The sequence below is a fragment of the Ranitomeya variabilis genome, chromosome 7 (assembly GCF_051348905.1).
Source record: "Ranitomeya variabilis isolate aRanVar5 chromosome 7, aRanVar5.hap1, whole genome shotgun sequence".
Taxonomy (NCBI): Eukaryota; Metazoa; Chordata; class Amphibia; order Anura; family Dendrobatidae; genus Ranitomeya; species Ranitomeya variabilis.
In genome coordinates, this window is record NC_135238.1 from 43,953,133 (window position 1) to 44,004,662 (window position 51,530).

General features: G+C 46.1%; 2 protein-coding genes across 4 annotated transcripts; one reads left to right on the forward strand and one right to left on the reverse strand.

The window, feature by feature from the left end:
* The first annotated feature begins 33,991 nt into the window (after positions 1-33,991).
* LOC143785828 (uncharacterized) lies at positions 33,992-38,778 on the forward strand. 3 transcript variants are annotated; one of them, XR_013218100.1, is made up of 6 exons: positions 33,992-34,139; positions 34,951-35,108; positions 36,278-36,402; positions 36,484-36,618; positions 37,293-37,467; positions 37,869-38,778. XR_013218100.1 is itself a non-coding variant. In XM_077274966.1 (6 exons), exons 5-6 carry the CDS (start codon positions 37,398-37,400, stop codon positions 38,685-38,687), a joined length of 876 nt encoding a protein of 291 aa, XP_077131081.1. In that variant the 5' UTR covers positions 33,992-34,139; positions 34,951-35,108; positions 36,278-36,402; positions 36,484-36,618; positions 37,293-37,397; the 3' UTR covers positions 38,688-38,778. The 3 variants fall into 3 exon arrangements, 2 of the variants coding, with proteins under 2 accessions (XP_077131081.1, XP_077131082.1); XM_077274966.1 differs by having other exon boundaries at positions 37,882-38,778; XM_077274967.1 differs by lacking the exon at positions 33,992-34,139 and adding an exon at positions 34,164-34,424 and having other exon boundaries at positions 37,882-38,778.
* A 1,584-nt stretch (positions 38,779-40,362) lies between these two features.
* On the reverse strand, positions 40,363-49,956 carry LOC143786204 (uncharacterized). Its single transcript, XM_077275492.1, has 9 exons — positions 49,903-49,956; positions 49,648-49,706; positions 47,186-47,348; positions 46,022-46,205; positions 45,777-45,932; positions 41,720-41,868; positions 41,184-41,260; positions 40,697-40,893; positions 40,363-40,463 (listed from the first exon to the last, which is right to left on the reverse strand). Exons 1-9 carry the CDS (start codon positions 49,954-49,956, stop codon positions 40,363-40,365), a joined length of 1,140 nt encoding a protein of 379 aa, XP_077131607.1.
* Positions 49,957-51,530: the final 1,574 nt, after the last annotated feature.

Genomic DNA, 51,530 nt, shown 5'->3' on the forward strand with positions numbered 1-51,530 from the left:
AGTTCCATATTTCTGTAAGTTCTCCTTTTTAATTTAAAACTGTTTTTGCATATTTGTATTTCACTTTTAATTTCCATATTTTTGTATCTTTTATTGTAAGCACTGTACCTTTCCTATTAAAGCTTAAAACTATAATAAGTCTGAACCTTGTATGCTCTAAATAATCCATAGCCTTAGAGTGTGTGATCCTTATAATTGGCAGACAGCAGAAGTATTTCTGAGACTCATGGCCCATGTGTTTGGTGAGTGGTGGCAGCGTGTATGAGCAGCGTGTGTGGACTGTCGTGGTGTGAATTGTGCTCACATTGCAGCATGGGACAGAAGTTGAATGCTGGACTGAGACAGAGTAGATAGATTAACCCTTGCAGGCGCAACCTCAAGTCACATGCTGAGAAGTGGGTACGTGACAATTTCTCATGTGGAATATTGGAATATAAGGATGCTGTATCAAGGGTGACCTTTTTATTTCAATATAAGTGTCCACAACTTCTTAGCAGGTGCCATTCTGTTCACATATAATCATTAAAGGGGTTGTCCACTACTAGGACAACCCCTTCTTGTTCAAAAATGTTTGGCCCCCCCTGGGACCAGGAGCCGAGCAGACGTGCCTTGGATGTGCTCCTCGGTCCCCTTCAGAATTTAAGGTTGAATTCTACTTTTTCACCCATCGGAACCCGGACTAAAAGGCCCACAATATCCCACACACATCCGGGCTGACACACCTGCCGGTGCTCGCTACCGACGTGAGCCAGAACGCTTCCACCGCGAGCCGCCATCACTGCCCGTTGGCTGGAGCACGGAGGCAGAAGCGCACTGCTCCGGTGACAGAGGAGCAGCGGTGAGGGGGCCGGCGTGAGGCAGCACGCCTGGAATCGCGGCGCTGCCCAGAGAGGATCCGGTGAGTGTGGAGCCGTTGGAACGGGTGGACAGCAGCCACCAGAAGACGCGGCGGCCATCTTTAACACCGGAGTACTGCTCTAAAGGGTAGGCAGACTGTGGCTCCGGTCACCAACGGGGAGACCCCGCTTCAGCCCCCCCGGTGGTCACTCACCTGCCGGTTCGGTACCCGTGGTGGGGCATCCGGTTGCGGCGCCTGCAGGTCCCTGGAGGCGCCATACACGCTCTCCTCCCTGATCTCCTCTTTTGGCGCCAATAGCCGCCATCTTGCGGGGTGGCAAAAACTCAGCCTGAGACCCAGTTCACCCATTTAGGACAGCGCTATAATGCGCATTGTGCTGGACATCTAAAGGTCCTTAGGACGGGGGGCGAGACCTGACTACACTACGGTCTGGCCGCACTAGTTAGGAGCTCCTGCACTGACTTGCTTATTACATTAAATCACCTGGAGCGACATATTGCGGTTACCAAGACAACACTAATCAGGCAGAGAAGTGTTTCTCTTTTAACCCTTAATACCGCTCAAGCTGTCTCTTCTACTGACAAACTTCTCCTTTGGCAGAACTTAAAAAGGGGAAAATAGTGTTTAAACTTTCTTGTTATAATAACTATGGAAGGTGCTCTGCAGTTTCTTTCCTCTCATTAATGTCCCTACGGCGACACCTAGTGTCCATTCCTAAAAATTTGTGCTAATCTCAAACATATGTGCACATCAAAGTGGAGTTAAGCTCCTCCATGAGAATTTTGTGATTTTTTGATCATTAGATTGTCCTGCCATAGTGTTCTGTGCAGCGGTCCCTGGCCAGAACAGTAGTGAACCTCTGCCCATACAACACTTTCACGGACCCAACAACCCTAGCCCTGACGGCTCTCCAGACATTATTGACACTTCCATACCTCCCAACTTTTGAAGATGGGAAAGAGGGACAAAGTTTGCGGCGCGCAAAGCGCGCCGCGGCAAATTTTAGGCCACGCCTCTGACCACACCCATTCATAATTAGTCACACCCATATCCACGTCCCAACCACACCCATTTAGCACTGCCGATCACACTGTTTCATATACAATAGTTATAAACAAAAAAATATGGCCACACAGTGCTCCATACTGTATAATGACCACACATGATGGTCAATACTGTATAATGACCGCACATGATGCTCCATACTGTATAATGACCACACATGATGCTCCATACTGTATAATGGCCGCACATGATGCTCCATATTGTATAATGGCCGCACATAATGCTCCATACTGTATGCTGGCTGCACATGATGCTTCATACTGTATAATGACCGCACATGATGCTCCATACTGTATAATGACCACACATGATGCCCCATACTGTATAATGGCCGCACATGATGCTCCATACTGTATAATGACCGCACATGATGCTCCATACTGTATAATGGCCGCACATGATGCTCCATACTGTATAATGACCGCACATAATGCTCCATACTGTATGCTGGCTGCACATGATGCTTCATACTGTATAATGACTGCACATGATGCTCCATACTGTATAATGACCGCACATGATGCTCCATACTGTATAATGACCGCACATGATGCTCCATACTGTATAATGACCGCACATGATGCTCCATACTGTATGCTGGCTGCACATGATGCTTCATACTGTATAATGACCGCACATGATGCTGCATACTGTATAATGACTACACATGATGCTCCATACTGTATAATGACCGCACATGATGCTCCATACTGTATAATGACCGCACATGATGCTCCATACTGTATGCTGGCTGCACATGATGCTTCATACTGTATAATGACCGCACATGATGCTGCATACTGTATAATGACTACACATGATGCTCCATACTGTATAATGACCGCACATGATGCTCCATACTGTATAATGACCGCACATGATGCTCCATACTGTATGCTGGCTGCACATGATGCTGCATACTGTATAATGACCGCACATGATGCTCCATACTGTATAATGACATACAGGCAGGCAGCTCACACACACGCTCACACACACGCAGCACACACACAGCTCACGCAGCTCACACACGCACGCAGCATCACACACACAGTATCACACATACACACGCAGCATCACAAACGCAGCTCACAAACACATGCAGCTTTGACACAAATGCATCACACACGCAGCCATCACACACACACACAGCCATCACACACACACGCAGTCATCACACACACACACAGCCATCACACACACATGCAGTCATCACACACACACACGCAGCCATCACACACACACACGCAGCCATCACACACACACGCAGCCATCACACACACACACGCAGCCATCACACACACACACGCAGCCATCACACACACACACGCAGCCATCACACACACACACATGCAGCCATCACACACACACACAGCCATCACACACACACCCAGCCATCACACACACACACGCAGCCATCACACACACACACACACAGCCATCACACACACACCCAGCCATCACACACACACACACAGCCATCACACACACACACCCAGCCATCACACACACACCCAGCCATCACACACACCAGATACCTCATACACACATGACACACACACAAATGCAGCATCACACACACACAATGACACACACATGCAGCATCAGACACACACACACATATCACACACATCACACACACACACACACACACAATCTCCTCTGTGGTGCAGGGGCGGCTGATCTGTCCATGTGCAGCTCTTCAGTTTCTCCGGCTGCTCACAGCTCTGCACTGTCCCGGCACCTCCCCCGTCTCTCCTTCTCTGCCGGGATAGCAGCTAAGAGAAGGAGAAGCCGGAGCTCCGTGCACACACAGGAGGAAGTGAGTCGCTGACCTCTCATCTTGATCGCTGCTGGCTCTCTGCCTCAGCGTGGCAGCGCCGCACACACAGGGGGCGGGGGGTGGGGGGGGGGCGGGATCGGTCGGGAGGAGACCCAGCATGTATGATGCAGCAGCATGACCAGACAATAGATCATGCCGGCCGCTTACGTCACTCCTGACCCCGCCCGGAGTGCGGGAGTCCTAATCGGGCTCTCTCTACGTCCCGGAAGTGGGCGGGGCTTCACCGGCGGCCGCAAATTCGGGATTTTAAATGCCCGAAGCGGGACAGCGGGACCCCGGTGCCAAAGCGGGACTGTCACGCTGAAATCGGGACGGTTGGGAGGTATGCACTTCGTTATCAGGCGACATGGACTGTGGTGCTCTAATTTTAGGCCTCTCTGAGGCCACTCTAATGGCCTGAACTCAGCTCCCCCCTAATCCCAGTAAGGGACAACGCACAGTATGCATCATCCTTGACTCTACTTCTTCAAGCTGGTCGTATAAAACCGTGGTTCTCCATCCACTCCAACTGCTCCCATGACTAAGCTGCGCAAAAATAATCCTAGGTATGCTAGCAATAGATTCCAGGCGCTGACCAATCTGGAGGATAATATGCCTTCAGGACCTCTTTCCCAGTCCGAATCCTCCAACTCCTCCATAATAGACGGAGCAGAGTCCGAAACAATCCCAGCCTCTACCACCAGGACTCCGAGTACCCCAGCTCCGGATCATAATGCTCTACTCTCTCAATTTCAATCTATTTTACATACGGAACTATCCAAAATGTCTGACAAACTGACTAAAGATTTAACGAAGGAAATTAGGGAGCTGGGATCTCGTACCTCAGACTTGGAGGACAAAATGGATTTGTCTCTCGCCACCATTGCTACCCATGAAAAAGACATAGAGGCGCTTCACGAGGAGATTTATACCCTCAATAATAAGCTCGAGGACTTCGAGAATCGTGCTCGTAGAGGCAATATTAGAATTAGAGGCCTGCCAGAAACCATCACAGATCTTCAATCTGCAGCTACAGCCCTGTTCCAGGAACTCCTACCGGGCATTTCCATTGAACGCCTTGAGATGGACCGTATTCACAGAGCCTTAACCAGGAAAAACCCTAAAGGCCCCCCGAGGGACATAATTTTAAAGCTACATTATTATAAAACTAAAGATCAACTTCTCCAGGCCGCTAGAAATTCTACTTCTTTGGTTTTCCAGGGGCATTCCTACGAACTGTTCCCAGACTTGGCCCCCACTACTATCGCGAAAAGACGGGCAATGAGACCATATTTGGAAGTTTTACGTTCCAAAAACATTAAGTATCGCTGGGGATTCCCCTTTAAGCTGATGTTCCCCCACGGGGAGATGGTCCATACTGTCCTTTCCCCGGAAGGAGCAAGCCGCTGCCTCGCCAAGTTGCAGCTCATGAATCCCCCCTCACCTGCCTCAATGCCATCTGCGTCAATGCCACGGTCGGGGGACAGACGACCTGAACCGCAGGTCTCATCGGACCCCCCTTGAGATCCAGCATTTACCATAGCTCTACATGGAGCTTGGATATACACCTAGTCAATTCACATCTGCAGCCTTGGAACCGTCTAGTATCAATATTCCTTTTTTCCCTTTCATTTTCTTGGCTGTTTTATAGCAGACAGAAAATCGGTGTTAATAATGTTGAAGCATCTTAGTGTCTCTTCATTTTATAGTTTAAGATTGTTTTACAGTTTTCATTTAGGACTCTTCGGTTTTAGGCCCTCACTGGACGCCTACATGGAATTCGGTTCCGAAATGTTATTTCACCAGCTTTGAATGCCTGAGAGGGTCCCTTTTTCTTGCAATGCTTCGTTATATTATCTGTATTATATTTGTATTTTCAGGTTATCGATACTGACCTCACACTATGTATTGTTTTGGTGAGCTGTTGCGGCTGTAGGGTCTCCCTTCATAACCACCCCTATAGGTCTGGCATAGTTGACAACACACATGTCCTGATATACTGCTAGGCCTTATTGGTGTTTCACATACCCAGCTTTCCCCCACCTACCCCCCCCTTCCTATACATCTAATTATTAGGTTTACTCTAAATTGCGTTGTCCCTGAACTGTCCCTATGCCCCTACAGTGTCCTTATACACTGCTGCTCAGCACGTTGTGCTTAGCCAATGTTATGGTTTCTCTTGTTACCCTTATATCCCTGTTGTACCCAACTCTCCTTACTTGTGATGTCCCGACTACTCAATCCTCCTCCCCCATCTTACACCCGAGTAAAAGCAATCTACCTCGCCAGAGTCGGGAGGACTTCCTCACTTCCAACCCAAAAATACGAGTGATAGCTAACATAGGCGATCCCCATATCTCTTTACCATGCCGCTAACGATCATTTCACATAACGTACGAGGTTTGAACTCTCCACACAAACGTACCAAGGCCTTTCGCTATTATAGGTCTCAAAGGGCTGACGTGGTTTGTCTCCAAGAGACACACTTTTCGGCCAGTTCTTATCCAAAGTTCTTGTCCGCTTCCTACCCATTATATTATTTAGCCACTGCCCCTAATAAAACTAAAGGTGTGGCCATCTGTTTTAAGAGGTCAGTTCCCTTCGTCTTTAAATCCTCAGTAGCTGATAAAGAGGGGCGTTACTTGATAGTTACAGGCAATATTTCAGACGAACTGGTCACCATCGTCTCATACTATGCCCCTAACACCCATCAAACCGCCTTTTTCTCAAAATTATGCGAATTAATCACCGAACATGCCCAGGGAGCCACGATACTTTGCGGTGACTCTAACTGTATACTCAAACCCCATTTAGATAGGTCAACTACTGCACAATCTCTTCCTATCCCATCGCCACTTCCGTCGACGGACTCGTCCTCCCTTAATAAATTCCTTTCCCAATACCAGTGGGTAGACCTGTGGAGGGACTTGCACCCCTCTCAAAGGGATTATACATATTTTTCCTCGCGACACCTAGTCCACACTAGAATAGATCACATATTTGCCCATCCATCCTTCATTCCTAACATCTCTAACATTTCCATCCTTTCCACCCCATGGTCTGACCACTCCCCAATCTTGCTCATATGCTCCGCGCTGCACCCTAAACCATATTCATTTAATTGGACCCTGAATGATTCTCTGCTCTCCTACCCTGAGATCGCTTTAAAATTAAAAAGCCACTTAGAAGAATATTTTTCTCTCAATCTTCAGTCAGCCTCTTCTCTGATTTTTTTGTGGGAAGCGCACAAGTCAGTATTGAGAGGTCTGTGTATTCAAATAGCCTCCCGTAGGAAGAAAGAACGACTTGCGAGAGAGGCTGAATTGGAAGATAGGGTATCAGTGCTTGAGACTCAACTGAAAAATGCACCATCCCCGGATGTATACAGAAATCTCACTCACGCCCGAACTGAGCTTGACCTCTGTCTATCTGAAAACGCTGACCGAGCCTTACGCTGGTCCCAACAACGGTTTTATGCCCTCAATAATAAAAATAATTCTAACCTAGCGCGACGGCTAAAATGTTTACCTCAACCCCGCCCCCCAGTAAGACTACGTACTCCTTCAGGAATCACGTCCAACCCACTGAAGATCACTCAATTGTTCCAGCAGAAATTAATACAACTATATAGTGCCACTTCAACCGTCGATTCCAGTGAGCTGGATGCCTTCTTGGATTCTGTCCCGCTCCCGGCGCTGGGACCAGGTCTGATTGACCTGTTAAACCAACCTATTTCTTCCAACGACATAGAGCTAGCAATTCAACAATTGAAAGTCAATAAAAAACCCGGCCCAGACGGTTTTACAGCCTTATACTATAAAAAATATGCCCCACTCTTGATACCCCATCTTACTAATTACTTTAATTCCTTGAGAGACGGAAATAAACCCGGAGAAGCATCGTTGATAGCAGCTGTGTCTATGATACCTAAGCCTAATTCTGATCAGTTAGCATGGTCCAACTACAGACCAATATCTCTAATTAACATAGACCTTAAAATATTAGCTAAAATTTTATCTCAACGGTTAAACTCGGGGCTGGGGACCATAATACATAGAGATCAGGTGGGTTTTGTTCCCAATAGACAAGCATCAGATAACATAAGACGAGTCTCTCACCTGCTGCATCATTGTAGACAGCGCAATTTACCAAGCATGTTATTATCGCTTGATATTAAAAAAGCCTTTGACTCCGTTTCTTGGCCTTATCTGTTTGCGGTCTTGCGGAAGTGGGGTTTCCCTCCTTGCTTTCTTACAATGATTCAGGCTCTTTATAGCTCCCCTTCTGCATATGTTAGATACAATGGCTTCTCCTCCCCACGCTTCCCTATTCAAAGAGGCACTCGCCAAGGATGTCCCTTATCACCCATATTATTTCTTTTAGCCTTTGAACCCTTGGCGATACACATTCGGCTCAACACATCCATCCAGGGAGCTACTATAGCTTCAGTTCCTCATAAACTCTTCCTTTTTGCTGACGACATGCTGCTCCTCTTAACATCACCTCGCTCATCCCTCCCAGCTCTACTGCAAACTCTTAACAACTTTGAGCGCATTTCGGGTTTACAAATTAACCCCTCTAAGTCCTACGCTATGAATATCAATCTCCCCTCCTCTGTCACCACATTGTTAAAACAAGAATTCCCGTTTCAGTGGACCTCTAACCATTTGGACTACTTAGGAGTGAAACTCACTTCGGAATACGGTTCGCTATATGCGACCAACTACCCTCATATGCTCCGTAAAATCCGCCTAATACTCCAGTCATGGGGTAAACTTCATCTTTCTTGGCTCGGCAGAATACGCGCACTAAAGATGACTATTCTCCCTAAACTACTTTATCTATTCCGGGTCCTCCCGGTCTCGGTCCCCACACAATATCTGAAAATAGCCCAACGAGCAATTAATTCTTTTGTTTGGAAGGGGGGTCTCCCTAGGGTTAATAGAGCCACCCTTTACCGCCATCGTCTAAAAGGGGGACTGGGGGTCCCAAACCTCTCGAAATACTATCAAGCAGCTCAAATAGGTCAACTGACGTACCATGCCTACTCTGAACCCCCCCTGTGGCTAGCTCTAGAGGCCTCGGAACTTCACTCAAGTACCCTCGACACGATACTCTGGACTCTCCCAGTTAACCGGAGAGAAAATACTAACCCCATCATGGTTCATTCCCTTAGAATCTGGGATTCAATAAAATACTCCTCGCACTTAATTTCACCATTTTTGCCCTTGGCCCCCCTTTGGGGTAATGCCCAGTTCCCTCCGGGAATGGATTCCCTTAGGGACTTTCGATTATGGGTAGCTGCGGGAATAACTAGAGTTCATCACCTCTTTAACGTGGATGGAATTGTCCCATTTTCTGTATTGAGTGAGAAATACAATCTCCCATCGAGAGAAATATTCCGATACCTGCAACTTTAAAATTTTGTTCAATCCTTACTAAGAACCTCAGCCCCCCCTTATTCTTTCACCCCCTTTGAACAGAGATGCCGCCAAAACCCACATGCCCCAGGAATCATATCCCTTCTTTATTCACATATTAATTCCCCATCCCAGAGGAGGTCCTTGGGTTATACCGTTCGCTGGGAGTCTGACATAGGTTCAACGCTGACAGACTCGGAGTGGACCCAAATCTGGTCTTCCTCCACTGGGGGTTTGCTCAATACCCTCATGTTGGAGACTAACTACAAAGTATTAACCAGATGGTACCTGACCCCTGCCAGAGTAGCAAAGGCTGTGGCTAACTATTCCCCAAATTGCTTTCGGAAATGCAACTCCATAGGAGATATGCTTCATATCTGGTGGCTATGCCCAATATATACTATAGTAGAACACGGCACTCTGGGTATCTGAGAGGTGCTCAAGTCAGGTATCCAACCCGTAATCAATCAGCAATAATATACTTGGCACTCAGGAGAACTTTGTAGTGAAGTCAAAACATCATTTATTCAGTGCATCCAGTTCAACATGAACGTTTTCGGTCCAAACATAGGACCTTCATCAGACAGGATTTTTGAATACTGTAATGTACATATACAAAAAATACAAAAAGATATTTTTTAGAGACAAAATTCATGATGCACTTTGAGCATACAATGTATTATATTCAAAGATATGTAATACAGAAAACCAAATATCATTAGTAAGGTGATCAGACAACAATAGTGACGGACTTTGGTGAATCCTGACTTGGAGCGTGAGATGTGAGCTTCTTATCGAAGAAACAGAGAGCTGTGAATGTGTTGGTAAGAGGATTACGATAAGGTGACCATGCTGGGTCTGGACAAGGGCCTGCCAGAATGGGGAGATAATGGTGAAATTGCCCCTGAATCATGCAGGGTGAGCTGCCTAAAATACAAGAATACATACACGTAAAACATGTGACAACATATGAGGATACAAAAGGGTATACCAAAACAACGGGCTGCCGTATATGAGAGTAAGTACTAGAGTATATAGCGTGTGTGACCACCGGAGCTGTGTATGAAACCCCTATGGATCAAAATGGCTACCAAACTTTATGATGACATGCTGAGGGTAGGTGTAAGCAGTCCCCCCACTAGGAGTAATACTATTATATACCTGGAATACACAGTATGTCTGTATGGGCCCACGGATGGTGCCAGAGTCAGACAGAATCCAGGAGGTGTGGTACCGCCTACGGAGAAGGACATATTGTGGCAAGTGTGAGTACATGCCCATAGGTACTATAGAGGACCTCATGGTAAATGTAGGGCAGAGGGACACATTACCTTGTACAGTATGTGCGAATGCGCTGCCAAAGGGCGAGATGCTCGCTGGTGCAGGGAGCGCTGCAAGAAATGAAGGTAGTGCCAAATAAATAAATAAATAGTTTGGGCACGAGAGGTAAAGGCAGAAAAATTGCCAATAGGCACTATAGAGGAACCATGGTACATCCTGGGCAGAGGGACACAATACCTGGTGTAATAAACGGAGCTGCGCTGCAGATAGGCGAGGTACTCGCTGTTGAGGAAAGCGCTGTAGGGAATAAAGGAGGTGCCAATAAGATGTAAAATCCGGGCATGGGGAATAAGGACAGGAGTGTGACAGAGCGCCGCTGTACCTGGTGCTGCAGAGGAGAAAGGCGCCGTGCAGAGAGTCCTCCCGGAGACGCTGGCACTCCAGCGTTACTTCCGGGTTTATGTGTGCGCCGTCAGGGGGTCAGCTGACCCGCTGCGTCATCGGCGTCACATGACGGTGCCGGCCGCGCATGCGCAGGATCGGGGGGAGCGCTGGGCAGATTTACAGGCCAACTGGCGCCTGTATATGACATAAAAAGTGTACTAATGCACCGCACAGCTAAAGTGTCAAAGCCACAATCGGGGAGATTTAGTGGGCACTGCAGCATATGAATGAAAAATGAGGAATAAAAATGAGGAATAAAAACCGCAGGGTGGCTATATGTGGGAGTTACATGTACACATAAGGGGTAAATGAGTAAAACCCCGGGGGATTCCCAATGGTGGTCACACAACTGTAATATAGAGACAAAGCTAATACTCTATATTAGAATGGCATGGTGTGGAAATACTATACCATGTGAAGGATAGTCGGTGCTCAGTGCATAGTAGTGCAGCTAGCGATTCTGTGAGGATATAAAAGGAGAAGAAGAAGTTAATATAACTTACAAAGCATAACAGGAATCATAATGCAATATTCACAGTCATTTTACAAAAAAGCTGAGACGTCGTAGTCCCTATTCAATCCCTTTGGTTCTAAAGTCTGTAACGTGTAAATCCAAAAAGCTTCCCTTCTCTGGAGCATTTTGGTACGGTTCTGACCTCTCCTAGGGGTATCAACTTGCTCCAGAACCTGGAACCGGAGCTGGGCGATACTGTGATTTTGTTCAGAAAAGTGATGTGGGAGGGGGAGGTGTGTCTTTTTACATCGGATCGTGGACTTATGTTGGGCCACTCTATCCCTCACCATTTGAGTAGTCTCCCCCACATAGGCTAAACCACACGGGCACTTTATAAGATATACCACAAACGTGGATTCGCAGGTATAAAATCCTTTTATGGGAATTGCCTTGCCCGTTTGTGGGTGAAAAACAGAGGAGCCCCTCTGTATGTTGCTACACTGAAGACAATTCAAGCAGGGGAATGTCCCCTGTCATTGAGTTTGCCCAATAGTTCGAAGGTTCTGGACCAGAGTTTATTTCTTGATTCTCTCAGTTACGAATATTAACCTTAAGAAAAACCCCTGGGAAGCTCTATTAAATAAGCGTATTTCTAATATTCCTAGATATTCCCGGGCCCTTATCACATTTATATTTTTAGCAGCTAAACAAACTATATCCTCGGCATGGAAAAAAACAGGCTTGGATTTATCGGGAGTTAAATCTCGCCTATCCTGGTATATGGTTAATGAAAAATTAACTGCTATACTAACTGACAGAGTCGACAGATTTGAACTTATTTGGCTCCCCTGGGCAGAATACGCAAGCCACACCCCTTTTGCGGATCCGGTATCCCGATTGTCTAACCTTAATCCTCAGGCGCCTGACTAAACTACCCAAACGGATACAGACTTACTATAATCCCTTCTCGGGTTCCCCTCTCCCTCTCCCTTCCCCCCCCCCCCAAACCCTTGTCCCACTTTCTATGTTTGTCTTTGTTTTTGCTGTTACACTCGTCCTTCATTATGACTTGTGTTAAGTTTATTGCTGGTAACTGGAACATAAATGAAAGACTGTCATACTGTCTATGATGCAATGTACTATTGGATAACGTTAAAGTACCTTCCTTTCCTGTACCACCTTTTTTTCGCAAACTTCAATAAAAATTTATTGTTAAAAAAAAATGTTTGGCCCCCATAAAACAACGCTTATACTCCCCACCAATGCCGGCTCCATTCCCATGGTGTTAGCACTCGCTCTCTGCAGGACTCTCCTCCAAGTCAAAACTTTCCTCCACCGCTCTATTGCTTATGTTATATACCTTATAGAGTGCACATGTGGGTTGCTCCATTCAGCAACTATGAACTAAAATACAATTACACAAAGCATATCGTCTCTAGGCATACTCTACAGACACAAAAAAGCAACTTCTCTGTGTTTACTATCACGCCAATAAAACACAGCCACATGTTCACCATTAATCTTCAACAAAAGAAAAACTGAAATATCCCATGGTCATAAGTATTCAGACGGTTTGCTCAGACACTCATATTTAAGTCCCATGCTGTCCATTTCCTTGTGATCGTCCTTGAGATGGTCCCACTCCTTCATTAGAGACCAGCTGTGTTTAATTAAACTGATAGGACTTGATTAAGGGTATCCTCTCCATCTCAAGCACTCCTCTACGATCCACAGTCATATACGGCTTGATCACGGAGCTGGTCCTCCATATTATTCACACTTTGGTTTTTCTCTTATTTGTTACAGCAGCACATTAAGTCATTCATTCCTACTCATATCGTTCCCGTCACATGGCAGCACGGAGTAGCCTCTCATTGTCTAAACTCTATTACACATGCTTTGGCATCAGGTCGCCTAGGATAACGAGCCTCTCATGTCTCGTCCTATCGTTCCCTTCACCACTGGTCTTAAGCTAAGTTCTGGGCAGACGGGAGGTGGGTTGGCGACTCGCCCTTAAAATCAGTTAATGCACAAGACTGCCTCTTTATAGGAAACCTCATGTTTCCTAAGCTGGGTCATTGAATCATCCTGGTTAGTGTTCCACCTCCATGGTGACACGTTTCACACATTTAAGCACTTTGCAATATGTTTTTTCGATCTACAATTGTATAGTTTTATTGTATATTTTAGTATAAATGTTAATGGGATATTTTGGTTGATACTGGTGCTCTTTTTGTAAGTATATAAAGCATTTAATGCATTGCATCCATTGATACCTTGTCAGTAAAGTAAAAAGAGACAATGTCCAATTCCGGTGGAAAAAACTGCAAGGTTTTATTTACTCTTCCGTAGATGTGATGTTTCGACCAGCAACAATGAAGCATGAAACAGACATAAGGCTGGTCAAAATGTTGCATCTATGGCAGAATAAATGTAACCTTGAAGTTTTTTTTCACCTGAATTGGATACTGTCTCGTTCTTCTATTGAATTTTTTCCTAGTGGACGCCTTGGAATTTTTTTGATGGTGCGTCCTTTCTGTGCCTATGTGTCCTTTGTAATTGTCCAATATTTGAGTGCTACAAGTCACCTTCTTTTTTATTACTGTCAATAAGGAAATCTTTCCCAACTTTTTGCATTATTATATTGTCAACTATTCCGATTATAGTTGTGAGGGTATTCCTTGTGGTGGGGTTCCCATCCATATCCTTCCTACATCTTTGAAGAAAACATTCCCGACGTCATTACTGCACCTTCATCAGGCTGGCAGGAAGGGCTTATCCATCTACAGGCATCAGAGGAGCCAGGGTGTGCAAAGAAAACATTCCCTACACCATCATGCTGGCAGGAAGGGCTAATCCATCCACAGGCATCAGAGGAGCCAGGGTGTGCCAAGAAAACATTCCCGACACCATCAGGCTGGCAGGAAGGGCTTATCCACAGGTATCAGAGGAGCTAGGGTGTGCCAAGAAGACATTCCTTACACTCAAGCTCAAACTTTACCAGCTTGCACTGTTGACGCCTGAACAAAGGTTCATAGCTTTACGCTGCTTGCTACTGATGCTTTCCCATCAGTAGAGTGCATCAGACCTCAATCTGACCAGGTGATGTTTTTCCACTGCTCGGTAACACAGTATTTGAAGTCCTTTTTTAGAGATGAGCGGTGTTCGAGTCGAACTGTTTTCCAATTTCAAATTTGAGCTGTTTTGGGCGGTGTTCGAGTCGTTCGTCGAACTCGAACAATTTGCTTAAAATTCGGCTGTTCGAGTTTCTGTTCGATAACTGTTTGTTCACCAAAAGCCTAACTTGATTTTCACATTAAAACTGTTTATCAATGTTAATAGACTGTTTCAGTGTATAGTGGGCGGGGGATAGATCTGGGCTGAAATAATGCTGATCTCCTTTTTTTTTTCTTTCCCGCATTTACAGAGGGGCGGTGCAGTCTCTCAGCCTATCAGCAGTGCGCACACACACAGCAATGTGTATGTGATGCACACAAGCAAGGGCATGTGTCATTGGCTGTGTATGTCACATTTCCTTGCCCTATAAGAACCAGCCATTTTTCCCGTTGCCACCATTTCCTCACTGCTGCAGCTTAGTGTTAGACGGCTCCGGTGCTGCTGTGGGCGCTATTCAGTCAAAGAGTCATTTTTGGGAACGAATTTTCTGAAAGATAGGTTTAGGGAGTCGGGAGTCGGGACTAGTTGTAATATCAGCCCTTTTCAGGGTAGGTTACTGCAGTTCATAGCACTTTTTGCCAGGCAGGTCTGTGCCAGTGTTGTGCAAGTGTTAGTCACAGCATTTGGTGTAATCTAGCTCAGCCAATCCTTTTGGGCTAGTAGCATTGTCTGATAGTCATCTGAGTAGCCCGCCTGTGAAGCTAGCTACACCGCCTGTGTATCTCAATTTTTACTGCATCTAACCCAGTAAATCGTTTTGGGCCTAGGAGCAGTGTCTGCATGTCAGCAGAGTAGCCCACCCATGAAGCAAGCTACACCAACTGTGTATCTAATTACTAAGTTTTAACTGCATCTAGCCCAGGAAATCCTTTTGGGCCTAGTTGCATTTTGTGCTACTCAGCAGAGCACCCCACCCATGAAGCAAGCTACACCGCCTGTTTATCTAAGTACTAATTTTTAACTGCATCTAGCCCAGGCAATACTTTGGGCCTAGTAGCAGTTTCTGCTACTCAGCAGAGCACCCTACCCATGAAGCAAGCTACACCGCCTTCTTCCTTTCTCAATCTAACCTCTCGGCTCTGGGGTGTCCACTCTCCTTCCAGCTCTCTCCTTCTCACAGGTGGACTACCGCGTGTATTCACACTGTGGTGAATCTTTTGGGCCCAGGCATAAAAAGTCGTCGAGGTAATGGATAATATGTGCCGCCTTACAAACATCCATGATGACACATTCGAGGAAGCAACTAAACGCCTCAAATAGTGAGCAGGATATGGAGCACCCCATGGGCAAACAGCGATCTATGTAGTATGCTCCTTCACAGAAGCAGCCCAATGGGAGGACACTATTCGGAGGCACTGGTAGTAACCGGAATGCCCCCTCAATGTCTGTTTTGGCCATTAGGGTGCCCCTTCCCAACTTCTTGACCCGCCTGATTGCCTTGTCAAAAGAGGTACAGTACATAGTACTGTACTTGGTTCCACGTTGATGTTGTCATTTACTGACCTGCCCCTTGGATATGACAAATGGTGGGTTAGTCTGAATGTATTGGGTTCATTTTTTGGCACGACTCCCAACATGGATACCACTATGTCTTCTGAGGAAAGTGTTCTGAATGGACCTGCCGCCATTCTACCTAAAGATATTTCTTTTTAAAAAAATTTTGTCACGATGTCTGGGTGTTGGTAGGCTGATTTTAGATTTTTACTCCAGCCTTTCTTGATTTTAGAAGGGCATGACATGCCTATATCTGTGTCTCCTCCTCCTTTTACGCCCCCACCTCTTATATTTTCACATGACTATATGTACTTGTGACATTTCCATGTGTTGGTTGTGTCTTCTGAGCAGGTTGTCAGCTTTTGGACATCTTTTAAGGTGTTTTCTATATGTTTTCAATGAGTTTGTATGTGTTTGTGTTTGCCTGCCATTGGTTTCAATGGGGTTCGACGGTGTTCGTCGAACGCTTGATGAACATTCATCGAAGATGCCCCAATTCGACGAACCGAACCGAACTCGAACACTAGGGGGGTGGCTCAACACTAGTCTTGACTAAAATTTGACTGTATATGTTTAACACCATTGCAGGAGGAAACCACACAAGGTCGACAGGTTTTCAGCTACTGACCCCACTAGTCTATCATCGATGACTTTTTCAAGAATGAATGCATGCATAATAAATCTTTACAGCTACATTTTTCACTAATGCAACTAAAGTAAAAAGATAGACCATGGAAGTAGTAGATATAAAATATAATTTTTTTTTAATGAAGCCTGTTTGCAAAATTGCTTTATTAATTCCGTATAGATGTATTCTAGCAATAAATAGTAGTTTAGGAGATGAATAGAGCCTTTAATTAGAATAACAGATCCCGTAATATTTAAGCATTATATTATCTGTTCAACAAGATTGACCCATAATAAACATGGAGACAAAAAGTGAGACCGAAAACTACAGGCCCTGCAACTTTCCATACATCATTGGGGAAATGTATGGTGTGAAGGAAGTTGTCCTCCATAGTCTCTGATGATAACCTTCTCACCCAGCATCCGCTTGGACTCAACAGTGATTGAAACTAATCTGGTTAGCTTCTATTATGAAGGTCAGCAACTTCCTGCACTACAGCTGCTGTCGAACTACAACTCCCAACTTACCTGGACAGCTGCATGACAGCCAGGGAATGCAGGGAGTCATCGTTTTACAATAGCTAACGTGTCAAAAGTTTCAGATTTCTTTTCAGTGATGAGGTATGTCCCAGATTAGCCTGGGGTAAAGCTGTCAATGTTGTTTAACTGGATTTATTATGGGCGTTGGATACTGTGGCACATAAAATGAGCATGCCGTTCATTTTCTCATGAAAATGGCCTAAATCCATGCGGCTCTTAAGGGAAATTACATCATAGACTTTTGCTCCGGCTCCATATGCTCTTTGGGAGGTTAACTTGGATTTTTTTGTTAGTAAATAAGGGGGTTGTCCACAACTAGACCACCATAAATAATAACGCCTGTACTCACCTACTGCACTGGAGGTGTCGTCACTCGCTGTCCCTGGAGCTCACGTGACGCTGGCACCCAATCAGCGCTGGCATTACTGGACCCGACTTCAGACAAATTTGAACATGGGAATGGCGCCAGCACAGGAGGTGAGTATAAGTGTTATTATTTTAGGAGGGCAAAGCTTGGGGTATGAGAAGAAGTTGTCCAAGTAGTGGACAACTTCTTAGAGGTAAGTAAAATTGATTTGAGTACATTTGTTTAGGTATGTATAGATACAAATTTGATTAGATTTTATTGACTACTGTTTTATTTGATACTTTTTTGTGTTACTGGGAAAAAGAAAAGCCATCTTGATTTGTTGATCACTGATACATGCTTTGTTCCCGTTCTGGATGTTTCATATAGAAATTAGCAAAGTGTGAAATAATTTATGGAACTGTTTTCTATTTTCAGTTGAAGAAAGTAGGAAAGATTCAAAAACAAATGTCCTTTTACCTCTCCGTGATGAAGTGGAAGATAAGGAATCACCGATTGACAAAAAAGGAACTGAACATGGACTGGATAGATCTTTTGCATCTTCTGAATGTGGACAATATTTTAAAAGAAGTCTCATCCTTCCAAGCACAAGTGCATTTACAAAGATATAAAGACATTCTCATGTTCAGAATGTGGGAAATGTTTTGCCTATTAATCACTTCTTGCTATACACAAGAGGGTTCACACAGGAGAGAAGCCATTTTCAGAAGGCAGGTCTTAGTATGCATCAGAGAACTCATGCAGGGGTGAAGCAGTTTTCTTGCTCACGGTATGGAAAACTGTTTACTTGTAAATCAAAATTAGTTGATCATTTAAGAACGCACACAGGGGAGAAGCCATTTTCATGCTCAGAATGTGAAAAAAGTTTCACCCGGAAATCATATTTGGATGATCATGTAAGAACTCACACAGGGGAGAAGCCATTTTCATGTTCAGTATGTGGAAAATGTTTTAGCCAGAAAACATCTCTTACTCTACATCAAAGACTTCACACTGGGGAGAAGCCATATTTATGTTCTGAATGCGGTAAAGATTTTAAACATAACCCAGGTTTAGTGGAACATCTGATAAATGAAACACCGGAGAGACCATTTCCGTGCTCAGAATGTGAGAAAAATTTTATTCAGAAATCAAGTCTTTTGGAACATGTAAAAATTCACACAGGGGAGAAACCATATACATGCACAGAATGTGATAACAGTTTTAGGCACAAATCAAGTCTTGTAAAGCATCTCAGAACTCACACAGGGGAGAAGCCATTTTCATGTCTACAATGTAAGAAATCTTTTGCTTATAGAAAAGGTTTGGTCTTACATCAGAGAACTCACACAGGGGTGAAGCCATTTTCTTGCTCAGAATGTGGAAAACGTTTTACCTACAAATGCAATCTCATTAGACATCAGAGAAGACACATGGAAGAGAAACACCTTTAATGTTTGTTAGACATGGACAAATGCTTCGCTAAAATATAGAAAACCATCACCCCATTACTTGCCAAATTCAAATTTTTACAAGAACGGATTTTTCAGAAAAGGGCGTCCCAATATTTATTTAAAAATGACAATGACATGATTTCCTATTTTGAAACCATTCATTTTACAAACACAACACAAAAAATTGGACCTAATTATTAAAATTATAAAATCTTAGTTGCTAGAAGCTAAAGATTAGGCATCCCCAAAAAAGGACATTGGTAGATAATGGGTTAACATCAAGAGATTTTTGTGATGATCTCACTTATGGCTTTTGTGTTTTAGTTTTCCTGAATTATTTACGTAATTGTTGAGCCCTGTGTACACTACTGTACTAAAGCCAAGGAAGACACAGCCGAACTGTTGGATTAATACCTTAAGTACTGTGATCGCTAGCTACCACCACGTCTTAGTGGCTTGATGTGGGAGATAGTTAAGTCTTGCCATGGCTGGCTGATGGTCTAAGAAAGGCAAAGAGTAAGGCCGTTTTCACGCATCCATGAAACATGAACTGTTCTTGCTTCTGAAGACCTCGTCTCACCCCTCAATCTGAGTGACCTGTTTTATATAGATCTATGAAGCAATTAGCTCAGGTCAGGAGACCCAGCTTTGGGTCAAATCTTTTGGATCGAATGTTTCACACATGTGTGAAACTGAACCAAAATGTTGCCTGTCAGTTTAGTAGTGACTGACAATAATACTTTGTCAGACAAGTATATCAAGGCATTTTAGAAGTGATCAAAAGGGAAATAAAGAGTTAAAGAATTAAAAAGTAGTTCACTGTAAATAAAATAAAATATATATTTATCATAGGTAGTTTTATATTTTAAGACTAAAAAAAATTATAGTATCACTGCACAGGTTATTTAAATCACACAGTAAACAACTGAAAAACCCACCTTTTGTAGTTAATCCTGTTTTTTTTCCCCTCATGTTAATATCTCCCTCAACCCCTTCCCAAAAAAATAATGTACCCAAATATGTGTGTAATAAAAATATTATAAGTTCCAAAAAAATTAAACAATGCCGCAAATAGACCAGGACAAAATGGTTGGCACCTTTTTTTAAAGTAAGAAAAACTCCCAATGGTCACTGAAATCATTTGAAACTGACAACAGTAATTTTCTATTGAATTTTAGTAAATAATAATAATTATAAATCAGACTTTGTAGCAGAATTCTGGTCCTACAGGAAAATTGGGCTGTTGACAACATTTTTCATGTTGAACTGGGGTCTCTATATAATAGTGGCTGGAGTGGAAAAAAACATTTTTTTTTGCCTCTGTTGTAAAGATATTAGCAATCAAATATTTGGCAACTAATGAGTTAACTTTAGTTAAACCAAATTTTTTTTTCAGATAGTTTTCAGTGGGGCGTTTACTTCTTTTCCCAGTATGACATTGATCAATCGTATGCAGGCATCATCACGCGTCCTGCGGTTCTATGTTACTACCTGCATATGATTGGTCAGAGTCACACAGGGAGAAGTAACTGCCCCTAGTGAAAACTGTCTGATAACACTCACTTGGATTTGGCTAAAGTTAACTCATTAGGTGCCAAATATTTCATAGCTGGTATCTTCACAACAGAGAGACTAAATAAAAATTATAAAGAAATATGCTCCGCATATTACATGGCTTGTCCAATTCAACATAAAAAACTGATGAAAGGCCTCTTTTCAAGAAAACAAAACTATTAAAAATGCCCTGGAATAAAATTATGGTTCCTCTAGAAAAGATTGAAATTAATTTTACCATGTGGAGAAGTGAAACTACAGAGTGTCCTGTAGTTATCACAAGTGTCTGCAGACTTGTAATCAGTCAGTCGCCTATTTACAGGGTAAAAAGTAGTCACTGTGCTGTTTGTTGTCATGGCGTTTACCACACAGAACATGGGGCAAAGAAAGCTAAGAAGAGAGTGGTCTCAGGAGATTAGGAGAACATTATAGACAAACAAGTCTCAGGTGAAGGCTATATGATGTCTCCTACAGCTGGATGTTCCTGTTACTACAGCTGCACATATCCAGAAGTGTAAGGTCTATGGGGCTGTAGCCGTCTTCCCTGGAGGCAGCCACACGAGGAATAAGGTCACAAATTGAAGAGATGGATAATACAAAGGGGAACCACAAAACCCAGAACTTTGAAAGAGATTAGAGGAGAACTCCAAGTCCAACAGTGTGAGGTCACACCAAGTGGCATGAAAATTCAACTCAGACGCAGTCACCATAACATTTAATTTCACCCCAATGTTTTTTTTAAATATGAGTTTGCTGTATCAAAACATTATCTCCACAAAATACAATAAATTTGGGCTAAAAAATTGTTTGTGCTCAAACCTGGTGGGGAAGGCTTTTTGGTACAATAAATAATGGCGGCTATGTATCTTCCATAGAGCCTGAGTTCACACAATTCTTTCTCAAGAGGAGGCCTGGCACCAACTGTAGTGAACTTGGACATATGGGAGTACCATTTCCATGTAACTGAACGATTGAGCGCATGTTTCTTGGACACATAAAATAAGAACTGACAATGCACTGGTGATAGAGGAAGGAGTGTGTGGAGCAGACTGGTTACGAGGAAGATGATCAAGAGGAGAGGAAGAATATGTGTGTGTGAAATGGCCAGCGCCCCCACTCCCACCTCTTTCCTACTAGGAGGTGCTCCCTGGGTCCATGTGTGACTACCACTGACAGTGTCCCTACCACTTCAACACAGATTGGCATTAAAATTGTCATGCCCATCTCCTCCATATCATTTTCTGACAATAAAGGCTGACTGACTGAACAGCAATCTAGTCTGAACTGGTGCATAACCAAAAAAGTCTTGCATAGCAAATAGATCAATGGCTGCACTCAACTGTACTTAAGCAAGGAAATGTCCAATACATGAAATGTGAATAGCTTAATGGCTTGTGAAATCTATGAAAAAACACATGAGATGCTTAGCACAAGATTTGGCCAAAAAATGTGAGCCCATCCACCAAACATCAAGGTAATCTCAGATCGGATGGGTACCTGACTTGACTGCCTAGTGTGAACACTTACCTATGGCGGGGCATTCACCATGCTGTGATTTTAACTACATCCAAACACAGTTGGTTCTGACCTTCCTATAAATGCAGGCTTTACCATGTAATTAGCCATAGGTAAGTGTTCACACTAGGCAGTCAGGTCAGGTACCCATCCGATCTGAGATTACCTTGATGTTTGGTGGATGGGCTCACATTTTTTGGCCAAATCTTGTGCTAAGCATCTCATGTGTTTTTTCATAGATTTCACAAGCCATTAAGCTATTCACATTTCATGTATCGCACATTTCCTTGCTTAAGTACAGTTGAGTGCAGCCATTGATCTATTTGCTAATAAAGGCTGACTGATCATGTCTTCCAAAATCTCAACTAGAAGAACATTTTTTTGGTGTATTATGTTCCTTAACCTCCAGGGAGCTGTTGGCGTTTGGACTTTGGGGCAGAATAGAAACAGGTGTCATTAACAGATTGGACATTTTGCTCTGCACAACATTAAACGATGTGATGGCTGAGGAGGTAAACTCAGCAGAAACGCTGACTCCAGCTGATGATGTCGCTGTCAGAGGCTACATTATCCTGCTGTGCTTAAGGTGAGCAATAGCACACATACACCATCACATCATTCACGTTCTCCTCGCTAACCTGACTGCCAGAATTTGTAAAAGAGGCCAAATGTGACTAGTGTTTGGTAATACTGAAGGTTTCTAACAGCACTGCCAGTGGTGTGAGAACATCTGCTGTCCTTGATATTGTTATTTTTTCTATCTCCCTGCCATGGCCGTTGCCTATATTTTGTTTAGGTTTAGCAAACATTTTTTTGCGAAAGTATAAGGTTTTATTTGTTTCTAAGCTTTTCGCAATTTTCATGTTTTACAATCTTATTCCCTTAAGCCATAGAGATATGTCACACAAAATAGTTAATAACTAACATTTCCCACATGTCTATTTTACATCTGCATCATTTATGAAACATATTTTTTTGCTGGGAAGTTAGAAGGCGTTGATCAGCGATTTCTCATTTTTCCATCAAAATGTACAAAAGCCCTTTTTCTTGGACCACCTCACATTTTTAATTGAATTTGAGGGGCCTATGTGACAGAAAATGCCCAAAAGTGACACCGTTCTAATAACTGCACCACTCAAAGTGCTCAAAATCATGTTCAAGAAGTTTATTAACCCTGTAGGTGCTTTACAGGAATTAAAGCAATGTAGAAGGAAAAAAATTAACATTTTATTCTTCTTTATAAAATTGTTGGTTTTGACCCAAATTACTTATTTATACAAGGGCAAAAGGAGAAAATGGACCCCAGAATTTGCCAATACCCCATATGTAGTGGAAAACTGCTGTTTGGGTGCACGGCAAAGCTTGGAACGGAAGGAGCACCGTTTAACTTTTTGAACAGAAAATTGGCTGGAATCAAGAGTGTTTTCAGAGCCCCTTATGTGCATAAACTGTGGAAACTCCCGATAAGTCAGCTTATTTTGTAAACTATACCCCTCAAGGAACATATTTAGAGGTGTGAGCACCTTGACCCCAGAGGGGCTTCATATAATTTTCTAATGTTGAGGCTCGAAATTGAAAAAAAATTAACTTATGCCATAAAAGTGTTGGTTTTGCCCCAAATTGTTCATTTTCACAAAAGTAACAGGATAAGATGGACCATACAATTTGTGGTGCAGTTTATTCTGAGCACACTGATACCCAGTATGTGTTAGAAAACTACTGTTTGGGTGCACGCCAGGTCTTGGAAGGAAGGAGCATCAACTGAATTCTGGAGCTCAATTTAGGCTGGAATAGATTGCGGATGCCATGTCACATTTGACGAGCCCCTGACAGGTTAAAACAGCAGAAACCCCACAAGTGATTCCATTTTGGAAACGAACACTCTTGAGGAATTCATCTAGGGGTGTAGTGAGCATTTTTATTCTTCAGCTGATTCACAGAATTGAATAACATTAGGCTGAGTAAATGGAAAGTTAACATTTTTTCCACTAAAATTTTCTTTTGGTACAAGTTTTTAATTTTCAAAAGGAATAATAGGAGAAAATGAATGGTGGAATTTGTTGTGTTACTCGTCCTGAGTACGCCGATACCCCATATGTGGTCAAAAACTACTTTTCCGGCACAATGCAAAGTTCAAGGGGAAGAGGCGCCATATTAGAATTAGATCTTACTAGAATGGTTTGCAGGTGCCATGTCACATTGGCAGAGCCCCTGAGGTGCTAGAACAGCAGAAACCCCAATGAAGTCATTTAAGTTTCCAAACTACACACTTGATGAATGCATCTAGGGGCGCAGTGATCATATTGACACCACATGTGCCTCACAGAATTAAAATAACTTTGGGCAGTGAAGAAAGACTAATTACATTTTTACCACTAAAATGTTGTTTCAGCCCCAAGTTTTAAATTTTTATACGGGCTAATAGTAAGAAATGAACCTGACAGTTTGTTTGACTCCACACATAAGACCTCAGGAGTGGACATGGATGTCAGACATATGTACCATCCTCCAAAACTTTGAGGACTCAACCAAGATGGTGAGCGGCGATGATACAATAATTAGCATCACCATCCCACTTCTCTCTGTTCTGAAATGCTCTCTGCTCACTATCAAAGAAGATGCGTTGCAGTCGGAGATTGATGAGATGGAGCAAGGAACCATACATGGTGAATACACACAGCCCACCCACATCTCATCTCAACGTGGATAGGGTGACAATGAGGAAGAGGAGGAGGCGGAGGAAGAACAGGAGCTACTTTCATGCAATAGATAGTACTACTAGCACAGCTGTCATACCGTCTGTTCAGCATGGATGGCCTGAGGACAGGAAGGAGGAGGACAGAATTTTCAGTCATCCTCTTGGTGAGGACACGGAAGTCTTGCCTGTTAGCAGTCTGGCACACATGGCTGAGTTTATGTTACGTTGCCATTCACGTGACCCTTGCTTTCTCAAAAGTTTGGGTAGCAGTCATTACTGGTTGGTGACACTTCTAGACCCACACTACAAAGAAAACTTTCTATCTCATATTCCAGAGTCAGACAGGTGTACTAAAATGGTGCAGGACCAGAGGGCTCTTGTTGCGGAATTATTTAAAAAATTCCCATCTGAAAACGCTGGCAGCAGACATCACAGTTCGTTGCACAACCAAGGACGACAGGCGAAAGAGACACAACTCCGATCCAGCTCAAGTTCTGGGAGTTTTCTCAGACCCCACATCGTATAGGCCCTGAGGCACGGGGTACTCTCACAAGAAGTGCAAAGTTTTGGAAGATGCTGAGGGAGTACCTTGCTGACCAAACCAAAGTCCTCCGTGATACCTCCATGCCTTATAATTATTGGGTATCCAGGCTGGACACGTGGCATGAACTGGCTATGAATGCCTTGGAGGTCCTGGCCTGCCCTGCCGCTAGCATTTTGTCAGAGTGGGTATTAAGTGCCGCTGGGGGAATTATAACTGATAAGCGCGTCCACCTGCCAACTGAAAATGCTGACAGGCTGACTCTTATAAAAATGAACAAGGGATGGATTGTGCCAGACTTCTGTACACCACTGAGCGATATCAGCCAAACATAACCTCCAATACAGTGTCTTTTTTTGTTAACGCTATTACCATGCACCTCTTTACACCCAAACATGGGTATACAGTACACTTCGTGATTTCAACTTTTTTTCTGTTGTCATTCTCCTTCTCTTCATCCTCATCACCCACCACTAGGGTTGAGCGACTTTTATTTTTATAGGATCGGGTCGGGTTTCACGAAACCCGACTTTCTCAAAAGTCGGGTCGAGTGAAATCGGCCGATCCTATAAAAATGTCGGGGTCAGCCGAAACACGAAACCCAATGCAGTGCAATGGGATACTATGGTTCCCAGAGTCTGAAGGAGAGGAAACTCTCCTTCAGGCCCTGGGATCCATATTAATGTATAAAATAAAGAATTAAAATAAAAAATATTGATATACTCACCTCTCCGACGCAGCCTGGACCTTACCACTGGTAACCGGCAGCCTTCTTTGTTTAAAATGAGCGCGTTCAGGGCCTTAGATGACGTCACGGCTTGTGATTGGTCGCGGCCGCCCATGTAAACGCCAAGCGACCAATCACAAGCCGTGACGTAATTCTCAGGTCCTAAATTCCTAGAATTAGGAATTTAGGACCTGAAAATTATGTCATGGCTTGTGATTGGTCGCGTGGCGGTCACATGGGCGGCCACGACCAATCACAAGCCGTGACGTCATCTAAGGCCCTGAACGCGCTCATTTTAAGCAAAGAAGGCTGCTGGTTACCAGCTGTAAGGTCCAGGCTGCGTCGGAGAGGTGAGTATATCAATATTTTTTATTTTAATTCTTTATTTTACACTTAAATGTGGATTCCGATACCGATTTCCGATATCGCAAACATATCGGAACTCGGTATCGGAGTTCCGATACCAGATTCAGAAGATCGCCGACCTCATGGCCGACCCCACACAGGGGTCGGGTCGGGTTTCATGAAACCCGACTTTGCCAAAAGTCGGCGACTTCGGAAAATGGCTGACCCGTTTCGCTCAACCCTACCCACCACCACTATATCACCATGGTGATCGTAGTCTGTGATGGAACAGCCACGTTATTGTGTTAAAGGGTGTTTTTGATGCCCATAAAAAAAATGTTTACAGTTTTTCTTTTCTTTTTTCATTGGATTGTTATGTACTTTTTTGGCTGTGCACCCGGAGTGCCCTTGCATGGATGAGTGGGTAGTTATACTGGAGCAGCTTTACAAGGCCCACCGTAAGATGATCGCATAAGGCAGCAGTGTGGGCACTATACTTTTTCTCATTGGACATTGTGTTAAAGGGTGTTTATGATGCCCGTAAAAAATATATTTACACAGCATGTTGATGTGTACCCCCCAGGGGCACATTTTTTTTTTATGAAGCCCTCCTCCACGTTTCATCCTAGGGGGATTGGGGTGCATGCAAATTTGGAGCAGGTCTGGCATTCACTGCATAGCCAAACAGTATGAGAGACCCAGTTCCTAATAATGGGAACTGTAGGGGTTTGTTACGCTGCTTCAACAATGCAATTCTCCACTTTTGGGTCTTCATCCTCAACTCTGCAATTCTCCAATGCAGGTTCTTCAGGCTTAACACTGCAATTCACTGCATAGTCAAACAGTATGGGAGTACCAGCTTCCTAATAATGGGAACTTTGGTGTCATGTGGCCATCCACTGCGTCGGTTCAAAGGGTTATTGGGGTGTAACTTTGGGGCAGGGCAGGCCTTGCATTCAATGCATAGGCGAACATTATGGGAGTAGCAAATTAAGAAAAATGGGAACTTTGGTTTCATGTGGCCTTCCAGGACGTCAGTTTTTTGGGTTATTGGGGTGCATCTAAATTTGGAGCAGGCTTTGCATTCACTTCATGGGCAAATTGTACGGGACTAGAGAAATCATAATAATGGGAACTTTGGTTTCATGTGGCCATGCACCACGTCTCTTCAAATTGTTTTGGTGGTTCGTGTAACTTTGGTGCAGGCCAGACCTTGGATTAAATGCATTGGCAAACAGAATGGGAGACCCACTTCCTAATAATGTGAACTTTGTTGGTTGTCAGCTTCAACAATGCAATTCTCCACTGCTAGTTCTTCAGCCTCAACACTGACATTCTCCAATGCAGGTTCTTCAGGCTCAACACTGCAATTCACTGCATAGGCAAACAGCATGAGAGTACCAACTTTCTAATAATGGGAACGTTGGTTTCATGGGGCCTTCCAGGACGTCTGTTTTTTGGGATACTGGGGTGCGTCCCAATTTGGAGCAGGCCTTGCATTCAATTCATGGGCAAACTCTAGGAAAGTTAAAAAATCTAATAATGGGAACTTTGGTTTCATGTGGCCATCCACCATGTCTCTTCAAACTGTTTTTGGGGTGCGATAAACTTTGGGGCAGACCAGGCCTTGCATTCAATGCATGGGCAAACAGTATGGCAGTACCAAATAAATAAGAATGGGAACTTTGGTTTCATGTGGCCTTCCAGGATGTCTGTTCAATGGGTTATTGAGGTGCGCCTAAATTTGAGTCATGCCTTGCATTCAATGCGCAGTCAATAATAGTACAGGATACACACTGTTTAATAATGGGAACAACAAAGCCCAGCCAGCTGATGGCTCTCTAAGAATAGGGAGGACACACTGCTGTCCCTTTAAGAAGATTAAAGTCCGCCTAATGGCCCTCCTCCTTTAACAGTCTCACCTTCATAACTGAAACGGGATGTGTCTGATGATGTGTCAAACACCACATGGCCAGCTAAGGTTACATAGTTACATAGTTATTAAGGTTGAATGAAGACTTTAAGTCCATCTAGTCCAACCCATAGCCTAACCTAACATGCTCTAACATGTTGATCCAGAGGAAGAATCCGCGTCTGTTATTATGCTTAAACCTTTTTTCCTCCAGACGTAGAGGATGCCCCCTTGTCCCTGTCTCAGGTCTGTGATTAAAAAGATCATCAGAAAGGTCTTTGTACTGTCCCCTCATATATTTATACATTAACATAAGATCACCCCTTAGTCTTCGTTTTTCCAAACTAAATAGCCCCAAGTGTAATAACCTATCTTGGTATTGCAGACCCCCCAGTCCTCTAATAACCGTGGTCGCTCTTCTCTGCACCCGCTCCAGTTCAGCTATGTCTTTCTTATACACCGGAGACCAGAACTGTGCACAGTATTCTAAGTGTGGTCGCACTAGTGACTTGTATAGAGGTAAAATTATGTTCTCCTCATGAGCATCTATGCCTCTTTTAATGCATCCCATTATTTTATTTGCCTTTGTAGCAGCTGCCTGACACTGGCCACTGAATATGAGTTTGTCATCCACCCATATACCCAGGTCTTTTTCATTGACTGTTTTGCCCAGAGTTTTAGAATTAAGCACATAGTTATACATCTTATTACTTCTACCCAAGTGCATGACCTTACATTTATCCCCATTAAAGCTCATTTGCCATTTATCATCCCAAGCTTCTAGTTTACATAAATCATCCTGTAATATAAAATTGTCCTCCCCTGTATTGATTACCCTGCAGAGTTTAGTGTCATCTGCGAATATTGAAATTCTACTCTGAATGCCCCCTACAAGGTCATTAATAAATATGTTAAAAAGAGGGCCCAATACTGACCCCTGTGGTACTCCACTGCTAACCGCGGCCCAGTCCGAGTGTGCTCCATTAATAACCACCCTTTGTTTCCTATCCCTGAGCCAGCTCTCAACCCACTTACACATATTTTCCCCTATCCCCATTACTCTCATTTTATGTAACAACCTTTTGTGTGGCACCGTATCAAAAGCTTTAGAAAAGTCCATATACACTACATCCACTGGGTTCCCTTGGTCCAGTCCGGAACTTACCTCTTCATAGAAGCTGATCAGATTAGTCTGACAGGAACGGTCCCTAGTAAACCCGTGCTGATACTGGGTCATGAGGCTATTCCTCTTCAGATACTCCAGTATAGCATCCCTTAGGCCATGTTCACACTTTGCGGTTTTTACCGCGGAACCGCCGCGATTTTGATGCTGCGGTTCCGCAGCAGTTTCCATAGCGTTTACATTAACATGCAAACCCTATGGAAACCGCAAACCGCAGTGCACATGCTGCAGGAAAAACCGCGCAGAAACGTAGCAGTTTACAACCCGCAGCATGTCACTTCTTTGTGCAGAATCGCTGCGATTCTGCACCCATAGGAAAGGATTGAACCACTTACTTCCCGCATGGGGCTGTGCCCACGTTGCGGGAAGTAAGCGGATAATGTGCAGGTGGTACCCAGGGTGGAGGAGAGCAGACTCTCCTCCAGGCCCTGGGAACCATATTTGGGTGTAAAAAAAAGAATTAAAATAAAAAATAATGCTATACTCACCTCTCAGCGCTGCCCGCGGCGTCCGGTCTGGGTTGATGTGCGAACAGGACCTGCGGTGACGTCGCGGTCACATGACCATGATGACGCCGTGGTCACATGACCGTGACGTCACGAAGGGTCCTTCTCGGCACAGCATCTTTGGAAGCGGACCGCCGAGTGCAGCGCCGAGGAGATCGGGACGTCAGAGAGGGTGAGTATAGCCAATTTTTTTATTTTAACATTATACTATTGATGCTGCATATTGCTGCACATGCAGCATCAATAGTATAGGCGGAAACCCGCAGCGGAAACCGCGGAACAAACCGCGATAAATCTGCAGGGATAACCGCAGCGGGTTTGCCCTGCAGATTTATCAATTCCGCTGTGGGAGAACCCGCAGAGCACACCGCAAAGTGTGCACATAGCCTTAGAATGCGCTCCAGGATTTTACCCACAGTAGAGGTGAAGCTTACTGGCCTATAATTTCCGAGTTCAGTTTTTGTCCCCTTTTTGAATATTGGCACCACATTTGCTATACGCCAGTCCTGTGGTACAGACCCTGTTATTGTGGAGTCTTTAAAGATTAAAAATAATGGTCTATCAATGACTGTACTTAGTTCCTGCAGTACTCAGGGGTGGATCCCATCCGGGCCCGGAGATTTGTCCATTTTAGTGATTTTTAGACGCCGCCGTACTTCCTGCTGGGTTAAGCAGGTGACATTTAATGGGGAATTTTTGTTATCACTGATCATATTGTCGCTATGGGATTTTTTTGTGTTAATACTGATGAAAAAAGTCATTTAGCATATTGGCTTTTTCCTCATCCTCATCCACCATTTCCCCCAGACTATTTTTAAGGGGGCCAACACTTTCATTTTTTAGTTTCTTACTATTTATGTAGTTAAAGAATATTTTGGGATTATTTTTACTCTCTCTGGCAATGAGTCTCTCTGTCTCAATCTTTGCTGCCTTGATTTGCTTTTTACAGAATTTATTTAATTTTCTGTATTTATTTAATGCCTCCTCACTACCTACTTCCTTTAATTCTCTAAATGCTTTCTTTTTGTCCCTTATTGCGACCCTTACAGCTCTATTTAGCCATATTGGTTTCCTCCTATTTCTAGTATGTTTATTCCCATACGGTATATACTGTGCACAGGTCCTATCCAGGATGCTAATAAACGTCTCCCATTTTCTTTGTGTATTTTTATGTCTCAGGATTAGTGTTGAGCGATACCGTCCGATACTTGAAAGTATCGGTATCGGAAAGTATCGGCCGATACCGGCAAAGTATCGGATCTCGCCGATTCCGATACCCATGCAAGTCAATGGGACACCAAGTATTGGACAGTATCCTGATGGTTCCCAGGGTCTGAAGGAGAGGAAACTCTCCTTCAGGCCCTGGGATCCATATTACTGTGTAAAATAAACAATTAAAATAAAAAATATTGATATACTCACCTGTCCGGAGGCCCCTGGACATCACCGCTGGTAACCGGCAGCCTTCTTTGCTTAAAATGAGCGCGTTCAGCACCTTCCATGACGTCACGGCTTCTGGTTGGTCGTGTGCCGCTCATGTGACCACCAGGCGACCAATCACAAGCCGTGACATCATTCTCAGGTCCTAAATTCTTAGGAATTTTTATCCATATTGTCTATGGAGACAATAACATTTCCCAGTGAATGCAAAAATGAAAAATTCATCAAAAACGCTGCGTGTGAACATAGCTCAAGTGGTGGAGGAACATTTTTGTTTTGGGTTATTTATTTTGCCTAATATACAAGTCGTTACCCTGGAAAGGATGTACCTCAACATATTTCCCAGGAAAATCCATTTTGGTTTCATTTTTGTATGTTTTAATGTGCGCCTGTAAAAGTGGCGTAATACTCTGACAACATTGTTCAGAACAGTGACCTGGGAGTCAGAAATGCTTCTAGGGGTCTTCCCCATTATGTTCCCGTGTAATTTGAGAACTGTTCCCATAGATTTCTGATTCCCGGAAAAAACCTCCGGGGGGAGGGGGGGTGTCACGGCAAAAAAACTCAGGTTTCCTAGGCTTATATTGGGCTCGTTGCTCATGTTGAGCACCCAAGCATTCCAATCTGCTCGACCCGAGCAACAAGCACCCGAGCATTTTCTGCTCGCTCATCAGTAGTCCTAATATTTCCGGTACCTGAAAAAAACGGTACCGGAGATGTCAGTGACATATACATTTATTACAGTAATGTAATGGTAAACCCACATGTAAGGGTAAACCTCAAACCCTACAGAATCCCCGAACCACACCAGGAGATAATCTGCAAGGAGGTGAAGAGAATGCTGGACCCCGGGGTGATAGAGGAATCAAGAAGTGGCTGGTCAAGTCCTCGTCCTCGTATCGAAGCCCAATGGCGAGTAGCGATTTTGTAATGACTACTGCAGGCTCAATGAGGTGTCCAGTGTTGACGCGTACCCAATGTCCGGCATGGACGAACTCAAATGGGATGTTATATACCTGGTAACGAGAATCAGGCAGTGTCTCTTGGGAGAAGCAGGAACTCCAACTGTGCGGGTCAACTGCAGGGAAAGGACTCATATGGACTGTGTTTTCTTTGTTTTACCTTTATGCCAGCAAGGCTCGGTTTATTTTGCTGAACCCACCAAGGTTTATGCTATCCACAATAAACCAGCAGGTGATCGTCTACCAGAATGTTTCCTCTGTCTACCTGGGAAAGCAGCTGAGCGTGTCAACCCCTCACAACATGTACAGAAAGCTGCACACACACTGTACTAATTGTATATGTCACTGACATCTATCTATTCTATGTGTGTTATAAATATATTTTTATATCTTTATTTTTATATAGCGCTCACATATTCCGCAGCGCTTTACAGGTTTGCACACATTATCGTCACTGTCCCTGTTACAGTCTGTTACAATCTAAATTCCCTATCAGTATGTCTTTGGAATGTGGGAGGAAACTGGAGTACCCGGAGGAAACCCATGCAAACACGGAGAGAACATACAAACTCTTTGCAGATGTTGTCCTTAGTGGGGCTTGAACCCAGGACTCCAGCGCTGCAAGGCTGCTGTGCTATCCACTGCGCCACCGCGCTGTGTGTATAACCCATATATCTGTATCTATGTGTGTAATCCATCTCTTCTAGACTGTCGGGTCCCAGTGTCATTTTAGAGTACGTGGCTGCTGAATTACCGGCTTTTCTTCTATCTATATAATATTTATACATATATCTGTGTGTGTCACTGACATCTATATATCTATGTGTATACTGTATATCTATTCTAACCTGTCCCTCTATGATTTTACTGTATGCAGCACATGAATTGCCGGCTTTTTATCTATCTATCTATTTATCATCTACTTTAAAATACTTTAGTGGCAACACAATTATTACCGATCACGAATCCGAATGTGCCACATTTGTGCCGAATTTGTGTTTGTCGATCGTTTTACAAACATATTAGCACATGTCCTGTCATCACTTCTATCATGGAAATGCCCCTTTGACTAACGTTATCATCCATCCAATAGACTGTATGAGGACATGAGGTCCTGGTGATGGTCGGCCTGGAATCACATGATCACACAAATCCCAGAACACTGCCCCCTATCAGTGGAAATGTGAGAAAATCCAATAATGACACCAAATGCTTGAAGACTTTATCCTGAGCATCAGATTATATAGTTCAATGTATCTTTATAGAGAGAATGAGAAGATAAAAGAAACTGTCAGAAAAGAGTAAATGTGTTATAATGTCATATGATGAGAATTGGAAATGGGAAAAGCTCAGCCAAACCTCTGTAACCACCGGCTGTAATCTAACACCTGGAAATTGCCAGGATGTTATTTCATTCATCCCTATTTCTGCCTCCATCATTATCAGCTGCTTTATAAGAGGCCGATAGTGAGAGAAAAAGTATTGGTTATTCCGCTGCATTGTGACATCATCTCTTACCTTATATGGAAGCGGGCAGTGATGTCACACAGGTGAGTGATGATGTCACAATAGAGCGGAACCTTAAAAACCCTCGGTTCCATCTCACTGGCTCAGACTTGGTATATGTCTGTCTCCTGACAACACTGTACCTAGATCTTCTCCTTGTGAGATTAGCGCTTTACTTGCGATTTACTTGTGGAATAGCGAAACTGTATTAGAGGATACTTCTGGATTTTCCTGAAGATCACTGACTGAGGACTTCTACATCTGGAGGTAAATCTGTTTTGTGTTGTTATTTATGAAACTATTATTATTTATTGTTATAGCGCCATTTTTTCCATGGCGTTTTACATGTGAGGCGGGGTATACATAATAAAAACAAGTACAATAGTCTTGAACAATACAAGTCACAACTGGTACAGGAGGAGTGAGGACCCTGCCCGCGAGGGCTCACAATCTACAAGGGATGGGTGAGAATACAGTAGGCGAGGATAGAGCTGGTCATGCAGCGGTTTGGTCGATCGGTGGTTACTGCAGGTTGTAGGCTTGTCGGAAGAGGTGGGTCTTCAGGTTCTAACTAGAAGCTTTCTTCTCATTATTTTTTCATGTATTCTTGAATTTTGTATGAAAACACTTTTTGCGTTTGTTGCCATTTTCTGACACCCGTAGCGGTTTCTTTTTTCGTGATTTGGGGTTGGGTGAAGGATTATTTTTTGCACCCTGAGCTGTCGTTTTTACTGATACCATGATGGGGAACATGCGATGTTTTGATGAGTAACTCGTCCGGCACAAATCACGGCACAATACAACAGAAAAAACATTTTCATGAATATTTTTATTTACAATTCATGAAACAAATCCAGTCCTCAGTGGCCGGATATAAGAGTAGGAATGGCCGCGAGAAAACCAGGGAGCAAATATCAGTGTCCAGCAATTTACAGGGGGAGGAGGGGAGATTTCCTTTATTAATAAATAGTAGTAATAATAATGGCAGCCAGCGCTCTACCTGTATGGGGCAGGGCGGGCTGCACCAGGGATTATAGCACTGTGTAATATGGCTCCAATGTTATCTTCTCCCCTTCAGATCTCCCTCCTGACTCTGTCTGGTCCAGGACCACAGAGGGGACGTCAGCTCCTGGCTGTCTGGTCCAGGACCACAGAGGGGACATCAGTCACCACCTACATAAGCTGAGAAGAGAACATCAGCGTGCACAGGACCCCGCAGAGCCGGACATCTGTAGAGTGAGTATAATGGCTGCCGCCAGGGTCCATCTTCTTACACTAATTAGATAAGTGGAGGAGGCCGGACCACGGCTGTCAGCACCGACCACTGAGTTAGGCCAGAATTGCACCTGACAACCTCCCGCATTTAACCACTATCATTCGGCTACTTGTTGGCTGATTGTCGGGTGTCTGGTGCCATTAAGGCAGTTCTTACTGCTGGAAAATACTGACCAAATACTGAGCATGTGAACATGGCCTAAAGCTGAAAATTATTTGGTTTAGATCTGAAATAAAACTTGTGTCAGAGTATAATGTAGCCCCCCCCTCATAAAATATGTAGCTCCCCTCATAAAATATAATGCAGCCCCCTCATAGAGTATAATGCATCCCCTCCCATAGAGTATAATGTAGCCCCCTTAAATAAAATAATGTAGCCCCCTCGTAGAATATAATGCAGCCCTCAAATAGAATAATGCAGCCCCCTCATAGAGTAAAATGCAGCCCCTTCATAGGGTATAATGCAGTCCCCTTAAAGAATATAATGTAGCCCCCTCAAATACTATATTGCAGCCCCCCATAGAGTAAAATGCTGCCCCTTCATAGGGTATAATGCAAACTCCCATAGAATATAATGTAGCCCCCTCATATAATATAATGCAGCCCCTCCATAGAATATAATGTAGCCTCTCCATAGAATATAATACAGCCCCACAGTCCTACAGTCTTATGGCCACCAGTACTAACTGATATATATATATATATATATATATATATATATCCCACAATCCTCACCTCTCCTCCTCATTCCCCCGCGGTTCCAGACTCTGCTCCAGTCTCAGCAGCTGCACTGCCATCTGCCCGGCACACAGTATGAGGTGACGTCATCACGCACCGGCTGTGGCAGAGGCAGAGGGCAATAATGGAGCAGGGAGTATCATCTGATGCCCTCTCCTCTATTATTGCACCTATGATGCCGATACAGTTGAATGCGGCACATGCTGGGGGCAGCAGCGGTGGAGCAGCAGGCGACAGGAGGAAGGAGACGACTGCTGCGGCTAAAGCCTGTGCCCGCTGCTAAAGAGAAATTAATATTCACTGCTCCCCACGCCCATGGCCAGTCCGACCTGGGCTCTACACACAGAACTGAGGAATAAAATGGTAAAACTCATCTGTTCCTTATACTACAGGTGGAATAATTCTCTACTGCTGGAAGGTTCTCAAAGTTTTACTTGTTGAGCGTTGAAAACTCCAAGTGTAAACTTTGTTCTGGATTAGGAATCTTATTTCCATCGGGAATTCACCAGATATTACTGTAAGTATTCTGAGGTCATAACAAACATTTCCTGCCTAAAAATAAAAGAATAAAATCTGACCGATCTATTGTTCCTTTTAGGGTTGATAAACGACTACAGAGCTGAAATCTTGACAAGAAGATCCCTGTCGATTACTAAGATCCCAGCTGAATTCTGTAGCACTACTAGTGACATCACATTTCTTGGATTTACAAGAAGAGTAAAGTAGTTAGAAGGTAACGATACTTTTCTGTAACATTTAAGTCTAAGTTGCAATGTGTGAACATGATGTGAGGAATAGCGCCATTTCCGGCCATTATATGGCTTGTATGGTATTTTGTATTGTTCTACAATTTTCACCCTACAGTCACTATCTCTAATTTGCATTTGTCTTTGAATCAGTGTCTCCCGCAAAAAAAGTATTTTACCTCTTACCTTAGGTAGCACAGAGCCATGGAGGAAATTATATATCAGTACTGAGCATTGTAGCTGTGAATCCAGCTCTGGTATAAGCTAATGTACCTGCTAGAATCCTGCAGGACAATGATTCTGTGCTTCCTCCTGGCAGTGCTCCTCCTCTGCCTCCTAACTTGTGAAATCTCTGTGCAGAGCAAGACGGATTACAGGAGGTTATTCAGAGTTAATGAGCTCAGGAGACGGGAAAGTGGAGGAATTGACCCTTAAGAATAGATTAAAGACGATTTCTCTGATATCATATGTTACAAAGTTTCTTATAATCACTTATACTAGTGATTTATACAATTTGTTGCCGGGCAGTTCCCATGTAAACACTTTCTCGATGTTTTGCGGCTTCATCTTCTCGTCCTTCCATACTACTTATGGTCACTACTTTTTGGCTTTTGCTGTTTATTGTCCTATAACTTTTTTCCATTTGTGGATTATTCTGCAGGACTTCTCGCACACTGAGTGACTTCTGCGTGTTGCTCTGCGCTGTGAGATCTGCGACTATTGTGCGCCGGAAGAGCACGTTACTGAACACTTTTGAGGAGAAACCATGAGTTCTCGGGAATTGAGGCAGCTGATCATGGACAACATTGCATGGATGAACCGGCCAGAAAACCGAAGTAAGTGAACCTTTACAATGTAAGGGGTGTGTGTGGGGGGATTATACCGGGGTCTTTTTGTCGTCACCCCAGTAACAACAGGTTCCACTCTCTAGTTCTTTCCATAAGAGGAGTTAGAAATATTTCTGCCTGTATACTGGGGACAATGTTAGACGGGGAACTAAACTAATAACTCTGGGTATTGTAGTAGTGACGATCGGTGGGGTCCGGACCCTCAGACCAGCACACATCGCTCACAACAGGGGTCAACGTGCTTAGATTATTCTTGGGTGTGTGCAGAGCGGTGTCCCGGCCCAGTAAAAATTTATAGAGAAATAATAGATAGATAATAGATAGATAATAGATGATAGACACATTTGTACCTGTCATTTATGATATTTTCTGTCATTATAATACATGAGTTTTTCCCTTCAGATCAGAGCCCTGTGATCGGAAGACTCAGGTCGTCTCAGACAAGAGGAGGAAGGATTGAAGATGACAGAGATTATTTACCTTCTCCAGAGAGAAGAAGAAGAGTTAGAGACCCATCCAGGCGCTCAGTACGAGAGGAGACCAGACACAGGAGCCGTTCGCCACATAGGCCGCTACCTGACCGTCCCATCTCACCTGAGCCTTTACCACCGACCACGCGCCCTGACAATCTCAGGCCTGCGGAGGCTTTACCACCGACCACGCTCCCTGACAATCTCAGGCCTGCGGAAGCTTTACCACCGACCACGCTCCCTGACAATCTCAGGCCTGCGGAGGCTTTACCACCGACCACGCTCCCTGACCGTCACAGTTCTGCTGATGCGTCACTACCGAGCAGCAGCAATAACAGGAGTGGTGGAAATGAAGCGGCAACCACCTCCGGGGCCGATCCTCAGCCAAATTTTATTCCACCATCCGTGGGCACAGATGCTGAGAATCAGGCCGGATTAGATTCAGTTGAGGATACAACCCCACCGCAGGCTGCACCCCTGCGGAGGAGAGGACGGCGGAGAGGAATGACAAGGATACGGCAAATAGAACGCCTTCCTACCAGGAGCGCCACAGGCCAGGAGGAGATTCCTTCTTGTGCCATATGCCTAGGTGATTATGAAGTAGGTGAGCAGCTTATTGTGCTGCCCTGCCGACATCTTTTTCATCAGAGCTGCATTACACCATGGCTCCGCCAAAACCGCTACTGTCCTTACTGCCGCCAAAACTGTTTCCAACAGAACAGACAGAGAAGAGCATAAATCCCAACATGTGCTCGTGTATCCATCCCCAATATATATTTATTTCCTTTATTAATGATTTTTACTAAATAAAATGTATATGTTTTTTATACTTATGAAGTCAGCACTCCATTTTTTCAGTTTTCTATGTTACCAGGAGTTTCTTCGTGTACGGCCATATTGATACATTTATAGAGGAACAGTCACACGATGCAACTACTTTTTACCTATTTATGCATCATTTCCGGAATTTTCTAAACTACATCAGTGATATGTCCGCCACTGCATTACAGAATCCATTTAGCTCTAGTGGTCCCCATACTTGCCATTATCCGTTCTGCAATTTCTGGGGCAACACCTCTATTAAATCTGTGGACAGTTTGCTCCAATTACAAAACAAGCACTAAATCTATTGTACTACTTCTAATCTGATTTACTATGCTGCACGTGAGTGTCCATATATATGGGGCTGCATTACACTATAGAGGCTGCCTATGGGGGTGCATTATATTAGGGGCTGCATTACACTATAGAGGCTGCCTATGGGGGTGCATTATATTAGGGGCTGCATTATACTATAGAGGCTGCCTATGGGGGTGCATTATATTAGGGGCTGCATTACACTATAGAGGCTGCCTATGGGGGTGCATTATATTAGGGGCTTCATTATACTATAGAGGCTGCGTTATACTATAGAGGCTGCCTATGGGGGAGCATTATATTACATTATACTAGGGGGTGCATTATATTATAGAAGCTGCCTTTGGAGGTGCATTATATTAGGGGCTGAATTATACTATAGAGGCTGCCTGTGGCGGTGCATTATATTATAGAGGCTGCCTATGGGATGCATTATACTATAAAGGCTGCGTTTGGGGCTGCATTATACTATAAAGGCTGCCTGTGGGGGTGCATTATACTATAGAGGCTGCCTATGGGCCTACATTATACTATAGAGGCTGCCTATGGGGGGGGGGGCATTATATTAGGGGCTGCCTTACACTATAGAGTCTGCATTATACTATAGAGTCTGCCTATGGGGGATGCATTATACTACTGAGTCGGCCTATGGGGGTGCATTATACTATAGAGTCTGCCTATAGAGGCTGCCTATGGCGGGTGCATTATGCTATAGAGGGTGCCTATGGGGGTGCATTATATTAGGGGCTGCATTATACTATAGTCTCCTTATGGGAGGTACATTATACTATAGAGTCTGCCTTCGGGGGGTGCATTATACTATGGAGTCTGACTACGGGGGGTGCATTACACTTTAGAGTCTGCCTATGGCGGGTGCATTATGCTATAGAGGCTGCCTATGAGGTTGCATTATACTATAGAAGCTGCCTATGGGGGTGAATTATATTAGGAGCTGAATTATATTATAGAATTGTTATCAATAAAAGATCCAAAAATAATTATGTGCTTAAACATTGGGCTTATTAGCCACATCAGCGCCACCAGTCCTTCCTATTTCTTATATTGTAATCAGCCCCTAATCGCCCGGACCCCCAAAGATCCCGAGATTCTCCGTCAGAACAGAGCTATGGGGGAAGCCATGAATTACGTCCTATGACTGATGTGTGAACACCCGGACAGTACGGGGGGCCGGGGAGGTGACGTGCTGTGGATGGAGACCCCTTTAGGAGCTTGTCACATTGGGGGTGTTAGAGCCCTAGGGGTCTCTGGAGACGTCCTACCTTCTTCGGGCCTCCTCCATTTTCAGTCGGCAATTAGGGGTCTCGTGTTCCTTCTTTGATGGGTGGAGTCTCGTCATGGGGGTCTCGGGACAAGATCCTGCGGGAGCAGCCAGAAAATGGAGGGTTACGGTAACGTAAATGATCGGGCAGACCCCTGTATAAAAGCCGGGAGGTGGGAGCTGTGATGGGGTCACTGCAGCGGGAAAACAGAAGTTTGCAAAAATGTCTGAATTTAAAGGGGCCGTTCCCTTCTGATCTAATGTGCCAGAAAGGTGTTGTGGGGGTCCCACTGATCCCCCAGATGTCAGTCCTCCACAGGCGGATACTTACCGGAGGACACCGGGCTGTCCCCCTGCTGGCTGCCACGGTCCCCACATGGCGGGATGGAGGGGCTCGGAACGGCAGTAATTGGAGGGCGGCGTTTTCGGGACTTGGCTGCAGACAGCAGAAGCATGCGCGCGGAGCGGCTCATGGAGGCCGGGGGAGGGGAGGCCACGCTCTGCAGCTTGTCTCGCAGCTTCTGACTCCTACAGGTACAGACACGACATGAGGGGGCAGAGGATTAAATCCCAGGACCCCCAGAAATAACAGCTCACAGGTGGCTGAGATTAATCAGAGCTCAGACCAAAGGTGCAGTAACCGCCCTCTCCAGCAAAGCAACGAACCTGAGATCAATGAGTCCGGCTGTACAACACTGTAGAAGAGCTGCAGTGTAAAGAATGGTGGAGGGACAGAGCACCAGAAGGGACGCTGCTGACTGCACCCACAGACCGCGAGATCCCAGGAGCGGGTGAGAATGCGCCCAGCGGGTACGTACCGGGCCTCGGGGTCCTGAGCGTCCAGGGTGGGCTGCTCTCCGGAGTGTAGGGGAGAGACTGGACAGGAGCGGCCGCCCTGTAAGGGAAAAAGAGCAGTGATGGGTAACAGACGGCCTGGAGCTCGACTAACGGCAGCGCTGCCGAGAGCACAACGGAGGGTGGCCGCTGCCGAGAGCACAACGGAGGGTGGCCGCTGCCGAGAGCACAACGGAGGGGGGCCGCTGCCGAGAGCACAACGGAGGGGGGCCGCTGCCGAGAGCACAGCGGAGGGGGGCCGCCGCCGAGAGCACAACGGAGGGGGGCCGCTGCCGAGAGCACAACGGAGGGGGGCCGCTGCTGAGAGCACAACGGAGGGGGACGGAGGATCTACAGTCCCCTGCAGTGGATTCAGTCTCCTCCTACGGAGGGAGATCCATCATCCGGGGTCAGATGTGTCAGCCCCTCTGGAAACAAAAGGCATGCTGGGAGATGTAGTTCCATGATGTCATTAATGAGGGAAGTAGCCGGGTCGTCCTTCCTACACCACACGACGTACCCCAGAGCCTTCGAGCCGCTCCTCATCCTCTTCATCCGGGGTGGAGAGGACGCGGATGAACGACAGACCGAACTGCTCCTGCTTGTTGAAGGGCTGCGTGCAGGTGACACGGTCCCACTTCTCCAGGGCGGCTCCTGCGAGGAAGTCTCCTGCCGAGGGGAGTCTGCTCTACAGAAAAACCTGCAGTCCCCCCAGAGCAGCACACACTCCAGTCACCTCCGGAGCTGCATCCACAGAAATTATTCATATACTCCAGCCACCACCAGAGCTGCATCCACAGAAAATATTCATATACTCCAGTCACCAGAGCTGCATCCACAGATAATATTCATATACTCCAGCCACCTCCGGAGCTGCATCCACAGAAAATATTCATATACTCCAGCCACCTCCAGGGCTGCATCCACAGATAATATTCATATACTCCAGCCACCTCCAGAGCTGCATCCACTGAAAATATGCATATACTCCAGCCACCTCCAGAGCTGCAGTCTGTAAATTCACACATTATGCTCCACTCACATCTACAGTGGCATGTAACCGTTTATCCCCTGCTGGTCAGAATCACTGTTATTGTGAACAGTGAAGAGAGCTGAAGATGAAATGATCTGTAAAAGGCCTAAAGTTACAGATGTCGCCTCTCCTTGGTGTTTTAGGCAATAAAAATATATATTTTTTTCATCGTTTACATTTTAAAAATTACAAAAAGGAAAATGAGCAGATGAAAAAGTTTGTGCACCCTGCATGGTTAGTACAAGTATCAGCCTGTAAACGCTTTCTGTATCCAGACACGAGTCTTTCAGTTCTTGTGTGAGGGATTTTCCTCCGTTCTTCCTTGTAGAATTCCTCCAGTTCTGTGAGATTCCTGGGGCGTTTTGCTTCCTCTGCTATTTTGAGGTTTCGCCACAGATTTTCAATGATGCTGAGATCAGGGGACTGTGAGGGCCATTGTAAAACCTTCAGTTTGCCCCTTTTCAGGTCTATTGTGGATTGTGACGTGTGTTTAGGACCATTCTCCATATGTAGCAGCCATCCTCTTCCTCTTTTCACCTTCAGCTTTTTTACAGATGTTTTTTTCAAGAATTTGTTGAAATTTCATTGAATCCATTCTTCACTCTACCCTTGAAATTTTCCCCAAGCTATTGGCTGCAACACAGTGCAAAGAATGATCCTCCCCCATGCTTAATGGTTGGCGAGATGTTATTTTCCTGACATTCTGTGCCCTTTTTTCTCCACCTTTTATCATTGTGGCCACAGAGTTCTATTTTATCCTCATCGGTCCACAGGACTTGTTTCCAAAATGCATCAGGCTTGTTTAGATGTTCTTTGCAGACTTCTAAAGCTGAATTCCATTGATTGGATGCAGGAGAGGTTTTCCCCTGATGACTCTTCCATGAAGGTCATATTTGTGCAGGTGTCTCTGAACAGTAGAACAATGTACCACAACTCCAGAGTCTGCTCAATCTTTCTGAAGGTCTTTTGCAGCCAAGTGGGAGTTCTGATTTGCTTCTCTACCAATCCTATGAGCAGCTCTTGATGAAATTTTCCTTGGTCTTCCAGACCTTATCTTGACCTCCACTGTTTCTGGTAACTGCCATTTTTTAACTACATTACTAAATGAGGAAAAGGCAACATGGAAACGCTTTTCTATCTTCTTATAGCCTTCTCCTGCTTTGTGGGCTCCACCATTTTCCTTTTCAGAATGCTAGGCAGCCGCTTAGAAGAATTCAAAGCTGCTGTTTTTTGGTTAGAGGAGGCTGGGTTTTTATAAAGCTGGGAAATTTCCATCATCGGCCTTTCCTAACAATTATAGTGAAGAAGCCATAACCTTAACAGGCTAATTAAGGTCTGAAACCTGGGTCAAAGTTATCTGAGCACACATATATCCAAGGGTGCACAAACCTTGGCATCAGCCAGTTGTCCTTTAAGTAATTTTGAAAATCTAAAAGATGAAATTACTGTATATACTCGAGTATAAGCCGAGATTTTCAGCCCACTTTTTTTGGCTGAAAGTAACCCTCTCGGCTTATACTCGAGTCATACCCAAGGGTCGGCAGGGGAGGGGGAGCGGAGCTTTGTAATAATACTGCTCCTGGCACGGTCCCTGCACGTTTTTTTCCCCCCCGACAGCTTGTTTCTGTAGTGAGCGGTCACATGGTACCGCTCACTACAGTAATGAATATGGACCCGACTCCACTCCCATAGGGGTGGAGCCGCATATTCATTACTGTAATGAGGGGTACCATGTGAAAGCTCACTACAGGAAGAAGCTGCCGGGGTACAGACGTGCAGGGACCGCGCCAGGAGCAGGTGATATAACGCAGTGCGCTATATTCACCTGCTCCCCGTTCCACCGTCGGCGCCGCTGCCTCCTCTACACTGACACTCAGGTCAGAGGGTGCGGTGACGCAATTAGTGCGCGCCGCCCTCTGCCTGAACATCAGTGCACAGGATGGGGAAGACACAGCGGCGGTCGGCGGTGGAATGGGGAGCAGGTGAATATAGCAAGTGCCGAGGGCCTGAGAGGTGAGTATGCGATTTTTTTATTCTTTTAATCGCAGCAACAGCATATGGGGCAAATGTCTGTATGGAGCATCTTATGGGGCCATAATCCACATTTGTGCAGCATTGTATGGGGCATATTTTAATATGGAGCATCTTATGGGGCCATCATGAACTGTATGGAGCATTATATGGGGCTCCTGATTTAATATGGACATTCAAAAACACTTAACCTACTGATGTCTCAATTAATTTTACTTTTATTGGTATCTATTTTTATTTTTGACATTTACCAGTAGCTGCTGCATTTCACATCCCAGGCTTATACTCGAGTCAATAAGTTTTCCCAGTGTTGGCTTATACTCAAGTACATACGAGATATAGATAGATAGATAGAATTTTCCTTCTCACCCCAAATGGGGGTGGTCTTTGTTGTCCTTCCTCATTCTCGAGTCCTCCTGGGAGTTTGAGGGTTCTGCGCAGGATCTTAGCTGTTCCCAGCATTGCGCTTTTCTGGACAGAGCTCAGATGTTGCTCCTGGGATCTGTTGCAGCCATCCTTCCTCTTAGGGGTCACTGCTCCACGTGCTACGATCACCACTGGAATCACTGTTGCCTCCACACCTTCTCCAGTTCTCCTCTGAGGCCCTGGTGTTTCTCCAGCTTCTCATATTCCTTCTTTCTGATGTTGCTGCCTCATCTATTATCATTGCTGTCCTCTGCTCCTTGTCTACTATCACGTCTGGTTGGTTAGCCAACACCTGCTTATCCATCTGGATCTTTAGATCCCACAGGATTTTAGCCCCTTCATTCTCCACCATTTCTCTGGGGTCTCCCACCTGGACTTAGCCCATACGCTGTGCAGATGTTCCTGTATACAGTTCCCGCTCCTTGGTTGTGGCGTTCGGTAGACGCTGTTCCTGCATTTCGCATCCTGCCATTGTGTGTTGGACGATTTCTGAGGTTTCTTTGCATAGTCTGCACCTTGGGTCTTGTCTTGTAGATTCCGGCTTCTATGGATCTGGTCCTTGGTGCTCGCTCTTTTGCCGCTATGATCAGTGCCTCTGTCTCGGAGTCCAGCTTTCTCCAGCCATTGGTAGGATTTCTCCATGTCAGCCGCCTCCATTATCTGTCGATGGTACGTCCCATGCAGCGGCTTGTCTTGCCATGGTGCTTCATGGTCCTGCTCCTTCCAGATCTGTTGCTGCCTTAGGCTCTCTCAGCATCTCATCGTTTGGAGCCATTCTCCTGCTGTATTCCTGGATACTCCTGGTTTCATCCGTGATGGTGGCTTGGATGCTTATCAGGCCTCGACCACCCTCCTTTCTGCTGGCGTACAATCTTTGGGTGTTAGACTTAGGGTGGAGACCTCCATGCATTGTGAGGAGCTCTCGTGTCTTTTGGCCAGCACTGTTCACAATAACAGTAATTTTGACCAGGGGTGCACAAACTTTTACATGTTGCTGTACTACAGTCACACCTAAAGCTGCAATAAATAAAAAATTACATTTTCTGCACCAGCCACATCTAGAGCTGTTGTCACCATTTTCCTTTACCCTCTTTGAACATCCGGACCCCTCTGTGGTTCTTCATCAGTCTGGCGTCTGCCGGTGGCATCAGCGTGGTCGTGGGGAGGAGAGTGGTGAACCCCTTATCCAGAGTCCAGATGGAACGTCCCACGTCGATCTGTAGGAAGGCCGAACCACTGTTTCCTGTTCACGGGGGCGGACACAACACATGAGAGCAGAGACACCCAGTCACACACAAGCTGGAACACCAAGATCTGCTCCAACTGCGGCACCTATATCAATGTAGCCGATGTGACAGGCTCGATCCAACTGTAACTCCACCCGGAGCTGCCGGCTGCGGTCCCGGGGACAGCTGAGCCACGCTGGGTGAGGTTGTCTATCAGGAGATTCTCCACCGGATGTTTTGGGCCTTGCAACAGGTGGAAAGAGAAGTGTGTAACCTGCACGTCGAGGCTCCTGCAATACAAATAGGAGAGCAGAACGTCGGGGCCACGTGAAGACCGAAACTGGGATCATAAACACAAAAGAAATGCTGTCACAGCAGGCAGTAAAGCGAGCGGGTAATCCGCCTGCAGTGTATGTGCCGCCATCTAGTGGCCAAAGGTAACACACACAAGAAGATGGAAATATTAGGGGGGTTTTGCTCAATTAAAAAACAAAAAAATAAATGAAGCAACAAGTGAGTTGTGTGAGCCCGAGAGACCGAGGTTTAGCCCTAAAAATAAGAATTGTAGAATAAACAAATCATGGACACGTCGGGCGCGGCCTCAGGAGCTGCAGAGGTCAGCTGTGCTACACTGCCGGCATCCGCCTGTACCAGGAGCAGCTCCCGGCCCACTGACATTAGGGCGACCACAATCCCGGCGGGGGAGACAGCGCGCCATGTTGTGCTCACAGTCACTACGGGCAGCCGTACACTGGGGGGGGGGGGAGGGCGGCGACCGCGCACTCTGGGGGGGGAGGGCAGGGACTGCACTCTGGGGGGGGGGCAGGGACCGCACTCTGGGGGGGGGGGCAGGGACCGCACTCTGGGGGGGGGGCAGGGACCGCACTCTGGGGGGGGGGCAGGGACCGCACTCTGGGGGGGGGGCAGCGACCGTGCACTCTGGGGGGGGGGGGGCAGGGACCGCACTCTGGGGGGGGGGCAGGGACCGCGCACTCTGGGGGGGGGGCAGCGACCGTGCACTCTGGGGGGGGGGGCAGGGACCGCACTCTGGGGGGGGGGCAGGGGGGCAGGGACCGCGCACTCTGGGGGGGGGGCAGGGACCGCACTCTGGGGGGGGGGCAGGGACCGCACTCTGGGGGGGGGGCAGGGACCGCACTCTGGGGGGGGGGCAGGGACCGCGCACTCGGCGCCATGATGCAGAACACGGTCCGGCTGATTGTACAATGAATTGGTCTCCAGCAAAGTAACGCACAGAAAACGCCATTCACACCTCGGTATTCGGTAACAACGTGAACCGGCCTGGGTGTACCAACATGGCAGCGTCTACACTGGAGTTGATTTCTTGAGGGGGAGGAGTGATTCCTTGGATCATGACATCACCGGAAAGGGCGGAGCCTCCTTCAGTCCAATGAAGATCCGATAACAGGAAGCTGCTGGTGGAGAAGAAGAGAAGTGAGGAGAGGACCGAGGGGCTGCAGCACGGAGCCGTGTGAGGAGAGGACCGAGGGGCCGCAGCATGGAGCCGTGTGAGCAGAGGACCGAGGGGCCGCAGCATGGAGCCGTGTGAGGAGAGGACCGAGGAGCTGCAGCATGGAGCCATGTGAGGAGAGGACCGAGGAGCTGCAGCATGGAGCCGTGTGAGGAGAGGACCGAGGGGCTGCAGCACGGAGCCGTGTGAGGAGAGGACCGAGGGGCTGCAGCATGGAGCCGTGTGAGGAGAGGACCGAGGAGCTGCAGCATGGAGCCGTGTGAGGAGAGGACCGAGGGGCCGCAGCATGGAGCCGTGTGAGGAGAGGACCAAGGGGCTGCAGCATGGAGCCGTGTGAGGAGAGGACCGAGGGGCTGCAGCACGGAGCCAGTGTGAGGAGAGGACCGAGGGGCTGCGGCATGGAGCCGTGTGAGGAGAGGACCGAGGGGCCGCAGCACGGAGCCAGTGTGAGGAGAGGACCGAGGGGCTGCAGCATGGAGTCGTGTGAGGAGAGGACCGAGGGGCTGCAGCATGGAGCCGTGTGAGGAGAGGACCGAGGGGCTGCGGCATGGAGCCGTGTGAGGAGAGGACCGAGGGGCCGCAGCACGGAGCCAGTGTGAGGAGAGGACCGAGGGGCTGCAGCATGGAGTCGTGTGAGGAGAGGACCGAGGGGCTGCAGCATGGAGCCGTGTGAGGAGAGGACCGAGGAGCTGCAGCATGGAGCCCTGTGAGGAGAGGACCGAGGGGCTGCAGCATGGAGTCGTGTAAAGAGAGGACCGAGGAGCTGCAGCATGGAGCCGTGTGAGGAGAGGACCTGCAGCATGGAGCCGTGTGAGGAGAGGACCGAGGAGCTGCAGCATGGAGCCGTGTGAGGAGAGGACCGAGGGGCTGCGGCATGGAGCCGTGTGAGGAGAGGACCGAGGGGCCGCAGCACGGAGCCAGTGTGAGGAGAGGACCGAGGGGCTGCAGCATGGAGTCGTGTGAGGAGAGGACCGAGGGGCTGCAGCATGGAGCCGTGTGAGGAGAGGACCGAGGAGCTGCAGCATGGAGCCCTGTGAGGAGAGGACCGAGGGGCTGCAGCATGGAGTCGTGTGAAGAGAGGACCGAGGAGCTGCAGCATGGAGCCGTGTGAGGAGAGGACCGAGGGGCTGCAGAATGGAGCCGTGTGAGGAGAGGACTGAGGGGCTGCAGCATGGAGCCCTGTGAGGAGAGGACCGAGGGGCTGCAGCATGGAGTCGTGTGAGGAGAGGACCGAGGAGCTGCAGCATGGAGTCGTGTGAGGAGAGGACCGAGGGGCCGCAGCACGGAGCCGTGTGAGGAGAGGACCGAGGGGCCGCAGCACGGAGCCGTGTGAGGAGAGGATCGAGGAGCTGCAGCATGGAGCCCTGTGAGGAGAGGACCGAGGAGCCACAGCACGGAGCCGTGTGAGGAGAGGACCGAGGGGCCGCAGCATGGAGCCGTGTGAGGAGAGGACCGAGGGGCCGCAGCATGGAGCCGTGTGAGGAGAGGACCGAGGGGCCGCAGCACGGAGCCGTGTGAGGAGAGGACCGAGGGGCCGCAGCACGGAGCCGTGTGAGGAGAGGATCGAGGAGCCGCAGCATGGAGCCGTGTGAGGAGAGGACCGAGGGGCCGCAGCATGGAGCCGTGTGAGGAGAGGACCGAGGGGCCGCAGCATGGAGCCGTGTGAGGAGAGGACCGAGGAGCCGCAGCACGGAGCCGTGTGAGGAGAGGACCGAGGGGCTGCAGCACGGAGCCGTGTGAGGAGAGGACCGAGGGGCTGCAGCATGGAGCCGTGTGAGGAGAGGACCGAGGGGCTGCAGCATGGAGCCGTGTGAGGAGAGGACCGAGGGGCTGCAGCATGGAGCCGTGTGAGGAGAGGACCGAGGGGCTGCAGCATGGAGCCGAGTGAGGAGAAGACCGAAGGGCTGCACCGTGGACCCTTGTACAAGGGAATTGGGATCAGGACTCGGTGTGATGCGCTGAGGATGTAATGTGGAAAGGGGTTGGTGTCAATTGAGCAAAAGGAAGATGATGAGGGGCTGTGGGGAATGGAAGGATGATGAGGGGCCGTGTGTGGGGGGATGATGAGGGGCTGTGGGGAATGGAAGGATGATGAGGGGCCGTGTGTGGGGGATGATGAGGGGCTGTGTTGGGGATGGGAGGATGATGAGGGGTTGTGGGGGGGATCATACATACTGGTTTGCTGTAAAGTGAATGGGGTGATGTAACTCCCGTGTACACAGAATAGAAAAAAAACAGCTTACCGGAGCTCAGAAGCAGAGTCCCTGGGACCAAATGTAAATAAAATCTGAAGAAAGTCCAGCTGATAGGAAATGAAACAATTTAGTGGAAAAGAGATGAAAAATGAAAATGTGTTAATTTGCAGAGAGCATAGCAACACGAGGCCATGTGTGTCTGAAATGCGCGTTTCTATGCTGTCTCTGCAATTTAGCACGTTTTCATTTTTTATCTCTATTCCAATAAATGTAGCAATTTCCAAGAAGCTGGATTTTCTTTACATTTGTAATTCTCCTGTGTTGGGAGGTGGGGATGTCGCTCTCGTGAGGCTGCATGTTGGGGGCTGTGTTGGGGAAGCCGTCACTCCTGTGCTTTTTGTTACATATCGCTAACGTGGCTTAGGCTACTTTCACATTTCCGTCTTCTGGGCTCCGTCGCAATCCGTCGTTATGGGCAAAAAACGGATCCTGCAAATGTGCTTGCAGGATGCGTTTTTGTGCCCATAGACTTGTATTAGCAACGGATGGGCACACGTCGCATCAGTCATGCGACAGATCCGTCGTGTTTTGGCGGACGCGATGCACAAAAAAAGTTCAGTGTAACATTTTTTTGTGCGATTTGTCTGCCATTTCTGACCGCGCAAGCGTGGCTGGAACTCTGCCCCCTCCTCCCCGCTCATCACAATGGGCAGCGAATGCCCACGTTGTGCTAAATTTAGCACAACGTCCGACAGTTTGCGACGGCCCCGTACCGACGGAAGTGTGAAAGTAGCCTTAGTTGTACATATTGGTTTGTAAAGTTTATTGTTAGACTTGTATGTATAAATATATGTATATTTTTCTCCTTTTGTTAAGACTTATTTATTTGTTTTTAATAAAACTGTTTGAGAACTATGGGTTGAATTTTTATTTCTAAAGCTCGGGGTCTGTTCACACATTGCAATTTGTTGGGGAAACAATCTGCAGCAAAGTCCTCACCAGTAGACCTGCACTAAATAATTCAGATCTCACTGACAATTTATTTCCGGTCCTCAGCAGCATTTAGCATATTCTGACTAGAAGAGGCAATTTTTACCCCCACATTTGGGAGGAAAATTGGGGTGTGTTTTATAGTCTGAATATAGCTTGTGGGGGGGGCACAGTTGTGGAGCAGGGTCACAGGGGCAGGGTCACCGCTGCAGGAAACCAGTAGCAGAAGTGGAGTGAGGCTGAAGGACCTCAGCCAAGATCCCAATCTGTGCACGCAGCCGTTTTCCTGAAGCCCGACCATTTCTTCCAGCCCAGGACTTGCAGCGCTGGGACGCCCTCTCCTCCCACCCAGGGCCTGCACCACCGCCGCCGGTTTTATGCAGCACGGACCCTGCCTCCTGTCACCCCAATCCACTGCTCCCTATGTTGGCTATTGTCAATACGGACTGTAATATCCAAATGTTATCAATTTTTTTTTTCCTCACCAAAATTTGGGGTGCTTCTTACAGTTCAAAAATACAGTAAAAAAAACCCATGAAGATCGCTTATGTATCCAATTTCTTAGTTCCTAGCGATGTTTCTCGGTGTACGTCGGCCTCCTGTGGCCACTTACCATTCTCTGTCACCCATACAGCCTGGTCCGTTTTAGGTCCTATAGGACAACACTATATAATGGATGTTTATAAAAGGGCCATCAGTCTCTGAGGGTCTGACTGCGGGTGCCCCCACTGCTCCATAGCACAGACTCTGGCAGAGGTCACATTACATATGTTACAGAGGGGTAAAAATACTCCCCTTAATAATTTTGAAGAGTATTTTTAGCCAAGAAGGACATAATTTGCAGTAACACAAATCTATGTACATAGTGTTAGGTGCTGGGATTCTTCCTCTGCACAGGATAGATCCCAGGCCTTGTCTTCCTCTGTGGTCTCCCATTCAGT

Excerpts from the sequence above, each read along its gene's own strand:
- LOC143785828 (XM_077274966.1), top strand. The coding sequence starts at position 37,398 with ATGAGTTCTCGGGAATTGAGGCAGCTGATCATGGACAACATTGCATGG. Across the intron at positions 37,468-37,881 it reads GAACCGGCCAGAAAACCGAA|ATCAGAGCCCTGTGATCGGA; the intron begins GTAAGTGAACCT and ends TTTTCCCTTCAG.
- LOC143786204 (XM_077275492.1), bottom strand. The coding sequence starts at position 49,956 with ATGCAGCCTCACGAGAGCGACATCCCCACCTCCCAACACAGGAGAATT. Across the intron at positions 45,933-46,021 it reads CATCGGCTACATTGATATAG|GAAACAGTGGTTCGGCCTTC; the intron begins GTGCCGCAGTTG and ends CCCCGTGAACAG. Across the intron at positions 40,464-40,696 it reads GGACAGCCCGGTGTCCTCCG|GATCTTGTCCCGAGACCCCC; the intron begins GTAAGTATCCGC and ends CTGCTCCCGCAG.